Source organism: Pagrus pagrus (assembly GCF_965226575.1).
Source record: "Pagrus pagrus genome assembly, chromosome: 8".
In the NCBI taxonomy this organism is placed as follows: domain Eukaryota; kingdom Metazoa; phylum Chordata; class Actinopteri; order Spariformes; family Sparidae; genus Pagrus; species Pagrus pagrus.
In genome coordinates, this window is record NC_140192.1 from 2,312,887 (window position 1) to 2,383,819 (window position 70,933).

Consider the following 70,933-nt stretch of genomic DNA (forward strand, 5'->3'; position numbering starts at 1 on the left):
ATAGTATAGTATTAAAATAGTATAGTATAGTATAGTATAGAATAGGATAGTATAGTATTAGAATAGTATAGTATTGGAATAGTATAGTGCAGTATACTATAGTATTAGAATAGTGTAGCATAGTATAGTATTAGAATAGTATAGTATAGTATTAGAATAGTATAGTATAGAATAGGATAGTATAGTATTAGAATAGTATAGTATTGGAATAGTATAGTGCAGTATAGTATAGTATTAGAATAGTGTAGTATTGGAATAGTATAGTGCAGTATAGTATAGTATTAGAATAGTGTAGTATAGTATAGTATTAGAATAGTATAGTATAGAATAGGATAGTATAGTATTAGAATAGTATAGTATTGGAATAGTATAGTGCAGTATAGTATAGTATTAGAATAGTGTAGTATAGTATAGTATTAGAATAGTATAGTATAGTATAGTATTAGAATAGTATAGTATAGTATAATATTAGAAGAGTATAGTATACTATAGTATAGTATAATATTAGAATAGTATAGTATAGTATAGTATTAGAATAGTATAGTATAGTATTAGAATAGTATAGTGCAGTATGGTATTAGAATAGTGTAGTATAGTATAGTATTAGAATAGTGTAGTATAGTATTAGAATAGTATAGTATATAATAGGATAGTATAGTATTAGAATAGTATAGTATTAGAATAGTATAGTATAGTATTAGAATAGTATAGTATACTATAGTATAGTATTAGAATAGTATAGTATAGTATAGTATTAGAATAGTATAGTATAGTATAGTATAGTATTGTTTAGTGTATAGCGGAAGTATACTTCCGCTATACAGTACCATAATAAAGGATCATAGCTCAGTATAAGACAGAGTTCTGTTAACCTTCATCAGCTGCTACTTTCCTTCACATTCATTTTACTATTGCATAATCAAAGTGCCCATAAATCACCGTAACACATCTGCATTTCATCATGGAGTATTTATCATTTTGTGACAGAGGCAGCACATGAGACTCTGTCGGGTCAGAGCTCAACAAAAGGCTTCTTCTGGGAAAAGCTTCACAAAAACAAAGAGCACATTGAGCATGCTGACCACCCTCCCTCCACATCATTGTCTAACACTCGTCCATGGATGGCAGACTCACATCCACATGACTGCAGCAGTCTGAGTCCAGGCTCACTTCCCATCAGTAACAAATGAGCTTTCACTGGGTTTTTTTTGTTTCTAAGAGGCTGTTGTTCCACAAACCCATCAGGACTTTTGTCACGGGGATATAAAACCTTAATATTTTAGTCACCGCTTGTTGACAAAACAGCACACTGACTGTGGCGGGACACAGGTTCACTGCTGGCGAGTCAACAGGAGAGGTGAGCCTGTTACGACCTGTTCAGCAGCCTGCCTGGATTTGTTTGTCCCACACTGCAGCTCTTCCACAGTAGTTTGAATGCAGTCTGGCATGTTTGATGTGTTTTTGTTTGTTTTATCTCGAAAGATACTGGAAGAAGTACATTAAAGGGATAGTACACCATAATGGTAATCAGAAGGAACTCCAGCTAGGATATTTTTTAAATAAAAAATGTGAAGAAATATTTGATAAAAACCCAACAACAGATAAATCAATAGATCTCTATAGAAGTCTCATCTATCCTTAACAGATGTGTGCACAGAGAAGGCATTCTGGCAACTAGTCTCACCAGCTGGGCCTGATTTGTAATATACCCCCTTTTTTTCCCGCTGCATTCTTCACAGTACTCAAACTAACGTGACCCACTTTTGTTTTAATGTCCTGCGAGGTTAAGTCCTTTTCAGTGTGGTGAATACCTCCACAAAAATGTTTGCAGTTGCTTAACTGTGTTTGTATTATTAACGCCTGTGATTAAACTAAAACAGAAACCAAACGTGTGAGAAAAATGCACCAGGAACAAACAGAGGAGTCGCGGGGGGAATCCCTGGAGAGCTTCTTCCTCAAATGAGTCTGTGTCTCTGTCTCCATCTTGTGTCAGTTCAACCAACAGCAAAGAAGAAAGGAGCATTAAACCATAAATAACATTAAATACCAGAAAAGGTGAGAGACCTGCTGCAGCTGGAGAGAAGATTACAAGTGTGGAAAAAAACTACTGTGTTGCAGGACCACGTGCAAAATAAATCATCTTAAAATAGATCAGTTGCTGGACATACATCATCACATGCATCTTTAATTTTCTCATTTGAAAAACAAAACAAAACATGAAAACTGCGTTGAATAAATGTGTGTTCGAGGACTTTTTATTATCAAACTCAGGAAACGCAGGATCAGCACAAGAGGAAAAAAACTACCTTCATGCACTCGTGTGTGGAGCAGGAACAACAATACTTGAATTCGATTGGAAAGCTTTTATTCAAAACATGGCTACTGACAGAACAATAAAACCAACCGGGTTTGAAGGTTTTCATTAGGACACAAAATGGAGGAGAAAGATCAAGCAAGCATTTTATAAACTTGCCGACGGGTGTCACCCAATCATGATTGAGTGAATGCAGGTGGTGGCATCAATTAATCTAAATTTCTCGTTATAAACTGTAACTCTGAGGTCCGACAGCAGGAATCACGGCAGGTCTGTAAATGATCTCTCTCAGCTGGTTGGCTGGAAGAGCCCAGTCCTCCAGAAGACTAGAAGTGTGGGAACAGACGTGGACCTGAAAGCTGACCTTCCCCAGCTGACCCTGGTGCTGTGTTTATTGAATCTGAGAACCAGAGCCATATGTTAAAGTGTGAAGGTCTTGTGCCTCCCAAAGTCCTGCTTGTTTTCTGTCGCAGCAGCTTCACAGCAGCGGGAACACCGTCTCTGAGCTGGAGTCAAAAAACTGGACCATCCTGATGTATATTTAAAGAAACTGGACACGGTGCTGTTCAATAATCCTCCAGTGTGCCCTCAGGTCAGACTGACATCTCGAAACTTGTGTTTTTTGTGGATTACTAACATTTATAGACCAAACTGTTGCAAATCAATATGCGTTTTAATAGCTGAGGCACCACAGGGTCCTGTCCTCGCTCCGGTTTTATTTATAATTACTTTAAACTAACATTATCTGGTGTTTGTTGCAATTTTTTTCTGTCCTTTTACCCTCGAACAATATTGTTCCGGTCACATCTTGATCTCAAAGAGACTACTTGATTAAATAAAGGTTGTATACTGCAGAATTATTAAAGGTAGTGTGTTATTATAATTAATACGTAAAGAGTAATTCATTTGAAAGTATTCCCCAGCCTCGTGTGCCAACACATTAGTCCTGGTATAGGTACCATGTACGTATTTTCTTGACAACACGTGTGTGTTTATGGCTTCATGGTGGTGGCAGTGACTGTAGGAGGCACAGGGGCAGTGACGGGGATGACTCCGGTGGCCAGCAGGATGATGATGAGGACGACGATGAGGACGACCACCACGATGCCCACGATCAGCTTGGCGTTCTTCCAGCAGTAGGAGCGAGCCACTCTGTCCGACGTCTTCTTGAACTGTTGTGCCTGAGCGTGACGAGACAAACCAATGAAGCAACACATTGGGAAGCATGCACTAATATTAAAACCTTGCTTGTTGGCTCACTAGAATGACTCACTTGCAAAGCTAAATGAAACACCACCATCGTTAATATTAGTGGCACTTTTCCTGCTATGATGAACCAAACTGTTAGCAGGAAGTTGTTCTGCAGGAAGTACTTCCTGTGATGATAACATGCATTTACTGAAAGAGTCACATTTACTGGAATGAATAAAACTTGAACAACAGGTTGGACAGAAAGCAGGAACTTCACCACCTGATGAACAAAAAGGGGCAGTGCAGAGGGTTAACGAGCTGAATCACCCGACGAGGTGCAGCTGGAACAATGCCTCTAGATCAGGTTCATTAAGTTCTGCCTCTGTAATGTCTTGAACAGCTGATGGTGACGATTACAGAGGTCATAGTTTAACAACCTCTTTATTTAACCTCACACTACTGCATGTGAATAAAAATCCACAGGGAGACTGACCCCTTCTTTCATTTCCTTCGACTTGTCGAGGAGGTCGCCCAGGTTTTCTAGTCGTTGTGAGAGTCGGTTCACGTTCTCCTTCATTGTGTCTGTGACATCATCTATCTGACGGGTCAGGGTCTGGATCCTGCTCTGTGGCGCCAGCTCTGACTCCACTCCTCCTCGCTCCTGGGTCGGGGTATTAGAAAAAGTTAGAAGGATGAAAGAGTGTTTCTGCATGCAAGATTATCACCATGACTGTCAGGTTTAACCAGCACAACCTTTAATTTACAAACACTTTCTCACTGTAACTGCAGAAGGTTCTGGATTAATGTGCTGGAAAGTAACTGAGTACATTTCCAGAAGTACTTTTGTGAGATATGTGCACTCTACTGAAGTATTTTCATTTTCTGTTGCTTCATACTTTTACTTAATTACATCACATTTATCAGACAGCTATAGTTACTAGTTGCTTTTTAAATTTTACTTAAAAAAAAATGTCTTCTTCCTTTTAAATTCTGGTGCGTAGGTTTGCTACAGATTAAACTTCCCAGCAGGATATTAAAACTAGAACAGACTACATTTCCTGACGAATATTCAAATTAAAACAAGTTAAAATGTCTTAAGATGCTAAATATGTACATGTGAGGTGCCTCATCATATCTAGCTTGCTGTATTTAAATCTGAATCATTTTATTGCGTCTGTTCTGATTATTACACATAAAGTTGTTTTACCACATTAACAAATAAAGTGTCTCGTGTCTTCTGGAGGGTTTGCAGTATTTGTTAAATACCACAAGCTGAAGCCTGTAATATCATTCTGTCTAAAGAAAAAACAACCCTTGCCCCTTCATCTGTCTCGCTCTAACCTTTATAGTAAAGTAATAAAAGCCTATAAAACACAAGACTGCTGTTAACTCACCACGTCTGTCTCGTCTCCTGCTGTGTTCATGCCAAGCCTGTCAGGTATCTAATGCACCTGAAGTTGAAGCCATGACATGGATACTTGAACTTCCTGATGGCCAGACATTTTCCTGGAAGGTGTCACAAAACCAATGTAGTCATCGTCAGAAACAACCCTGCCCATCTGCCACCTGAAGATCCCCTCCACACATGTATCAACACACGGCATACATGATAATTCTCTATAATTACCACATTAAAACCCTTAAAATGGCACCTACTCCTTCTCCCTCATTATAAATGACAGGATACATGAATTATAAAATATTTTTGTAGCTGCTGGACACTAGATGTCTCCTTCACTGTAAAGTCCATTCTCAGCGTATGAGGTGTTCACAGTATTTTCTACTCACCATGACAGACTGACTGCTTAGAATAAAGCAGTTTATAGATAATTATCAGACTCAAAGTGTTTTAACTTGTTGCCATTGATAAGTAGCACTTTCCAAAACTGTGAATAAACTGAACAGAGGGAGAACTGAAGCGTCTGGTCTCAGACCAGCTGAGCTCTCTGCCTCCATCTTGTGGCACTTTAACAAAAGAAAGCAATGACAACAGAGCTGAAGGTGAATACTATTTATTTCATATCAGACAGTTAAAACCGTTAAATACCACAAGTCAATCAGGAAAAGGAGCTTCCAGAGTTCTGTTAATCATAAATTAGCAGGAATCTGAGTTAAAGACGTTTAAAACCTCTAACCGGTGGCAGACTTGCTGCAGCTGGTAGCCTGCATGAACTCAGCTGTGATGGTGGTCTCACACTGCGTTACTCAGGTCAGTATGAGAGCGACTGCACACACTAGTTTTTATACGTCCTTCTAGAAAATGATTCACAGCAGAGTAATTGATCTGTACCATGTGTTTTATATTAAATCAGTGTGGATGTTAGATTAGAAAAGAGAAAGAACAGGAACGACGTTAAGCGTTAAATAAATAGCCTCTAAAAGAACTTCGACACGTCGGTTAAAGGCTGCTGCAAATATACATAAAGGTGAGGACATGCTGACTATTTACATTTCATCATGGGAATGATTTTGACCCCTTTAAGCTTCACTGCTGATGTAACAGCACAGAAAGGTAGACAGAGAAACAGTTTCTAGTAATAAGCTGTGAGGGTCCAGTGGGTCGGCATGAACCCTGCAGGAGGAACCACAGAGCGGCTGTAAATGATCTCCGTCTCAGCTGGTCGGCTGAGCAGAGCCTGATCCTCCGACACCAGGCGTGTTGGGAACAGACCTTTAACAGACGAGCCCGGCGGTTTGTTTATTGAATCCAAACACCAAAGCCAGACATTTAAACTGCAGTAGAGTCAAACACAGTGAGGAAGAAGTGAACATGATCGGATTAAAAAAAACAGGCTGGTGGTTCTGCACAGCACAGATGTACAAATCTACAATATTGTGTTTTATCTCAGCATTTCTGTTGTAGAGTAGAAAAAACTGCAAAATGCTGAGTCGTTATCAGCTTTGAACTACTGGCAGAGTAAAAATCAACACAACACAAGCCCTCAACACCGACGACACATTAATATTCCTCTAGATTGTCTTGTACGAAGTAACTGCAGGCACTTTGAAAGGTGACACAAATGGTAACAAACATATCGGATACACAACGCAGCCTTTTCGTTAAATATCTCGTGACCTAAAAATTGTTACAGATTCGTCCAATGTCGGCAACAAACTGCATTTTACTTCTTTTTTTTAAACTAAACAAACCATCCATTGTAAAAAAAAAAAGGTGCATATAAGTGATCACATTCAAAGACACGACGCTGATAGAAACCCACATTCATTGTTTTCCATCCACGCTCGCTGAAGTGACGAAATAAACTGCTGTTGGTGAAACAAAGTGATGAACTGTGAGTGTTTTCATGCTGCTGTCGGGTGAAGACCGAAGACTTTCTGCAGACGTTTGTTTAATTTTTTCACAAAATCAAAATGGCTACAACGATTTGTGCTTTAAAAGGATTTCAAAATTGTCATTAAAGTTTCTTTAAACCAAAGCATGAAGTCCTTGAACTCCAATATGAGCAAGAAAGTTAACAGTATAAACTAAGTCAGAAGTAATAAAGGTTTCACCGGACAGCAGTGATATGCTCGAGTCTATATATTACTTTGTATACTGTGCAAAAGGAATGCGTTTGTTTCTGATTTAATTACGTCTACATGTACATCGTGTGTGTGTTTATGGCTTAGGGGTGGGAGTGACTATAGGAGGCACAGGGGAGCTGACGGGGATGACTCCGGTGGCCAGCAGGATGATGATGAGGATGATGATGAGGACGATCACCACGATCACCACGACCAGCTTGACGTTCTTCCACCAGTAGGAGCGAGCCACTTTCTGAGACGTCTGCTTGAAGTGCTGAGCCTGAACGGGGAAAAGAGACGAGACAATCCAGTGAAGCGACAAGAGCGTGTATTTTTAATAAAGTGGTTCAGTTCTCCATGAAAGCCTAAATGTGTGTGATCTCATTGATTTGCTCTCAGTAGCTGGTGACTTATTTTAGTTGACACATTTTTGGTGGTGCTTGCTATGAACAGTTAACTCTGGATATGTTCAGACTGCAACACAAATCCGCTTTTTTTGACATATCCAGGTGGATTTTAGAAAGTCTGGACGGCAAAAAAACACATGAATGTGATTTTTTGGAAATCTTATAGATTTCTACAGATTCATCTCAGTCCAGACACTCATATCGAGTTCAAAGCGTCTTTTGTGTCACTCAGTGAAACACACGATGACGATGTCAAATCCAGAGAGACAGAAGAGCATCAGAGTGCAAAAAACATGAAACTTCAGGCAGCATCTCCTCCCCTCACGCTGATGCAAAGTCAGTTTTGTAGTCCATAAAACATTTCTGGAGCTTTGCAGCAAAACATCCATTCAGCTTTCTCCTAAACAACTGAAGTAGCTGTAGACTCATTTTAAAACGTAAAAATGCCTCTGGAAGCCCTGAGACCCCAAACTGATTCTGACTTTTGTGCACTATGAAAGTTCATCCAGCCACACAGGAGCAGATTATGACAGAAGTTTCATTTCTGGGTGAACTGTTCCTTTAACTGTCTGCTCTGCGACGTGACTTAACTAACGAGAGTTAGTGGATCTCTGTTTCTCACGCGTCTGTGTTGAGAAGCCACATTACAGCAACCCAAGCAGATACGATGGTGATGCCCGGACACAAGAATCTGATGTGATCAGCGAGCGTCTGAGAGCAGACTCTGATCTGATAAACTAATCTGACGTCGTCTGAACATCGCCTTGGTGTTTTAGGATTAATCACTCTCTTGCAGAGACTTTGATGAGAAGATTGGTACCAGTCTCCTGTCTGTGCTGTGGATATACAGCTGGAGCTAGCAGTCAGTTAGCTTAGCTTAGCATAAAGACAGGGAGTGCAGGAAATGGCTAGCCTGATTTTTTTTAAATTTTTGGATGGAGCTATATTCGGATTATTGGATTATTTTTAATAAGATGTTGCTTTTGTTTTCATAGCGGATCGCGTTGGGACAGGAAATGTGGAGGAAGGCAGAAAGGTCAGCTGTGTAGGATGATATTACTCATATCATGATTATTCTCGATCCTGATTATTAAATGTTGACCGTTTTGCGTCAGTGAGCACAAAAACCAGACGGTGTTGAGCTGCTGGGAACATTTTACGTATCGTTTAAAACACACACAACCGAATAGCGGCTCCGTTTTGTGGGGCTGGTTCAGGTGAGTCTTTGGTACCAGCGCTCCCTCACACAGCACACAGACACCTCCATCACGGTGGATTGATAAGGACTCCTTTGTTCATGCAGGTATCGTGCTTGCTGGTTCAGTGGCACAGTAAAATGGAACGGAGCCATTATGAGTGTCATTTGATACAGCAGGTCAGGAAGTCGCGCTTCAGATAATGAAGTTACTGTGATAATCCCACCTACAGACTAAGAGGGAAGGTTTGAGCCACAGTATCACTGCAGATAAAGCACAGGTGTGCTTAATAGTGACAGCATTCAACTGATTTCTGCTAGTTTCAGTGTGCTGGCTGATTAATGTGTCTTCTCCGGACACATCGGTGGAACAGAGCCATCGTTAATGTCATCAGTTCCACCTGTGGCTTTCCTGCTACGACAAAAATCAAAATGTCTACCATGAAGAGGAACTACAAAGCCTGCGCAGTGATTCATTTGGACCTCAGACAAAAGGTTGTTGGGTTAAAGATCTCAATCAGCGAACGAGGTGCAGCTCACTGAACAGGGCTTAATTCAAGGTCGGGCAAGAAAAATGCAACAGGACCGAGAACGATTACAGTGCTTAATACGTTTTAGGGCCCTGTGTCCACAATAAAGTTTTTTTTCTGAGCGCCAGCATCTTTTTTCAGTTGTTCCCAAAGAGGAGCGAGTGTCTGCTGCAGCCCAGAGAAAAGGCCTTTTGTGTTGCTGCTTCAAGTTTAAATGTGTCAACTGTTCAGAAAGGTGTCGGTATGATAGCTACGATAGTCACAGCATCTTTGTCACATATGTATCATGTCACGCACCCTCATCCTCCTCGCTCTGATGTCCCGATGTCAGATAAAAGACAAACTTATAGTAAATCGATCATACAACGTCTCAACCCACTTTCACACAGTTAAAAGGAGGAACTCCTGTGGTTAAGACTGACCCCTGCTTGCAGGTCCTCTGACTTGTCCATGAGGTCATCCAGTCTCTCTCCTCGGGCCAGGATCCGGTCCACATTCTCCGTCATGATGTTTTTCACTCCGTCTACCTGATCCCTCAAGGTCTGCACCTTGTCCTGCTGCACCGGCTCTGCCCCCTCTCCTCGCTCCTGGGATCAGACAGAAAAAAACATTTATTTAGGAGATTTAGTTGAGAACAAGGTGTAACACATGTCAGCTCAGCTCCAAGTCCTACTTCATCCTTTAGTTTGAATAAAGTAGAAGTTTAAGCTGACAAAATGATGTTTTATTGAGCTCAGTGATTAGTGATTTTATTAAATGCTCCTGTTGCACAGCTCTTAATACAGCCTTTGATTCTGTGTTTCCTCTTGAATACCCTTACGATTTTCATTGCTGCAGATGAAAATCGGTCCCAAACACAGTTTTTTAGTCTCCTTGAGTTCTAATAATCAGTTTCGGTCGACCCCTAAATTTTTCAGACAACAATGAGCGTGACAACTGGCGGTGGCTTTGAGAGTCCTCTCAGTCCCTCGAGGCCGCTGCCTGTGACAGCTGCCGGCTGTCAGACGACTGTTTTAACTCCTTGCGACTGCATTCAACAGGAAGATAAGCTGCGATCTGTAGGTGTGATCTAAGAGCACACGTGTTCTTTGCAGCCTGATGTGTGCTTGAGTCTGCGTACAGTGACTTCCATGTCCCATGAGTCAGGACCAGACGTAAACAGAGCCGTCTCCAGGAAACAGCAGGTTTTGCTGCGTCATGCGTCCTCCCCCTCCTTCTTTCTCTATCCCTGTCTTCCTTCTGTCCATTGTTTCCTCTCTTGTGGTCCATTATCTCGCTTCCTTCATTGTTGTCTTCGCTCATGTTTCTGCATCACCCTTCACTCTTTACATTTCCCGTTGAAGCTGCTGGTTTATGCAGTCATCATCCAGTTCACCTCTTAAAAAACCTCTTCTGGTCTTGTGCAACATGTGTCGTTACTTTTGCATTTCATTTCACACATTTTCTGTTCTATACCTCCCTGTTCAATCACACGTCCACATTTCATCAGCCGTCTTGCTGTGCGTCTTTGTTTACGTGCTGTCAAACCAGGTTTAGTCTCTTCCTGTCTTTCCTGTAACAGTGTTAGTAGGTCAGTTAGGCCCACTCATGGCTGACAGCGATCAAGTGTCGACGCCAGCAGAGGAAGGACAGAAACATGACAAGTACAAGATGTTCCTGCGACTGTTAACTGGATTAAATCTCCTATTTAAATATGTGACCTGTTGTAAGCCTTTTAGAGGAATTCAACCAATGAAGCGTTCAGCTGCCGTGCACGCAGAGTGACTTCAGTCCTCCAGTAAAACTCGTCTGCTCAAACAAAAGCCTGACGGATGAGGCACCGTGTAAACACTGAGCTGATATTCGAGGACTAGAATAAGGACGTGCTCCCTCGAGTGTGAATGAGATGAATCTAATCTTTCCGGCTCTAAATGTTTGACCGCTGCTGTAAATGCAAAAAGACGGATTTCATTTGTCTTCGGTACGCCGCATAAAGAAGTCCTCACCGCTCTCGTCCTTATCTAGTCAAATGTGAAAACCCTGAATCTGTGAGCGCACATGGCAAGATTTTTATTAAGTCCACGAGCAGACGACAGACAGGCAGCGAGCACGCTAATAAACGCTGACGTAACAAAAGTGACAGTAGGAAATGCTGCAGGCTACAGGAACTCCACATCTGTTGGTTTAGCCCCGCGGTGAAGCCGAAGCTGAACGGTTGCAGGAACTTTCAAAGAGAAGGAAAGAAAGGTTTCTAGTTTTTAACTGGTCAGCAGAGGAGGCAAAGTTCATGTCAGTGACCTCCGACAGATCCACATCAGACCCTGTGAACCCTCAGAGGACAAGTCCTGTCGATAACGACTCGAGGCTTGTACCATCGCTTGCACAAATAAAATGACAGTATTAAGAACACACAGTATTTTTAGATTTTCTCCTTGAAGGTCCTGGGACTTCCTGGGAGTCTTTCAAGGATCGTAAGTTAAAAATATTCAGCCACATTACAAAGATAACAAGCATCTTTTAAAATGTCGAACAGGAGTAATAGTAAGTAAAACATGTTTTTAAGTCTCTTTTCAGTTCAGTTTAAACATGAATGACGCTCGACATCATATAATAACACAGATTTGTTAAAACAAAGTGTGACCTCCATTTTGTGCCTTCTGTGTGTTAGAATAAAGCCAACAGTCATTTATAATGTACGTTAGCAAGCAGTGAGCGCAAGTTTAAATATACTCAAGTAAACTCATACTGGAGGCTCAATAAGACGGGCTCATAGTTTTACTTTGTTTATATGTGGCGGACCCTGCCACCTTTCTAGCTTCAGACAGTGTTCTGGCAGGGGTAGACCGACTAACGGCCCTGGCTGATTATTGAGGCCGATATTCTGCATTTTTCTGATCATCAGTCTGTGATGTTTCTGTCAGACTGCAGATAAAATAAACTAAATTAAAAATGTGCTGCTTCAGCTTCCTCTCACACCGTGTCCCGCCCACAACACCATCTGACTGGTAACACGTCACAATTAATAAACACACTACAGACACTGAATGATCTGAATCTGTGACTAGGAACTAAATGTTTTAAATAAATGTAGTGAGAGGAAGTGTAAAGTAGCAGAGGAAGAAAATACTCAAGTGAAGTAATTGTAAATTGTACTTAAGAAGAGTATTTGAGTGAACTGTACTTTGACACATTCATTTTCAGTAAAAATAAAAGTCTTTATCGGCCCCAAACATCAGTTTTCGGGCCCGTGTGGGGCCCTGACAGCTCGTTTACTCACTTATAGAAAACATAAACACGTCTCAGTTTGTGTTATGACCTCATCAATGAAGCGAACATTAAAACTCTGAGTTTGAAAACTACATACTGAATGCGTCAGCAGACATGGACGCTGAAAATGAACTTTTAAAGTGAAATAAAACCCTGAAAACACACAGCAGAGGGTCACGGCTCTCCTCTGAAGGGTGAGATGTTAGTCTGAAGTTCATCGTGCTGTCCTGATGAGAGACACCTGCTCTGCCCTCAGCAGCGGGGGGCCCCGGGCCTCTCTGTGGGGGGGCTGCTGGACTTCCTCTCGCGACAGTGTGAAGTTTGTAACTGGTGTTCAGACGCTTTGAAGTTAACACAACTTGTGTAATGTGCAGTTACACCTGTTACACGTCGTGTCTCAACATGGTGACGGCCCAACACACACACACACACACACACACACACTGAACCGCGATCACCTACCGGATCAATGTCCATTTTGTCGGTAGCAGCTCCTGTTAACAGCTGAAACCCGCCGAACCTTCTTCCTCTGGACCGAGCTGGACTTTAAAACCGGATTAAAAACCTCTGCAGAGTTCGATGCTCCTCCGAACCGAGTCCGCTTCCTCCTCCGCTTCACTTCCTGGTTGTTTGTTTTTTCTTCCTTCAAACTGAATTCCTTCGCTTCAGGTGTCAAGCACCTGAGTACACAGCCGCGACTTCCGGATCACTCTTCCAAAATAAAATGCGTAAGTCAAACGTCAACAGGTGTAAAATAGGTAAAACATTTATTTTTTTTACAGGTCTACTCAATAAAGTTTTCCACTGTGGGTAATATCTGGGTCAGGTTTGTTTTTCTTTTTCTTTTTTTTTTAAACCTCTGTTGGTGAAGTAAGTTTTAAAAAATAGAATAAAATAACTTTTTTTATTTATTCATTCATTCAATCTTCATTTAAATCTTGAAAAATCATTGAGGGCAACAACTCATTTTCAATGATGTTGAAAGCAAGAAAAAAAACACAATAGGTGCAAAAATGTGATAACAAACAAATAACAAATAAAAATTATAATAGATAAGAGGCAAACGTTACCAGTTTCAAGCATCATTTAAAAGTACAACAGGTATAAAATAGGTAAAAAAAAACAAACTGTGGGTAATATATAGGTAATTTTTTTTGACACGACACAACTAAAATGGATGTGCATAAAAGATGAATGGCAAACAACCGTGCAGGACAGCACGTAGTTAAAAACAGTTACATTCAAATGCTGAGTAGTTTGAAATCAAAGTCTTAAACTATCAGGAATGTAAAAGAAGGAAAAAAAAACGAGAATTAAAAACTTTTACTCTTGTATTTAATTTGTTCACATTTTCACCATCGTAAACTGCAAAATCAAAAATATCTTTCAAACTACAATAAGAACAAACAAAACAAATCATACTGGCCTGAATTTGTAATCAAATGACAAATGACACACAATTGCGTGCTTTTATTTTGAAGGCACTCCCTCTTATTTTCCTCCTTGTTGTGTACTGAAACCTGTTGTTGCTGCCCTCCCTGCTTCATCCTCAGGATGGCATCACACCAAGGTGTTTCCATCACATACATGTTGGCTGTGGGTCTAATGACTGAGTCATTAAATAAACCAGTCATTAAATAAACCTATCAAACTGTTTCACACACTTTGTTTTCCTCTCAGCTGAGCTCAGAGCTCAGAGGGCTGTCAGCTGGGTGTTGTCATTTCTTGTGTTTATGATCAAACAAAAGGACGGAGGCGTGAAAGTGCACAAAGAAAACCAGCCCGGTGCAGACTTATCACAAACGGTTCCCCAATAACAGCAGCCCAGCAACGCAGCTGCATCTAAAGGAGCATTATGTAGTTTTAGGAATGAAATGTTGATCAGAAGAGAAACACACAATTTCATCCTATTTTACTTTGTTTATACGTGGCAGACCCTGCCACCTTTTCTAGTTTGGCTAAAAAAATAATCTTTGAGTTTGTATTATTGTCACAAAAACTCCACTTCAGTGCTGTTGTCCTGATTTTGTCGACCCTTTGGCCCAATGCACCTGTCGATCTCTGAGTTTGTGGTTTTACCTCATTAATATTGTAAATATAAAAATTCTGAGTTTTCTTCTCCAAAACTACGTACTGCCCCTTTAAGCAACAAACGTAAAAGTCATTTAATTGGAAACAGGAAGTAGTTTCTTTCTTACAACACTGGCATTTGAACATGTTCACATGTTCATTCAATATTTATTGTATTTGTTATTATGTTTCCAACAAAACAGAAATCAGAAGTGACGATAACAAGAACGTGTAATGTTATTATGGCTTTTTTTACTACAGAAAACTACAGATTGCTCCTTTAAATGGTTAAATATCATAAACTAACTTCACTCCTGTTGTTTTTCCCATGTGATGTCTGTGGTTAAATGTTTTCAGCAGTGACATGTCACATTATTTACATCAAATGATCAGAAATCATCAACAGCCGGTGAGAACAGTGTCCTCCGTGCTGTGACCTTCTCTCAAGCAGCAGTTTGGTTCATGTGCTGCTTCCATCACTGGCCTCAATAACTCTTTAACTTCTTTACTTGGCTTGAGAAGTTCAGCCATTACTGCAGCAGCTGTGCACTAAGGAGTACCAGGACTCATTCCTTAACACAATAACTCAGTATCTCTACATCGACAGCAGCGTTCCAGGTCACAGATCCCATCGATTAGATAATGTGTCGGTGAGGAGAACGATCACATTAGGAACTGATAGTGTTGAGAATCTGGGATTATTACTTGTCTTCCTGTTATTTAACTGTACAACCAGAAACAACAGAGCTGCTGGGCCCTTGCTTTCTTCTCAGCTTTCTGATTGTCTCCTCCCGTCTCTGCAGCTGCTTGACACACTGACGTCACACCGAGTCACGCCCGGGCCAGCAGCACCAGCCCCGACCAACCGGTTTCACCTTTATCTAAGGAAGGCAGCGGTGACGCCCAACTGCTGATCATTACCTGCTGCCATGTCAGAGCGCTGCTGCAGGCTGCTCCGAATCACAAGCAGCTAAAAATAATCCAAGCCATTATGTCCACTCTGGATAACGATCTTCCTGGCAGGCATTAGCTAGAGTGCTAAAAATACTGTGCGTCTCCTTCTGTGAAATGGGAATAATGGAGAAAATTACAGGTAATGTTTTGAAATCCACCTCTACAACACGTTTTTTTTTTTTTTTAGAAAAAAGGCTTTTATTTTTTTGGACAATATACATTTTCGTGTGGTGGTGGAGCAGTTAAATTATCGACACAGAGAAGCATCAATAGTACAGAATAAAAGCAAAGACAAATGTTGTGTTTTGCAAGGAACAAAGACAGATTTGATCTTTTGGACAGATTACATAATGTCTGACTAGAAAACGATTAAAAAACATCCAATCTAAACACAGAAACATCAGATATTATACAAAGCAAAGACATGAAAAAGTCGAGAACAGCATTAAAGAATAACAGAGATTCTCCATAAAACACCTCGTCCTGTATCTCTCCTCAGAGGCCTTGTCGTATGATGATATCTGACATGTCATCGACCTTCACCAGCTCCAGATTCTGTCAAAAACAAAACATATTCATATTTCAACCCACATTAAATACACATGAATACTTTGCGTGGCCACATGTCGAATTCCAGTAACTCCAACCTTTTTTAAGATGTAGTAAAACTCTGGGGGGAGATAAAAGCATCACCACAAAAGTAGTAATTGATGTTACGTCCACGAGGAAAACTGAACATTAAAGGTGAAGAACCTGCAGTTAAAAGTTCAGACTCTTTGATCAGAGGTTCATTTGTCGGCTGGATCTATGTTAATGTATAACTTTAAAGCAAAGCAACCAGCAAATCATAAATTACTTCTTCTGGTGGATGTTGTGTTGTTTTTTTTATATAAATAAAAATATATATCAACTATCAAATGGGACTTTTAATGAAAACAGTGTATGATCTGGGCATATTTCATATCAAGTGTTAAATGTTAAATTAAGTGAAGGAACGAGACAAAAACAAACTTTAAAAAATGTAAGAAATAGTTCGATATTTTGGAGAATTTGCTTATTTACTTTGTAGCAGAGGCAAATAAGATGATTGGTACTAGAGCTGAAATGATGAGTAAATCAACTGATTAGTCGATAGAAAGAAAACGAATTGATTTTGATGTCAATTAAAGGGCCGTTATGAAACCGTTTGTAGCCATTTACATGTTTAAATCACTTCATGAGCGGATAACAAGATGACGTGAAAACTTGGACCTTCCTCTTCTCTCTCGGCTGCCTTTACAAACCTGTGGATGATGTGTTAAAGTTGTTTAATGCTGCTGAACTGTAGATTTAGTGCATGTTGAGATTGCTAATGTAAACTGAGTTCAGTGGAGCCTCTTTGATCGTTACGGTCATTGATTTACTCTCGGACACAGGCAGGCTGGCTGTGTCCAATCTTCATGCTATGCTAGGCTTAACTAAACCAAACAGGTGTTGTAGCTTCGTAGTTAACGATCTTCTCATCCGACTCTCGGCAAGAAAGTGGATAAGCATAATTCCCAAAATGTTGAATGACTTTTTTTAGTTTTACATTTTCAAACCCTGTTATACACCTTTATATATATTTTTTCTTAAAATGCGTTTTCCTTCCAGTCATAATGTTAATGTGAAATGGCTGATTTAAAAAACAAAACTCACCTTTTCATTGGCAAGATGAAGCAGAGCGACGAACGCCAGAGGCACCGACAGGTTCTGAGCCATTGTGTTCGGCAATCTGGACCGCCACAGAAAGAGACAAAGAGGAGAACAGGACAAGAACAATTACTTTTCCATTCAGTCGATCGAGCCGTTACATCCTGGAGCCTTTAAAGAAGCAGCAGTAGTTTTTAGTTCTGCTGCTTGCTGATTCACAGCAGCCTCCAAACCATATCTGACAAAATGTATCATGAAATATATAGAAAGAGACGCATTAGTTAAGATGGTTTCCATATCTGTGAGACAGGTCAAACCCAACACAAGGACTAATATTTGCATGTGCTGCCCTTTCAGCCAGTGCTTTTCAGTCATTATTATTCCTCATTAGTGCCGTGTCATGGCAGGAGGTCCGCTCTGCTGGTACCTTTGAAGCAGCGTCTTTGTGGTCTGACTGAAGACTTTCTCCCCACACACCTCTGGTTTCTCCACAGTCGGCAGCTCCTGCAGGGAACATTAAGGCATGAACTCATCAAACGCTCATGTACCAACAGATAAACACAGCTAAAATCTCTGACTGGCCCAAGACTAGAACGAATTTACCTCTTTATATACCTGCAGACATAAAAAAGCTGATACATGGCTATTCTCTCAGCGTCATTTACCTCTGTGGGTTTTTCTGGGCTTTCAGTAAGAAGAGTCCACATGCTGTTCTTCAGTCTCTTCATGTCCATTTTCTTTGCCGTCTTAGCGTAGTTGATCTCAATCTTGTTGACCTACAGAAACAGAGTAAAGCAAGTACAAGTAAGTAAAACTCTAGAGTCTAGAAACAGAAGCTTTGAGCGGAGAGATGCCGTCTCTAAAAAGACCCATGCACAGTTCGACTTGACCCAAAGTCCTGGGTCACTCACCCTGTGTGGTTCAGGTACCAGATCATCCTCCCCATATGTTGAGATGCCCTCTAGATCTTGTGAGGGCAGAGGTATACTATCACCTGAGGGCTGGGTGTCATCTGAACCGGCAAAACCTTCAGCATCATCATCGCTGTCGCCACCCTGAAAACGAAGACGGACAAAGAAAAAGGCAAAATGATGAAAATGTTCCTCGGGACATCAGCGGCTTCTACAGGACAGTGTTGGGTTCAGAGGTAGCCCCGATATAAAAGTGATTTCATTTAGAGCTGCAACAATCAATGGATCAGTGGTCAACAATTCAAGGAATGGCTATTTTAAGAATAATAATAATATTTTCTGGTTTCTTTACTCTCTTATGACAGTAAAATGAACATCTAAGTGTTGTGGACAAAGACTTTTGAGGACTTCACCTTTGAGACACACTGATCTGACGTTAACATTTTATGGACTAAACAATAAATCGACAATAGTTGCAGCTCTAGTTTAGTTACATTATTTGCCTTTAGAGAAAAAGAGCAGAGGTGCTTCATCACGTACGCCAACATCTGATAGCTGACTGACAATTAGAGCAGCAGGCTAGATGATCTGATTCCACTGAGATGGAGATGACAGATTGATTACTACGTTGATTGCGAATATTAGTAAAGCAGATCTGTTTGCATCAGCATCAGAGCAACACTGACTAAATCACACTGCAATATCATTTTATTTTTAGCCTCCATCACCCATCTCTACTCTTTGGATAAAGAAAGTCTATTAAAAATACAAACAAATAAAAAGAAGTTAATCAAACAGTAGACGAAAGGAGCAGACCTGAAGACCTGGACAGAAGTTGGCTGTGTCGTTGGCGTTGTTGTAGTCGTAGTCTCCGATGCCTTCTCCGAGCTCTCCGGACAGCCTCTTCTGGCCTTCTTGACTCAGCTACAACAAACAAAACATGTTCTGATGTTTGTGTGGACTGAACTGATGTCACACTTCAACCAACATCTGACTAATATGGGGTTTCATACTTCAGTCTGAACCCAAAGATCTACATCTAACCTGTAAATAATCAGTTATCCAAACTATTTTCTATGTGTGACCTCTACAGGACTCAAAGTAACAGTGTCATTTACATCCAAAGACCCCAAACTAACCCCAACTCTGACTGATTCCACAAACAAGAACTATGTCTGTGTTTGTGTGTCTCTACTTTTAACCTTTTCCCACCCTCCCCGTCAGCTGACCGCAGCGTGAAGACTCACCGAGCTGGAGGGTTTGAGGCTGAGCTGGGAGAGCGTCTCTGGGGGAAACTGGAAGTCTGCTGGCAGAGTTGTTTTCTTATTGCTGGCACTGAGGGCAGACTTGCTGTTGGTCGTGGCAGCCTGTGAAGCGAGAAGGACATCAGATCAGCTTTTCCCAGAGTGCTGAACGCTGTGTTGCTATGGTTACTACACCAAAAAGTGCCATGTTATAGCCTTAATGCCTCCACATATCGAACGCTGCGACAGCAGACGAGCACCTCTGACTCTCTTGTCAGGTGTCAAAGCCCTGGGCGGCGCTGGTTCTGGGCTGCATTGTGCTGAGTAAAATGGGCTTTTGCCGGTGGACAGGATTTAGGCTGGTCTTTAGATAAATGTAAAAATTACAGCCTTTCAAAACACTTTCGTAAACTGAATTCATTGACATAATTGTTATTCATTCTGAGGAGATGATTTACGGTCATTACCAAACACCCGCTGCTTCGCCAGTCAACATACACGAGCTGCAGTTTTTCTTTTTGAAAGCTGTATTTTCAGTGTAACAGAAACCTTTATGCTTGCAGTAAAACATCCTTCAGGTGTTTTCACATTAGGTATGATTGCCTATGTAGAGTCTGATACAGTAGGTGGTTTGTGATCTGCCAATATACAAGAAGACAAAGACGAAGAAGAAGAAACACTTGTGTTTACTGTAATCAAACCGACTGGACTTTAATGCCGGGTCTCTAATGTGAAAGCACCCTTATTTGTTTTGGGCTATTTCCTCTCTCCCTCTTCTTGTACATGAGGAAGAAGTATCCTGGACCATGTGTATGAAAATATTCCTGGCAGCTACAAAACACTACCAAGTCCTCATTTTTGCCTATCAGAGCACATTTATCTGCTCTCTCTGCCTACTTAAAGTTGATAAAGTCAAATCATCAGTAAAAACAGTGCAAGTTTCTCCATATGTTGACCTATTCCTTAAATAGATGTAACAGTTACACTATGGCGGCAGCTAAAGATTATTTTCTTTGTCGATTTATCCTTCAATTATTTTCTTCATTAATCGATTTGTTGTTTTATCTTTAAAATTGTCAGAAAAAAGTGAAAAATGTCGATCAGTGTTTCTCAAAGCTGAGACAATGCCCCCCAAATTCTTGTTTTGTCCACAACCAACAAGTTTACCATCATAGAGGAGTGAAACACCCAGAAAATATTCACATTTAAAAACAAATTACTCAAACCAACACTTATTAAAACACTTGGTGATTAAATCAATAGTTCAAAGCTAATCGCCTGCAGCTCTAATTAACCCCAGATGACAACTTATTCATCCAAAAGTGAATAAGCTACGTAGAGAACAACAAAAGCCATAAAGGTTCTTACTCTTGTGTTGCGGAAGTAGGTGTCAAAATTGACATCATCGCCGAAGTCTATCTCGAAGGTCTTCTTGGCCTTTCTTTTACGTGGCTCCTTGTCGGGCAAATGGTCCACTACAGAAGAGGAAGTACATGAAAACAGACAGACAGACAGACAGACAGACAGACAACTGTTAGTCTGCACACGTTCAGCAGGGGAGGACAACCATTACTTAATGTGAAAGCCGAAATTATCCTCAAAACACAAACATAAGCCTAATGTGTGTACGCACACATTGCATTATATTAACCCCCATCATAATAAACAAAGAGCAAAAACATGCTTTCTGTTACAGTGTTGCTGCATTAGTCTGCCTACATTTATCCAAGTGCAGGGACACATAATAGAAAGTGATGTGCAAGTGCTCCAGCCTCTACTCTGACACCACAGCCGGCTCTCACTCACATTTGTGCTTTGGCTTGAATTGCCAGTAGCCGGGTCCGGCCCATGTGGCCATGGTCCTTGGACTGAAGTACGAGTACTCCCTGGGCTCAGAGGACAGCTGCAGACACATGGTGGCAATGTCTCCCTCTCCAATAGGAATCACATCCCTGTAAACCAAACACACAGACACAAATCAGCCTTCTGTTCATATAGGCAGAGAGAGAGCTATTCAATATATTCTAACGAGTTCAATACCTCTCCTGGTGATAATAGGCGAGGCAATTACTTAGCAGATGATTACATAAGTAATGCATTACGAACTTGAAAGCTTACACAGGCATTAAGAAGAGCTCTTTTCAGGTACAGAACTTAATGGAGACCATTTACATGATAATAGCCCAAAGTGTACTTAAAGAGTTCAAGGAGAAAAAAGTGAAGAAAAGAAACTCTCTCTCTAGAAACTTTCGCCCACTTCCCCTGAGACTTCATTCAAATCATTCAACAAAAATGTAAACATTAATTCATCAGATGGTCTGCGGTAAAAGATTGAATTCTCTACCTCTAAGCAGAAGACAAACATCACCGTTCAACTGCCTTCAAACCAACGATCTTACCTTCCTTTGCCAGAGCCAGAGGCCTCACAACCATCCTTATGCTCCTTGGATCTTTCCTCACAGTCGCCCATTCCCTCCTCATAGTCGGCGTCGAAGTCAGGGCAGTCATCTTCCTCAGGTTCGGGCTCGGGCTCAGCGTTTAAGTCGAACACGTGTTCGCCCTGCTTCATCTTCTCCAAGAGCTGATTCATGGTCTGAAAGAAGATGAAGAGTCAGACAGAGGGAATATAAATGATTTACCACCACTGATGTATAAAGGTAGTGGATCCTAAACTGCAGTACAAAGAAAGATCTGTAAATAACAACGTAAAAATGCCTCAATGTGACAGTTTTTCCCTCTTTGCTGCTGCTAAAATGATCACATAATCTTAAAGAACCACTCAGATATATTAAAACTCGTAACAGTAAGAGAGGACGGACTTTACAACAGTGATTACTGTGTGAATGTAGAGCTCATCTTATTAAGAAAATACACCTTACAGCAACATTAATCTTTATACTTTAATAAAAATGAAAGAATTTCATCAGATTGATTAATGATATCAGGTTTTGTGGTTTCTCTGACCTGCTCAGGGTTCCAGCTAGTGAAGGAGAAGTCCTGCAGCGAGGGGCAGATGGAGCTTTTCTCCTGGGAACGCTGCAGTCCAGCTGGCAGAAACACAACACAGAGAGTTGGGGTTTAGCATCTGTATTGAGACACAGCTAAGTGGTACAGCGGTTCAGTCAACCACATAATGGATCAGTGTTTCATGATACATGCTACATAACAATTTATGTAAATGACAGAAAACATGTCTTTTGGGCTTTGTTTGGGTTTCTTACCCTTAAATGGAGAAGCAGGGACTCCCTGCGGAGGTGGAGGAGAGTAAGAGGGTCTGGACTGAAGGAGGGTCATGTTGGAGGGAAACAGCAGCTCGCAGCGACTGTCCTCGCTGAAGAGAACTGACAGGAAGACGCCTGCCGTGCTGCTCTCATCGAAGGATGAGGCCATCCTCTGAAACATGGGGTCCACCTGGGTGGAAGAGAACAGCTGATCATCCTCGCTGCCTTATAATAACACAGAGGTAAACAAGAAAACAACTTCAGAGCATAATGTCTTCATAAAGTTCATGTCGTTTAGCTATTTGAGCATCAGTTGGACATGAGAGGTGATGCAGTCATTATGGAGAGTGAGTAAAAGTAACCAGAGAAACTGTTTCTAGTGGAGCACCACAGATTTAATGACACAGAAGATAGCAATTGATTATAATCTTTCTAAAAATGGATTGGGTGTCATTTGAACCGGTATTAGTTACCTCACACTTCCTCTCAGACTCGGCACTGTTGATGTTACTCAGGTTCTGCTCTACCGTCCTCTTAGGAGGCCTCTTTTTCCTCGGCTGCTTGGCAGTCACCTCACCATCTGCAGCACCTCCGTCCCCTTCCTGCTGCTCTGCTCCGTGGCCTGGTCCACGTAGAAAACAGAGAGAAAAGAAAAGCAGAAAACTCAAAATAATGTTCAAATAGCAGGTAGACCAATATGAAATATGAAATAAATAAATCACGCTGCTGAGGTTCTCACCCTCTCCAGGTTTGGTCTCGGCCCCGAGGCCACCCAGCACCCTGTAAGCATCAGCATGAACAGCATCCACCCTCACAGCATATATCTTTGTACTCGCATCCAAAGTCCCAGCTGCCACCTTTAGGACACACACAAAGATCACACACACACACACCTTGTAAAATAAATCTGACTTTGTCATACTGCATTTACCTGGAACAATCCTGTTTATATATGTTAGAATAATAACAAACTAGGAAATAACAACATCAGATAGTAGTAGAATACATGTTATTCAATTTCATAAAATTAATAAAAAGTAGAAGATTGATAAAAAACCTTGAAGTTTGTGAGCTCAGAGTCCTTCTGTTTGAGAATATCAGCCATATAGTCAATCAGATGCAGACCGAAGGCGTTTTTGGTGGTGATTTTCTGCAAAAAAAGAGAAATGCATTTATTAAATTTCCTTTTAGCTCTTCACACTGTCTATTTTAAAAAGTACAATAATAGTAGTAGTAGTATTATAGATAAACATCTTAAATACATGGAAAATGTAAAAGACAAAGAGAAAAGTCCTTCTGTTTCCAGTGTAATTATTGTGACACTCACATTCTCAGTGGAGAGTTTGATGCAGGTGGAGTAATGCTCCGAGATCTGTGCATTTGACAGCTTGGGCACGGCGGCAGGAGTCCCTGCAGCACTGCATACGAAAATGAGATTATCTTTACGCTCTCAAGATACAGACAAGCAGGACAGACAGAAAATGGGCTGTTAGTGCCACAATTTAAAATGTTGTTAGTCGGTTCAAATTTACACTATGAGTTTTACAGGACAGCCTGTCAACAAGTCAGTCTCAAAACAGTCAGAAACAGAAAACCACAGTTTACCTATGAGACGCAGAGTCGTTGAAGGAGGAGTCAGTGGCAGTTTGGAGGTCGATGACTCTTGACCTTCGGCGCTGACGTCGCTCCTGCTCATCATCGTTGCCGGGGAAGGCTGCCAGCAGCGGGGTGCTGCAGGCTGCAGGGGACAGACCCTTGTTCTTCATGGAGGACGGAGCCCATCCTTGACGTACCCGGGAGACCGGTGTGGAGGCTGCACTCATCTTAGCTGGAGACAAATACACAAACACAGAGGCTACATGTTGACACAAGTCCAAGTTTCACTCCCAGGAAAAATATCTGGGATCACGTTTCAGTGTTTAGAAAGATAAAACACAGTAGGTAGCAGAATTTGACACAGCTACAGAATATCAAACTATCTTTGCTCATTACATCTTAGCATTTCTTATACTCAGGTGTACAAAAATGTTGGTTTCTGTCATCAGTTATTTCATCGTTATCGGCCATGAGAGTCAGGTAATTATCTGTTATCGTATCGGCTGAAAAAAATCCATATGTGCATCCCTAACAGGAAGGAAAGTACTTGTAATGCGTGTATAAAATGGTTTGTTGTGCGAGAGACTGTGCACATTTTTAGCTCCTGTTGTCCATCTGAATTTTAAAGGTTGACCGCCTTCACTCCTCAGTGAGCTGACATACAGTAGTTGGCCTCATGTAAACATAAGGAATCAATTAGGAAATGCAAGACACTCTCACAGGAGATTAATCATGACTTGTGATATACACAAATACGCATTTTTAACAAACAATGACGTTATAATGAACGTTACATTAATCAAAACGTTTAGACACCCCATAAACCGCTTGCTGGAAGGATGCACGAGACTTAAACGAAAACTGATACTCACTGGTGACCTTTAAAATACTAAATATTACACAGTTTATATATAAATATACACACAGTAACATATTACCTCCTTTGCCCCAAGCCACCAACCAGACCTTGTAATTTCTGATTTAAGTTAACGTTAGCTGCAACTTAGCTAGAACCACACTGTTATAAACAAAAGGGATCTCGCACCTGAAAGTAGATAAATTAGCTAAAAAGTGCCTGAAGTTATCGCTAATACACTAATACTTTTTGAGAGAGCAAAGTCTTAGTTTAACACAGCGTGTTTTTCAAGCTAACCAAACAAAACCAACAGACAAACGTTCCTGAAGCTCAGTGGGCTGTCTGCGTTAGCTAAATATACATACAGCCTAGCATAACAACGGTTAGCATTAGCTAACATCAACGTGTCTTCACTATCATTGTTAGCTGACTGGCTCGCTGACACACACGAGCTGTACAACAAATCTTTCTCAGTTCACTCATCGTACCTCACAAGGTCTGAAATCCGGAGTTTGTGTCTTGCGGCTGGTTATAAGTTGTAATGAGGCAGAAGAGAAGCAGCAGGCTGCAGCTTTTCTTCCTGCTCAGCGTTTGAATTTTTGCGCCGAACGGTTTACGTAAGACCACCATACGTCATGACGTCAAGACACGCCCACTCCGAGAGCCACTGGAATGACTCACCAGCAAGAAGGAACAAAAATATTATTATAAGTTTTTATCTTATCTTATCTTATCTTATCTTATCTTATCTTATCTCATTTATTTTATTTTATTTTATTTTATCTTATATATATTTATTTTCTTCTTTTGTAAAGCGTCCTTGGGTCTCTTGAAAGGCACTTTATAGAATGAAGATATTATGATTATTATTGTGATCATATTTGTTATTGTTAATATTAGTATTATGTCTGGATTTCAAATGTTACTCATAAAAAAATAAGACCTAGTCGACTTCAAATCAGTTTTAATTAAATTAATTAATGTCTTTATTATTATTATTATTATTATTGTTGTTGTTGTCGTTGTTGTTGTTATTATTACTGTGCATGTCTGAATTTCTTTCTAAAATATGACTCATAAAAAATAAGACCTAGTCGACTACAAAGCAGTTTAAATTTTTTATTATTTAATTGCTTTATTATTATTATTTTATTATAATCATCATCATCACATCATATTATTGTTATTATTATTATTATTATTATTGTAGTTGTTTTAGTGGTAATGTATTCATATTTGGATTCTAATATGATTCATTCATTTTATAATTGTTTTTTTTGGTAAAAGTGCTATAGAAATGCAGACCATTTACCATTTACCATTTTAAAGGTGCCATTTGTAAGAAAAGTTGATTTTTGAGTTGGGAATGAGACTCAAAAATCACATTTTCTTGTTGTTTGTGTTTTGTTGCTGCAGCTGCTCTCTTGCACAATTGGTAACAAAGTTGTTGATAGCACTTGTAAACACTTGATACAGACATTATCTCGCTATTACACAAGAGCCTAATCTGCATGCACATTTCCCCGTCCTCTCACCTCTTGATTCTTTTGATTGAAAGCATGAAATGGTTCATGATCAGTGAGAGATTGTTTGAGTGGTCTTCTCCCTCACTGGCACAGTGATCAGATGCAATGACAGGCGGCACTCAGCTGTGGCTTTCTTTAAACTTAAAAAGCCAAAGTCTTCAGTTTATATCACACAACGCCAAAAAAACACATCCCTCCCATATGCATCATTCTCCAGTGCTTCATCAAAGCTGCCCCCAAGACAAGTCAGAGCAGACAAATAACCAAACATCTGGCCGCCCCTTCAGGCCTTCAGTGTAACTTTGAATATATCAAAATGGAAATCCATCGACAGTTCACTTGCATTTGTTTTTGATGTCAAGCAGAATGGCTTTTCTTTCATTAAGACTGTTTTTATAAATCAATACACACCTTGCCACAGGCTGACGTAGTGTCTCTGATGGAGTTGATTGTTCCTATTAACAAGATACAGTCACCTTTAATCAATTAAAATAGAGTATGGCAGACCTAAGTCTCATTCAATAGTAGTATGAAGTCGTCTCTGAATACTCGTGTAACAATAAAAAACAACTACAGGCTGAACTGACAGTATGAAGCCCTCATTTTTCTTGGTTTAAAGGATACAATCTGATAAAACTGTGCCGTCAAATTTATTCCCAGCTTCCTGAAATCTGTGTTGAAAATGGAGTTAAGAGTTAAGTTGACGACAATGAAACAGCAACAGCTGCTCACTAGATGGCAGTAAACAGTAAGACTCCAGTTCTAGCAGGTGACAGTCCCTGCTGCAGGCTACAGCACCGGTGTGGCACTGGATTAAAACAATGTCTGTAGCTTTTCACCCCCATTTGCTGCAAAATAAAAACTAATTCCCCGTTACGGACTCTTTGGTTTTCAGCCTCGGGGTTGTCTGGCTCGGTCACGTCAGCCTTGTTTCAGCCAAGAAGACAGAGACCAGCAGAAAGCCCAGTGGATGACTTCTACACTGCTGATCAATTGCAAACACAGAAATCAGAATGTTTTCTGGGTGAGTTGCCTTGGACCTGTGCTCATGTACTGATCCAAAGGGACCGTTTGTAGGCACAACATCACTCACAATGTTCCTAGTTTAGATACAATCTTTGGTTTATCAGCCTGCAATAACAGGGAACGTTTAAACACAGACGGATGACGAACGAACTCAAGGATTTTGGCACGATAGTGTTTTTACACTCAAACAAAACATGATATTCATCCCCGAGGCAATTATCATCACATAAAGTACAACATCTTTCATACATCTGACAAAGTCTCAAGGCAGCCGACATCATGTGAACCAAACCATCTTCTCCACTTCACAGCCGAGTACAAACTGTAGCCATCAGTTGGTTTCATTTCTTTTAATCTGACTTCTAACACCACGGAGCAGGAGACTGATGTAAACCCTTTGACTGGACGTCTGTGTTTTAAAAGCTCCTGGGACTGAAGTGATGACGTTGAACAAACATCATTCATCCTCTGACACCACTGTGAGCTGCTCTTTATGTACATCCTGAGCAGCGAGAGCAGGAAGAAATAGCCCTCTTGTACATTTAATATAGTGATTGACACTTTTAACTCCAGCACAGAACGTGTGTCTGATTCAAATCTCCAATGCATTTTTAAGAAAAGCTCTTCAGTATGATCTATGGTTATGGCATTCAAACTGAACAGACAGTGTGTGGGTGATATGTGCATGCACTTTATTGAAACATACACACACACACACATATTCATTTTTTAAGTGCATCAGAGCCGAACAAATGAAAAGCATTTATCTCCTCAGCAGAAGAAACCTCAGCTCGTCTCAACCAGTCGTGACCGTCTGATTGATTTCTCCTGTCTGGTCATTGACAGGAGATGATGAGGATTATTAAATGACTCAGTCTCTCTCCGTCCTATCTGCTTTTCTGAAATACAAATGCGTTTGATTTCTTAGTTATCAGCACTGAACATTTCTTGTCTGGAGTTTGACAATGAGGCTTGATTAGGTCGTGTTCATCTTGGTGTATCTCCTCGTAAACAAGCACACAGACGCTCAGGAGGTCTTCGCTCTGGTTCTCAGGGTTAATGAGGCACTTAACTCTTAGCACACTACAACAGTATGCAGAGTATGCAGAGACTTGTGGAACAGGCGAAGACGGGCTGAGGTCCAAGCAAGTGAAGGAGATATATGGACTGCATCGGTCCAATGCTTTTACTGAAATTACACAGCAGAGGAGTGCTTTAAATGGGTGCACAGGGCTGTTAAAACAAGGACAGGCTGAAGCAGCAGACCAGGGTCAGAGAGTGGAGTGTTGACCGTTTGTTTAAACATGCTGGAGACGTCAGAACGGGCCGGGTCAGGAACAGGCACTGTCACAGAGAGCAACATAAATCTTCCATATCGGTATACCCGATGAATTACTGGCCCAATAGTGGTAAATTTATATTATCGGTTATCTCTGATTAAATGAAAGCTGATATATAACCAATAATGACATTACGACATTAGCAAGTGCCACATCTACACACTTCAAAGAAGATGAAGAAGAAGGAGGAGGAGGAGGAGGAAGAGAAGAAGAACAAGTGAGAAAAAGAAGAAGAAGAAGAAGTAGTGAGAAGAAGAAGAAGAAAAAGGAGAAAGAGAAGAAGAAGAAGAAAAAGAAGGAGAAGAAGAAAAAGACAGAAGAAGAAGAAGAAGAAGAAGAAGAAGAAGAAGAAGAGAACAAGAAGAAGAACAAGTGAGAAGAAGAATAACTTCTTTTTAAAATACACTTTTGTGAAATGTCATCTCATCCGCATCAGCTATGAGAAGCAGGTAATTATTAGTTTTTGTATCGGCTGAAAAAAATCCCTGAACATCATGGAGTCAAATGTAAAGTCCAGCGGAGACAGAGCAGAGGGACACAGTCTGTGGAAATATTACACATTTTCTACACAGCTCTGTACAAATGCAAGTCAACTGGATGTCTATGGCGGGCTTAACAATGCTCCAAGTCTTATAAAGAAAGAGAAAATTAGCTGCATCCATCTGTAAAGAAGGGCACCTCGTTGTATTGAACACTAGGGTTGTATGTTCATAACTACAGAAACCAAACAAAACTGAGAGGATACGTGATCGGCAGTCACAGCGTAGTTTTATGCACGCAGAAACATTGGTATGACGTCATGTTCAAAGTGTGTTTCTGCTGCCCCCCAGTGGCCAACACTTCTTGTGTTTGTCCCCAGAAGAAAGACTCGGTAACTGTTTTAGTGAGAAAACCCCACAGGTTGTCTTTAACACACTGAACTTAAAGAGGATTTCAGATGATATTTTTAGGGTACACCCTTCTCGTGGCCATTTCTCATTTTGAAGTGTGTGTTGTCGTAGAGTCTTGTCCCAGATGTTAACTCCCTGACCTCCCGCATGTCAGCACTTACATTCAGTCAGCTGGGACTGTCAGATGACCTGCTGAGGAAGGTTGTTTCACCTGAATGGATGGAAACATGTGACAGAGAAAATGATTCAACAGGACTCCGGCACATTTGTGCCCACAGCATGTGCGATTTATTTTGCCAATAGTATTCATGCAGATTTTACTTGGAGGCAGCCTTAATCCATAAAAATGTAAATGACTTCTACCTGATTCAAACCATCCTTTCAAATATTTTTGCTGTACACCAAAGGGAAGTTGCAGATAAACCGAGCCCACTCTGTAACGGCCCCTTACACTTCAATCACCTACATCTGAATAACCCCAAAGTGTTTCCATGAATACTGATGGCTCATATGAGGAAAAGCAGCTGGTGGGAGTCCAAATATCGATTTGATTTCTTGATTTACTGATTAGAGGTAAAAAAAATAAAAAAAAATAAATGTGATTAGCAAAACTGACATGAACTCATTTGCTGTCAGCTCAGGGTTTTCCTGTATCGACTCTGCTGCGGAGAAACCGACTGTCACACGGTCGATTTTCACGACAGCCATCGTGTTGAAATCAATGACGCTTCTGTGGGCGCCATGAAACTCTATGCATTGGACCAATGCTGCATGGGAATTATTGATGATGTCATTTGTCTTTCCTTCAGGGGTGTGTGACAGAAAACACACGCTCCACATGTAAGTACCTCCATCCCGGCTTGTGCTTAGGAAATGTGCCCATGCTTTGTTGTCATTTTGTGAATTAGGCTTGTTCTATTATAGAAGGTACTTATGGTCACTGTGAAAAGGAGGTATGGAAAAAACGCCTCAAGCGTAAAAAATAAAATGAAGGTAAATTACAGCTGCTATAGAGGTCTTCCCTCAAAGCGGCGCGTAACGGAGGCAAGATTTAGTTCCCAGGCAACAGAGCAAGATGAATAAAGGCCATCCAATTTCCATGAGTGTGCAGGATAGGCCAGCGATGAAGCATCCACAATTTCACATCAGAAGAGGCAGGAGGGAGATAAAGAGGAGCCCTATAGCCACTGTCTTAGAGGTAATGATGCAGAGAGAGAGCAGGGTTTGTGTGCAGCCTCTCACCACAGGAAGCTGTTAGAAACCTCTTCAGGACATTTATCCTATTCATCTTCCACGGCACGATTTGTCCCCGAGGAATAAGGCAACCACCCACGATGAGACTTCACACATCACCCCTAGAAAATGCATCGTCTGCTGATTAAGACATGCATGCATTTAATTGTACTTGTGGCTCCGTGTCGCTGTATGTTCTCTCCAATCGTGGCTGTGGAGTGCTAATCTTCTGGCCTCTGTGGGGGGCAGACGGCGGCATTATTTCGGGCAGATAGGATCGTGTGGCAGGGAAAGCAAACAGATGAAGGAGGAGGGGGAACATGAGCCACAGTACGAGTCCAGCCGGGAGAGAAAAGTGGAAATAAATAAAATGACAATAATCGGTGAAGAGATGAGCAGTGCACACTTGCAGTGCAGTGACAGGCAAATATGTTCAAGTAAGGGGGTGTTTGTTGTTGGACCCCTGTGGCCACGGTCATCATATGATGACATGTGAGTTTCAGTCAGAGTCGCAGCCTGTTTTTCATGCTCGGGTGGAAAGAAAACATGAAACGTAGCAATGAAAGGCAATTTTCATTTATCTGTTGTTTGTCCTCCAACAACAGAACAGCTTCAAAGACGACGATAAGGGAAAAATAAATCCAACTTTATGGGCAACATTCAGACCAATTCCTGGAATGTGACTTATCATAAAACAAGAAAAACAGCACTACTATACTGTATATATATATATAAATGTGAAATCCTCTTGCTAAAATGCCAGCAGAATGCTAATCGTATTATGTGTGTGTCGGGGCCCCCCTTCAGTCTCCACTACACTGGATCAGTCCATCTGACAGCAGCAAAACGAAAACAAACGGCGCGAAGTTTTCAGAATGAGGGAGAGAGACAACGTGAAAAAGGGACAGGAAGAGAGGGACAAAAGGTAAAACACATAATACATGTGTATTCTGTTAAAATGTATGTATCTGTATCATTGACCTGTTGTTTTGTGTGTTGTCTTCTCATTTCAGAGGGCCCCATGCCTGCCTTTGCCTTGGGCCCCAAATTTCTTAAATCCGCCACTGCTTACTTTCTAGGCAGATGGTGCCGTATAATAGTCAAGTCTCTGCAGGAAAGCTAAAATCCACAGTTTTGAAATTTAGTCTTGAGGAAAGTCGCCAGACTCCCTTAAAAAAATGCTCAATTTTATGAGTTGTGGAGTTCAGAGAAACTTTATAAACGTTGTGAAACATCGTCTACAACAAATTATTAACTATTTGGACCTTCTCGTTAATTCGGCAAACATGAAAATATTTCTTTATTTGTGTGAAAAAACATCCTGCCTGTTTGTGTTGCACATGAGATGTGTGTTCAGACACATGTTCATGCCAGGTGTGATCGGATCGTCCAGACAAGAAGAAGTCAGCAGCTCTTCTGGATGTTGTTGATATCTGACTCTTTTTACATGGTGGAGTCTTAACTCATGTTTGCAGATGCAGCGACGGACTGTGTTTACGGACAGTGGTGTTGAGCCCATGTAGTAATATCCTTTAAACAATCACGGCTGCAGTGTCGCCTGAAAGATCGGAGGTCACAGTCAATCACTATTGGTTTTCAGCCTTTTCAGAGATTTCGCTCTTTGTAGATGGTGAAGTCAATTGTGTTGTTGGTGAAGGATTATATTTCCTTTGTGTTTCTATTCTTTATGCTAAGCTAGGCTAGGTTGTTTTTCCTCAAATGTTGTGTACTGTTCGCGGCTTAACTGCAGTCTCATCAGCGGAAATCAGTCGGACATACCCTGTTTGATCACAATATTATCAGCCCTGTTAATCATCTGGGGAAGAAACTCAGCGGTTAACCTCGTCTCCGAAGTGTGTTCTTTCATTTTCTGGAGGCTTTTTTCTTCATCAGAAGTCGGACGACGTAGGAGTCCCCTGACCCCATCTTCATATTCAATGCACAGATATGAGAAAGATATGAGTCCTTTTATGTGACTCCCAGCAAGAAGAAGTATTTTTCTTAAAGTGTCAACGACCAGGAAGGTCAAAACTTTACATTTCTGGGTTTTTTGTCACTATTTGAACAGAACTGCAGCGGACACATTTCCTGCAGTAAACTTTGTTTGATGTAAAGAGAAAGTACATGGTCTTAAGCATCAGAGACATTCGTGTCCAGAAATAATGTTTTATGTTATTTGTTTATGCATGTTCATATATTTTTTAAATTGATTTCAAATAAAGACCACCTGACAGAGTATGTCTGCAGATTCAGGCTCAGATATAATTTGCATTTCTACACATGTTTTTAACGACTCGGGGAATTAAATAAACCATGATGTTGATTCAGAGGGATTTGTTCTATACATATTTTTAGATCATTATGCTGCTCTGTGTTGTCTGCAGTTGACTCTGAACAATCAGGTACAGTCATTATCCGACTATTTCACGGTGTGAAACACGCAGAGTCAGAGGTCAGAGGTCAGAGATGTGTATGTGTCAGTAGTCAGCCCACTTGGTTTAATTATTCCCAGTGCTCCTACAGCTGATGAAGAATGAATGGCTCTCTTATCTCCCTTCATAAAAAACACAGACCATGTGTCGTACTTGAATGTGCGATGCGTTTAAATTGGTGAGATGTTGATAATTACGTGACGCTACACGCAGCAATAATTGAGGCACTTAGGGGTGTTTGATGATGGGACGGAGAAATATTATGCATATCTCACCCTCGCTGCTATTTGTGTCAATCATTCATCCTCTCCAGCTCCTCGATACAAAAACTGGTTTAGATTCAATACCAAGTAAGACAAGGCCAATATCATTTAGATAATGAGTGTCAGTCGTCTGAATATACGGTATTATTTGGATGTGTGAATATAGTAATGCCAGATTTAATCAGTTTGACTAAAATATTCATTTCACTGTACATGCCTCTCAACACACTCTGGATGCTGGTGAGACTTTTCCCTCCTCATCCTCTTGTCTTTGCAGCAGCTCTGAGTTTCTCTTTCTTGTGTTCAAACACGTTTGTGGTGTTGCCACAGTAGCGAACAGCCTCATACACACATCACAGCTGCAATGTTTTCATTTACAGCTGTAAAATAGCTCCAATAGAGAGGTGTAGTCTGTTGTCGAAAAACCTGGAAATCAGTTAGCATTTTTGCACATCCAGTTCCCTCGTCCCAAAGTCTGAGAGCTGTTTCCGTTGGTTATCTGTTAAATGCCTGAAATAAGGTCTGTGGTTACCAGTTCTGTTCTGCGGCCTTTGCTAACAAGTGTCTAAATGAGACAACAGAGGTTGTCGGGGACATTAAACGTCCTCACAGCGAACACGGAGACTCATCTACTTACTAGTCCGTCTTTACAGGCCCACTTTAGTTACACACTATTCTCACTCTGACTTTAGAACTTGTACATTGATCAGTTTATAGAAAACCTGTATAGTAATTATGTAGTGAGACGAGTGACCGGGGCGAGCTGTGCATGCACGACAGGACAACAGCACAGCAGTGGAGAAGGCTTACAGGTGCTCAAAACAATACAGCTCTACTTGTTAATGAAATACAAATATGTTGGTACAACGTGGAGGAGAGAAACTGAAACTCATCCCTTCATATCATATTGGAAGTATTGATATGTTGGGATCGATCCGCTCACCCCAATCACTGTTTCCGATTAGGGCCGGAGGGAAACTTTCCAATGCTCTTGGATTCTAGAGAGGATGAGGAGCTGACTGGTGTTTCCCTCAGGACATAATCAAATATGTGCAAGTCAGACTAATACACTGGGATACATTGGTGCATTTGGGGGCAGGGATAGTTGAATCAGGTGAGAACAATCATCCCTGGCTGTCAAACTTTCCAGCTGCTCTAACAGGCTCTCAGAGGACAGTGAGAGCGCCATGAAAAAATCGAGCAGCGCTGGTGTAGAGACAAGTGGAGTGATTACAGGCAGAAGTGATTGAATATGCAAGTGCCTGACCTTCTTTATATTTGATAGCTGGCCGTCACTCTTTGTTTCACATTGTTCTGTGAGTAGCCAGGAGACGAAGAGAGGGGGATTTTAACAGGCCTCCAGATTAACTGTCTGCCAGTCAGCGAGATACACTTGAATATTTTAGAGCAACTGTACAAGAGCGAGGTCAAAGAACTGACCTGAACACCTGCATGTCCAGACGCCAAGTCAGGATTCATGGTAGAGCAGCGAGGGACTTAAAACCGGCATTTGGTAATATTGTAGAAGCCAGCAAGAGCAAGATACATTATTAAAGTATCCAACCGAGAAATCCCACCGTGTCCCTTCAAGGCCTCCTTCTGAGCCACTCCTCTGAGCCTGAGTCTGACTACACCGACACTGACTCCTCGACACTCTCGCTGGCCAGCTGGGTCATGTGTGTTAGCAGCTAGTTTGCTGTGTTCAATGAGCTCTCTTAGCTTTTTAGTCTACGAAATACATAAATAAGCAACTCTGTGCAATGCCACAATACTACAATTATACGCAAAAAAGCAAAATAGCCGTCACAAACACGCCTCAGGGCCTGTGTCCCTGTGTCAGAAAGTGTTTTTTTCTGAGCTGCCGTCTCGGCTCTGTTCTATGGCTCAGAGACGGTAGCTGCTGAAGGAGGCTATTGCTGCCGTCTCAGCTCTGTTCTATGGCTCAGAGACGGTAGCTGCTGAAGGAGGCTATTGCTGCCGTCTCAGCTCTGTTCTATGGCTCAGAGACGGTGTGCTTTGTGCTAATGCTAGCTGCTGAAGTAGGCTATTGCTGCCGTCTCGGCTCTGTTCTATGGCTCAGGGACGGTGTGCTTTGTGCTAACACTAGCTGCTGAAGGAGGCTGTTGCTGCCATCTCGGCTCTGTTCTATGGCTCAGGGGCTGTGTGCTTTGTGCTAATACTAGCTGCTGAAGGAGGCTGTTGCTGCCGTCTCAGCTCTGTTCTATGGCTCAGGGATGGTGTGCTTTGTGCTAACGCTAGCTCCAGAAGGAGGCTGTTGCTGCTGTCTCGGCTCTGTTCTATGGCTCAGGGGCTGTGTGCTTTGTGCTACTTGGTTAGCACCTGAACGATTGTTCCACAATGCTCATATTTAAGCATCGTCTTCATCGCTTACCATATTCAACTACCTCATGTCTCACTCACATGTAAGAAAACATCTAATAATGAGAGTGAGCAACGAACATGACAAACCAGGCGGCTGGATGAGGTTATTGAAAGCCTGTAATCGTTTGAGACACTGGATTTATTTCTCTCTGTCATTCGTCAGAGCCTTTGATATTCATTGACTGTTATATTTGAAGGAAAATCTCTTAACATCCCGGCAGCAAACATGCTTCTGGACTAACTTATTAACCCCCAGCTTTAACAGGAGAGTTGGCAGGCTGGAAGGGAGCCACAGGAGCTCCCCACTTTCTCATCAACTGCTGCTAAAAATTGCCACAAGGAGCCCTGACCACCTCGTTGCTCCAGTGGAGCTGCTCTGGAGACCTCTCAGCTGTGAGATATATGCTCATAATCCTCTCCATCCGCCTGCAACAGCGCTTAAGTAAAGTTATCATAAAAAACGTCTCTTAGTCAGTCTCACTGGCTTTATTACTGTGAAATTGTAAACGTTGTTCATATGTTCTTCGCCACGTAATCCTCCTGGTGTTCAACTGCTTCTTACTGTCTGTTCCCTCCATTTATCAGTGTTTTGCAGATACACATTTTGCTCCAGTTATTAATTGGAGAATATTGCGCCCCTCCCTTCTGACATTTAAACAGGCCTGGAGAAAACAAAATCGTTATCCATCACGGTTCCTTTTTTCCTCCCTCCTTGTCACCGAGCCTTTCCTCAACACTTATGGGAGGCTGTTATTGTCTACATCTGTCTGGGACTTCTTCTTATTATCAGTGGAAAACTCTTTAAGGCTCGGCTTACAGTCGCATCACGTCCTCTGAGTTACAGGCGAGATACCGGCCTCCCACCATGAAATGAAGGAGCCCACTCGTGTCTCGTATGATGGAGCATCATATAATTGCGTCCCCTACTCTCGTTCATTGATCTCCTCTAAAGGCTTTAAGCTTGGACCGACCAACAGCTGTGTGCTATAGGCCAGACCAATACATCGCCTATCAGGCTGGAAGTGACATTTTATTTGAAAACAATCCTGCAATGAAACAAAAAACCTGCTAATTTCATCGGTGGCAGTGAAGATACGGGATTAGAAACCTGAATTATTTTCTGTCTTTGCATTAAACAGGATTGACAAGCTGCTGAAACATTTGATGTAGTCCCAGCTAGTATCATTGTTAGCATCTTTGTGCTCACAAAATACTGTTCTTGTCGATACTATCACACTGATAATCTCAAAACTCTCATTCACATCATGACAATTTCCAGGAAGCTGAATCAGTCAGGGGGACCAATATCTGCTCTATACTGGAGTGTGCAGGTGACGCTATCAATGATATAAAGTATGTTAAGACTGGTTGTCACTTTACTCTGACAAAACTCATCTCCAGGCGTCCATTGCTAGATTCTATTCACAGCCCGGCCAGCGAGATTGTGGCTCAGAACCAGAGCTCGAGATAATGTCCCATGAGAGATCGACGCTGCAGCGTACTGTAGCTTCGTCTTTGTCGTCACATGACTCTCAAAATCTGACTGGTTTAGTTTTTTTAATAACATTTTCCTGATCTATGACATGGATCTAATTTGGTTTCCTTAAACAAATAAACTTGGACTGCAAACTTTTCCGTTTAAATACATTTAAATAGCTCCAGGAATCAGTTTGGTTGTTGTTGTTTTGGGGGAAGAAATTTAAATCACAAGAGAAAAACCTTCACGGACTGATTTTCATTACTGATTAAAGTGAATAAACAAACTTCAGACAGGATTATGGGACCTTATTTCCCTCTGAGGATGGTGTTTTTATTATTTATTTATTTATTTATTTATTATTTATTATATTTATTTTATTTCATTATAGCCCTCAGAAAAATATGTATGGTGGTTAACGGTGAGAGAAAAATAGTTTTGATGCCGTTTCAATTGTGCCATGAATTACACATATATGTGACAATTTAAAAGATAATTTTGCAAGTTAGAGAAAGTCAGAGTTTGACGCATCGTATCGAACTACAAAAATACTCAGAGCCTGCTCATATCTGATACATCTGAATGAAACTGAGCAGCATTCGTGGCACTTAGGTTGCTAAAAGTCCTCCATGACTAATATCTGTAAAATCTATGGATGATCATACTGTAATTTTACTTCAGTGGTTTATTATATTGCAGGTCTGTCTGTCCTTGGAAATTAAGCCCTCCTCAGTTGCTCTTTCTGAAGTTTTTTCCCTCCTTCAAGGGGTTTCTGTTTTTCTTTTTTTATCTGAATCCAGGGCCTGAGGATAGAGGCTGTTGTACTCTGTGCAGATTTTAAAGCCCCTTGAGGAAAGTTTGTGATAAGAATAAAATCAGCTTGACGAGTGTTATTGGTTCCACCTGAGCTTTTGCTGTGAAACTCCAGTGAACTGTGTTGAATCTGTCCTTGACTGCAGCTCAGCTTTGTGCTGCTTCTCCCAAAAGCAGCGAGATCTGAGAAAGGAGACATTCGATCGAGCGGTCCTCGAGTCCATCAGTCCAGTTTACTGACAGCCGTCCTCCTCCTCTCACCTTCGAGGAAGCGAATCCTTCAGCCACACCACGAACGTACACAGAGTACAGTACTGTTTTAGCGTTGTGTGATGTCTGTTTGTGTGAGATAATTCCAGTCGCCGACGTCCGTGATGGTCTCAAAGTCCGCTGCTCTTATTCCCAAAACACCCACTTTCCTCTCCAGTGATGATGACGACGGTATTTAACGTGTTTCAGCATAATACCAAAAAAAATACAGTTAAAAACACAAAAATGAAGCATAACTTGGAGGAGGGAGCAGCTGCTGCATCTTCCTCTGCTGCTGTTGCCATAAGTTAGTTAGTAAGTAAGTAGAAAACAAGCTAGTTTCCCTTGTTAACACATACATTTTTTGAGAATTATAATACCATAAAGTAAATACGATGCTAAATAAACGAAGAAGGCTTCTTATTCTGTGTTTTGGTCGTTCCTCGACACTACACCCTGCCTGCTAAGCTTGCATAGCTAAATGTTTCCTTTAGCCACGCAAGCTTAGTTTTTAACTTTTGCTCAAAGATGAACGAACCAGGGAAAACAACACCACACTTAGGAAGACTCCAAACACATACACAAAACTAAATGACTTGCGGGGACGAACAGTGCAGCACATCCGCCCACTGACTCAACAACCAGATCCGTCCTCAGCCACACAAAGACCCGAGTGTTGTTAATCTTTGTGCTGCTGCGTTTCTGTGCGGTGTAGATTGTGGCCCTGCCGCTCCATCACTCATCTCATGTTAGCCCCTCGACCTCAAGTCAATTGCATCGACATTTCCTGGGCTCCGTGTGCTTCAGTCTCGCCTCGGGTGACTGAAGATGTAATTAACAGGCACTTCATTTCATGGCCGGCGTGACCTCCTCTTGAGGAGTGCACTGCAAAAGTGAGCACATCTTGACAAGTTTTAGAGAGACGACTAACAGGAAACAGATGATATTTTTAACTATTTTTTATGAAAACAAAAATTATATTGAAGAGAGAATAAATCCTAAAATAGAGTTAAGAGAAAATATGAGCCAAATGCCAAAGACTACGACTCACACAGGGATGCTTATACTGTACGGAGTAACCAGGTAGTTGGCCAGAGGGCTGTCAGATAAAACAGTATCAACCAATCCAGGCAAAAAGTAAAAAAAATAATATTAATGTTTGATTTTTTTTATCTTTCCAAAGCCTACGCATCCCTTAACCATGTAATATTATTTATGTGCAAGCAAGCAACCACGAAGTGATGATGTCGTTATGATAACATGTTCACGTGCCAGAGCGACCACACGGCCAACCACTAATCTTCATGTTTCAGCTTTGCCATATCTAATCTTACCAAAGCCAGCCGCTGCTAGCTAACCAGCAATGAGCTACAACATCAAAATACACTTTCAAAACAATGTCTGAATGCTAACAAAGCTAGCCTGACAGCTATCAGTGCTGCAGCAGTACACTCTCCTCCTCAGCGCCCGTGAGGACTCGGACTCCGTCTGCAGACCCCAGCTTAAAGTGAAAGTCTTAAAGTATCTGATATTAAATGTATTTAAGTATCAGAAATACAAGTAAAATAAATTATACATCTATTTACATCAAATACATTTCAAAATGCACGACTTTGGCTCTGGTTGAGCATGTAATCTGCAAAGTAACTAGTAACTAAAGTTGGTAAAGGCTCCATATGTGACTCCAGGATGTAGTGGAGAGGAAGTATAACAGAGCAGAACATGGAAATACTGCAGTAAAATACAAGTACTGCACCCAAACTCCCAGACACAGAATTTAACCCTCTGACCCTGAAATGACTTCTGTCTATTTGAGTTGACAAAACTCAGCAGAGTCTCCATAAACATTAAGTCCAGCATAGAGAGGCTGAGTGAATGTGGTCTGGACTCTGTGGAGGAGAGTGATGGTTTCAGAGACGCTGTAGAAGGACAGAATACCTGCACTGTGATCCAGGTACACTCCAACTCTGGAGGACTCAGGACCTGAGACGGGAGTTTGGACACTGTTGTACCAAAAGTTATAACTGTTTGTGTCACAATCTAACATCCAAGATTTATCGTTGAATCCAAATGCAGATTCATATAAGCTCCCTGCTCTGCTGATATTCTTGTATGCGACTGCTACATAAACTCCTCCTCTCCACTCCACCTCCCAGTAACAACGTCCAGTCAGACTCTCTCTACTCAGGACCTGCCGCCAGTTGGTGAATCTGTCTTTGTGTCTAGAATAAGACTGTTGTTGACTGTATGTTGCTTTTCTGTTCCCCTCAGATAATAACAGCATTGTGTGTGCTGTGTTTGGATCCAGTGTGATGTCACATGAATATCTTAAGAAGTCAGCTCTGGTCATGTTCTCTGGTTGTGGGTTTGACAGTAAAACATCCACTTGAGTCACTGTCAGTGAGATGTTTGTCCATGTCTCTCTCAGGACGTCCTGTAGTTTGTCTCTGACCTCTGACACAGCTGCTGTCACATCCTCAAAGTACTTGAGAGGACGGATATTGATGCTGGATGAGTGTGTAGACTCACTGAGTGCTGACAGTGAGGGGTAGTTGTGTAGAAACTGGTTGTGATCCTCTGTGTGTGAGAGCTTCTTCAGCTCAGCGTCTTTCCTCTTCAGCTCAGTGATCTCCTGCTCCAGCTTCTCCTGAAGCTCTTTGACTCGACTCACTTCAGTTTCCTGCTGGGATCTGACCTGCTGCTTCACATCAGAGCGTCTTTTCTCCATGAGACGGATCAGCTGGGTGAAGATCTTCTCACTGTGCTCCGCTGCTTTATCAGCAGAGCCATTGATGGCCTCCACCTCCTGTTGAAGCACCTTCACATCTTCCTCTCTGTCCTGGATTCTCTGCTGGATGTTTTGTCGACTCCCCTCCAGCTCTCTCTGCCTCTCAGTCCTCTCTGCTGCAGCTGACACTGTGTCGTGGCCTTTATGTTCCTCCATGGAGCAGAGATAACAGATACACTGCTGATCAGTACGGCAGAACATCTTCATCACCTCATCGTGACGAGAGCAGATGTTCTCCTGGAGCTTCTTGGACGGCTCCACCAGCTTGTGTTTTCCATAAACAGGGATTTCAAAGTGAGGCTGCAGGTGTTTCTCACAGAAAGAAGCCAGACAGGATAAACAGGACTTAACTGCTCTCAGTTTCCTCCCAGTGCAGACATCACAGGCCACATCTTCAGCTCCAGCATAGCAGAGATCAGCAGGAGCAGCTTGGAGTCCAGTCTTCTTCAGCTCCTCCACTAAAACTGCTAACATGGTGCTTTTCAGCATCTCAGGCCTCGGTGTGAAGCTCTTCCTGCACTGAGGGCAGCTGTGGATCCCCTTCTCATCCTCTGTGTCCCAGTGGTCTGTAATACAGCTCTTGCAGTAGCTGTGTCCACAGGGAGTAGTCACCGGATCCTTCAGTAGATCCAAACAGATGGAACAAGAGAAAGTCTCTCGGTCCAGCTGAACTGCTCTCTGCGCCATTTCACCTCTCAGTGTCGACGACCGTCTGAGCTTCACTTCCTGATAACTGAAACTAGTCTGAGCTCTGATCTGAACAGGGTGTGTTTGTGCAGTGAATGAGGCCGTCAGCTCAGTTACACCCAACCACAAACTGTAGATCTGAAGGGGAGGGAACAAGGAAACATCCTGACAGAGTGGAGCTGCTGTGAGAGAGGAGGAAGAAGAGGGAGGGCTGATGGAGCTGCGACTCGCTCCAGGACGAGGAGCCGCTCTGTGGATCTGAACTGTGTTTCCTCTTTTACAACGAAGCCTCAGTTAAAACCTGCTCCACATTTGAAAACATCAGAGTTTTTAGTTGTAAAATGTTTCTTGGCTCCTCAGGCTTTGCTGATATTTCTCTAACTCTTCCTCTGATGCTGTTCACTTTTTCTTTTCCTGGTTAAAAACAGCTGACTGACAGCAGCGAGTTATCAAACTGAACTCTCATAAAGATTCAAGCTGCTGTATAATAGTTGTCTCACACAGTTAATGATCTACTTTGAAGCACTTGTGACAAAACAGTTGAGCTTCATTCATTTTACATTATGAGTAAAACATATTCTCCTCATTATGTCAGACAGGGTTGGGAGGGTTACTTTAATAATATAGATGCTAATAGTTGCTAGTTACCTAATCCAAGTATCTTTATAATAAATCTTCTCACCGTTCCTGGAGATGTTTGTAAAATGATCCTAAACGTTGATCCAGTCCAGCACAAAGTCAATTCAAAGGTTTTGGGCTCTTCTGAACGGTTATAAGCTGCTTCTATTCACAAATAGACAGAAGCTCTGTCAGTGTTTCTGTCTATTTGAATGGAGTATTTATTTTCTCTTGCCTACATGTTTTAATAAAGAATAATCCTGCAGATGAGCTGTACGTGCCCCTATTAGCTGGAGAACACAATGGGTGCACTTCATATAGTCTAACATGGTCCAAGTTTAAATGTGATGATAATATCACTGAAAATAAACACTCAGCACGTGTTTCTCTGAGGAAATATTTATATTGTGACCTCTAAATACCCCAGGAGCAAAAACTCAATAGAGTTCTTTATTTTCTTATTCACACTAACTTTGTGCACATAAAGTTGTTTAATTTGTCATTTACGTTAACTCTCCATGTTGGATGTGGCAGATCTGCCCCGTGAACTAATACATGTCAGTGGAGTGAACTTTATAAAGCGCCCTTCTACAAAGTGCTGTAAGTTAACGCCTCTCATTTACCCATTCACCAACGTACGAAGATATCTGGGAAACAGACAGGAACCAAAAACAACGTATGTAACGTTCTCTGACGGTTATAAACGTGTTACTGTGATGATAAATGACAGTTAAATAATGAATCTGTGTCTATAATAACCAGATCCTGACATGTCAATGTGACGCCTGTGGGAATAAAAAGCACTGACGTTTACATTTAACTGATTCTGATGAGTCGCTTTTATATCCAGTGATTTTAACGACTAATAATGACAATCATTGGGACAAAAACATAACAAAGTCTGCAAGTCAAAAATAAGACACTGCAACTGGCAGCGAGTCTGCTTTCTTTTTACTCCATGACAGGAAATTATACACTCATTATATTGTATACAATAACATTTTATAGTAAAAGAAACCCCAGTAAAGTTGCAGTAGGCCACTATTATAAATAAGCACCATATATTATGCAGGTCAGTTGTCCATATTTAAAGTTAAATGAAATGAAACAAGCTGACAGTAGACAGCGACATGTAGAAACGCTGGTATGGTCCTTTAAACATCCTGACACTTGTGTCTGTTACTGCACCAAGTGTGTGTATTTGTTATGTGGCAGCCTTTATGTTCACTATATTTCCCTCCGAGGGACAAATAAGTAAGTCATCTTAAATTTCAGCACTTAGTCCTCGTATGATATTGATAAAAACAATGTAGACCGCTGACTTGCATAATATATTCTGCATATTTATAACAGTAGAATACTGCTAATGTACTTTTTTTGTTTTACCATGAAATCTTATTGTATACATACAATAATAAAAATACAGTAATTATCTGGTGTGAGACCCATGCCCTGATGAATCAATCTATTACTTTCTCATATTTTACTCCCATTTGGGGCAATGCTGATTTCAAACCAGGGAGGCAGGATATGTGTTTCAAACACTGGATGGATCTCGGGCTCAGCAACGTCAGAGATGTGTTCAGTGAAGGCGCTCTGATGTCAATCCAACAACTAATGCACAAATATAATCTCCCCAGAAAACACTTGTTTAAATACCTACAAATTAGGAGCTTCATACGTTCGCAAATTAAAACTACTGTGCAACTGTGTGACATTGAACAGTACGCAGTAAATCACTGACATGGCAGGAGACAACTGTCCATATTTTACAACATGCTCTCAACAGGTTTAAAAGAAAACTCAGGCTCTTCTTTATCTGCCTGGAAGAATGAGCTTCAGACAGACATCGCGGCTGAAGAGTGGGAGAAGGCGTGCCTCTCGGCTCAAACTCAAACCATAAACACTAGATGCAGATTGTTACAATATAAATGGTTGTTTAGGACGTTACACCTGTCAAACTGCACCACGTCAACCCCAATACTCCTGACAGTTGTTTTAAATGTAGAAACCAAACTGGCACCTTATTTCACTGTATGTGTGAGTGTCAGAAGCTCCAAATACACTGGAGAGAAGTTATCGACCTGACAGACGTTGCTGTTCCTCTAAAGGCTGAACTGTGTCTGCTACATATTCACCCTGAAGACTGACACATAAATGCAGAGAAACGGAAACTAACATTCATAGTAAAAGACAAAGCAGAAGATCTCTGTGAGATGTGGACACCTTTTCTACAGTTTATCAGCACCTTGACTGCAAATTCACGAGTTGAGACGATGACAGCTGCCATTAATACATCCTCTTCAAACTAGGTTATGTCTTCTTCTTCTGTATCCAGTTGTGTTATTGTGTAATAGTGTTATTTATTTACATGTGTTCCAAAAACTGGAACAAACAAGAGTCTCACCTAATTCAGTTGTTATTATTAGTGCATCACGTAAAGTGTAAGAACTGTAATGGGTTGGTTGTTCATGCTGGAAGTGTAAAGAAAAGGCTTTTATCATCTTCAAGACTTTATTCAAACAAGTGAAAGTCTTAAAGTATCTGATATTAAATGTATTTAAGTATCAGAAATATAAGTAAAATAAATCATACATCTATTTACACGAGTGTAAATAATGTCAACTCATGTTAGTTTGACATGTTCTCCGTCAGCTCCGTATGAAACCCTGAATGAAGACGAGAAGAAAAGACTTTGTTCATGTTTGTTTATTGATGATTTAAAGCTTCAGTTTGTTCACACGTCCATCAGTAAAGTCTGTTAAACCGCTCTTGTTTCAATGATTTCATGAACAGATTGACTTCATCCACACAATCAGTGTGTTGGAGCAGAATCTCAGCTGTGTACAAGCAAATAATGAAGCATCTCCTTATTGATTACGATCACGTGAACTGAAGTCATCACGAGCAGCGAGAGCCTCCGTGGCTGAACAGACACAGGAAGGAGCGCCGCCTGAACAAAGTCCAACATTTACAGAACAACAAGAAGAGGTCAAAGTACCGCCCATCATGTTTGATTGACAGCTGATCTGTGTGCAGTGAAGAAACGCCACAACAATCAGCTCTCAGCAACAATGATGGAAACACAACAAGTGAAGAAATGAAACACAGAATTTAACCCACTGACCCTGAAATGACTTCTGTCTATTTGAGTTGACAAAACTCAGCAGAGCCTCCATTAACATTAAGTCCAGCATAGAGAGGCTGAGTGAATGTGGTCTGGACTCTGTGGAGGAGAGTGATGGTTTCAGAGACGCTGTAGAAGGACAGAATACCTGCACTGTGATCCAGGTACACTCCAACTCTGGAGGACTCAGGACCTGAGACGGGAGTTTGGACATTGTTGTAATAAAACTCATAACTGTCTGTGTCACAATATAACATCCAAGATTTGTCATTGAATCCAAATCCACATTCCTCTGAGCCTCCTGCTCTGCTGATATTCTTGTATGCGACTGCTACATAAACTCCTCCTCTCCTCTCCACCTCCCAGTAACAACGTCCAGTCAGACTCTCTCTACTCAGGACCTGAAGATAGCCAGTGAATCTGTCTGGGTGACTAGAATAAGACTGTTGTTGACTCTTTAATGTTGCTTTTCTGTTCCCCTCAGATAATAACAGATGTGTGTGTGCTGTGTTTGGATCCAGTGTGATTTCACGTGAATATCTTAAGAAGTCAGCTCTGGTCATGTTCTCTGGTTGTGGGTTTGACAGTAAAACATCCACTTGAGTCACTGTCAGTGAGATGTTTGTCCATGTCTCTCTCAGGACGTCCTGTAGTTTGTCTCTGACCTCTGACACAGCTGCTGTCACATCCTCAAAGTACTTGAGAGGACGGATATTGATGCTGGATGAGTGTGTAGACTCACTGAGTGCTGACAGTGAGGGGTAGTTGTGTAGAAACTGGTTGTGATCCTCTGTGTGTGAGAGCTTCTTCAGCTCAGCGTCTTTCCTCTTCAGCTCAGTGATTTCCTGCTCCAGCTTCTCCTGAAGCTCTTTGACTCGACTCACTTCAGTTTCCTGCTGGGATCTGACCTGCTGCTTCACATCAGAGCGTCTTTTCTCCATGAGACGGATCAGCTGGGTGAAGATCTTCTCACTGTGCTCCGCTGCTTTATCAGCAGAGCCATTGATGGCCTCCACCTCCTGTTGAAGCACCTTCACATCTTCCTCTCTGTCCTGGATTCTCTGCTGGATGTTTTGTCGACTCCCCTCCAGCTCTCTCTGCCTCTCAGTCCTCTCTGCTGCAGCTGACACTGTGTCGTGGCCTTTATGTTCGTCCATGGAGCACAAAATACAGATGGTCTGTTGATCAGTACGGCAGAAAATCTTCATCACCTCATCGTGACGAGAGCAGATGTTCTCCTGGAGCTTCTTGGACGGCTCCACCAGCTTGTGTTTCTTTAAAGGAGCTGCTTCATAATGAGGCTGCAGGTGTTTCTCACAGTAAGAGGCCAGACAGGATAAACAGGACTTAACTGCTCTCAGTTTCCTCCCAGTGCAGACATCACAGGCCACATCTTCAGCTCCAGCATAGCAGAGATCAGCAGGAGCAGCTTGGAGTCCAGTCTTCTTCAGCTCCTCCACTAAAACTGCTAACATGGTGCTTTTCAGCATCTCAGGCCTCGGTGTGAAGCTCTTCCTGCACTGAGGGCAGCTGTGGATCCCCTTCTCATCCTCTGTGTCCCAGTGGTCTGTAATACACTTCTTGCAGTAGCTGTGTCCACAGGGAGTAGTCACCGGATCCTTCAGTAGATCCAAACAGATGGAACAAGAGAAAGTCTCTCGGTCCAGCTGAACTGCTCTCTGCGCCATTTCACCTCTCAGTGTCGACGACCGTCTGAGCTTCACTTCCTGATAACTGAAACTAGTCTGAGCTCTGATCTGAACAGGGTGTGTTTGTGCAGTGAATGAGGCCGTCAGCTCAGTTACACCCAACCACAAACTGTAGATCTGAAGGGGAGGGAACAAGGAAACATCCTGACAGAGTGGAGCTGCTGTGTGAGAGGAGGAAGAAGAGGGAGGGCTGATGGAGCTGCGACTCGCTCCAGGACGAGGAGCCGCTCTGTGGATCTGAACTGTGTTTCCTCTTTTACAACGAAGCCTCAGTTAAAACCTGCTCCACATTTGAAAACATCAGAGTTTTTAGTTGTAAAATGTTTCTTGGCTCCTCAGGCTTTGCTGATATTTCTCTAACTCTTCCTCTGATGCTGTTCACTTTTTCTTTTCCTGGTTAAAAACAGCTGACTGACAGCAGCGAGTTATCAAACTGAACTCTCATAAAGATTCAAGCTGCTGTATAATAGTTGTCTCACACAGTTAATGATCGACTTTGAAGCACTTGTGACAAAACAGTTGAGCTTCATTCATTTTACATTATGAGTAAAACATATTCTCCTCATTATGTCAGACAGGGTTGGGAGGGTTACTTTAATAATATAGATGCTAATAGTTGCTAGTTACCTAATCCAAGTATCTTTATAATAAATCTTCTCACCGTTCCTGGAGATGTTTGTAAAATGATCCTAAACGTTGATCTCAGTCCAGCACAAAGTCAATTCAAAGGTTTTGGGCTCTTCTGAACGGTTATAAGCTGCTTCTATTCACAAATAGACAGAAGCTCTGTCAGTGTTTCTGTCTATTTGAATGGAGTATTTATTTTCTCTTGCCTACATGTTTTAATAAAGAATAATCCTGCAGATGAGCTGTACGTGCCCCTATTAGCTGGAGAACACAATGGGTGCACTTCATATAGTCTAACATGGTCCAAGTTTAAATGTGATGATAATATCACTGAAAATAAACACTCAGCACGTGTTTCTCTGAGGAAATATTTATATTGTGACCTCTAAATACCCCAGGAGCAAAAACTCAATAGAGTTCTTTATTTTCTTATTCACACTAACTTTGTGCACATAAAGTTGTTTAATTTGTCATTTACGTTAACTCTCCATGTTGGATGTGGCAGATCTGCCCCGTGAACTAATACATGTCAGTGGAGTGAACTTTATAAAGCGCCCTTCTACAACGTGCTGTAAGTTAACGCCTCTCATTTACCCATTCACCAACGTACGAAGATATCTGGGAAACAGACAGGAACCAAAAACAACGTATGTAACGTTCTCTGACGGTTATAAACGTGTTACTGTGATGATAAATGACAGTTAAATATTGAATCTGTGTCTATAATAACCAGATCCTGACATGTCAATGTGACGCCTGTGGGAATAAAAAGCACTGACGTTTACATTTAACTGATTCTGATGAGTCGCTTTTATATCCAGTGATTTTAACGACTAATAATGACAATCATTGGGACAAAAACATAACAAAGTCTGCAAATCAAAAATAAGACACTGCAACTGGCAGTGAGTCTGCTTTCTTTTTACTCCATGACAGGAAATTATACACTCATTATATTGTATACAATAACATTTTATAGTAAAAGAAACCCCAGTAAAGTTGCAGTAGGCCACTATTATAAATAAGCACCATATATTATGCAGGTCAGTTGTCCATATTTAAAGTTAAATGAAATGAAACAAGCTGACAGTAGACAGCGACATGTAGAAACACTGGTATGGTCCTTTAAACATCCTGACACTTGTGTCTGTTACTGCACCAAGTGTATGTATTTGTTATGTTGCAGCCTTTATGTTCACTATATTTCCCTCCGAGGGACAAATAAGTAAGTCATCTTAAATTTCAGCACTTAGTCCTCGTATGATATTGATAAAAAACAATGTAGACCGCTGACTTGCATAATATATTCTGCATATTTACAACAGTAGAATACTGCTAATGTACTTTTTTTGTTTTACCATGAAATCTTATTGTATACATACAATAATAAAAATACAGTAATTATCTGGTGTGAGACCCATGCCCTGATGAATCAATCTATTACTTTCTCATATTTTACTCCCATTTGGGGCAATGCTGATTTCAAACCAGAGGCAGGATATGTGTTTCAAACACTGGATGGATCTCGGGCTCAGCAAAGTCAGAGATGTGTTCAGTGACGGCGCTCTGATGTCAATCCAACAACTAATGCACAAATATAATCTCCCCAGAAAACACTTGTTTAAATACCTACAAATTAGGAGCTTCATACGTTCGCATATTAAAACTACTGTGCAACTGTGTGACATTGAACGGTACGCAGTAAATCACTGACATGGCAGGAGACAACTGTCCATATTTTACAACATGCTCTCAACAGGTTTAAAAGAAAACTCAGGCTCTTCTTTATCTGCCTGGAAGAATGAGCTTCAGACAGACATCGCGGCTGAAGAGTGGGAGAAGGCGTGCCTCTCGGCTCAAACTCAAACCATAAACACTAGATGCAGATTGTTACAATATAAATGGTTGTTTAGGACGTTACACCTGTCAAACTGCACCACGTCAACCCCAATACTCCTGACAGTTGTTTTAAATGTAGAAACCAAACTGGCACCTTATTTCACTGTATGTGTGAGTGTCAGAAGCTCCAAATACACTGGAGAGAAGTTATCGACCTGACAGACGTTGCTGTTCCTCTAAAGGCTGAACTGTGTCTGCTACATATTCACCCTGAAGACTGACACATAAATGCAGAGAAACGGAGACTAATCAATGTTTGTCTCTTACAAGACAAACGAGTAATCGCTTTAAGGTGGAAGGATTGTGACAGACCAGACTCTGAACAATGGATCAAAGAAATGTCCTGAGAAACTAACATTCATAGTAAAAGACAAAGCTGAAGATCTCTGTGAGATGTGGACACCTTTTCTACAGTTTATCAGCACCTTGACTGCAAATTCACGACTTAAGACGATGACAGCTGCCATTAATACATCCTCTTCAAACTGGGTTATGTCTTCTTCTTCTGTATCCGGTTGTGTTATTGTGTAATAGTGTTATTTATTTACATGTGTTCCAAAAAATGGAAGAAACAAGAGTCTCACCTAATTCAGTTGTTATTATTAGTGCATCACGTACAGTGTAAGAACTGTAATGGGTTGGTTGTTCATGCTGGAAGTGTAAAGAAAAGGCTTTTATCATCTTCAAGACTTTATTCAAACAAGTGAAAGTCTTAAAGTATCTGATATTAAATGTATTTAACTATCAGAAATATAAGTAAAATAAATTATACATCTATTTACATGAGTGTAAATAATGTCAACTCATGTTAGTTTGACATGTTCTCCGTCAGCTCTGTATGAAACCCTGAATGAAGACGAGAAGAAAAGACTTTGTTCATGTTTGTTTATTGATGATTTAAAGCTTCAGTTTGTTCACACGTCCATCAGTAAAGTCTGTTAAACCGCTCTTGTTTCAATGATTTCATGAACAGATTGACTTCATCCACACAATCAGTGTGTTGGAGCAGAATCTCAGCTGTGTACAAGCAAATAATGAAGCATCTCCTTATTGATTACGATCACGTGAACTGAAGTCATCACGAGCAGCGAGAGCCTCCGTGGCTGAACAGACACAGGAAGGAGCGCCGCCTGAAGAAAGTCCAACATTTACAGAACAACAAGAAGAGGTCAAAGTACCGCCCATCATGTTTGATTGACAGCTGATCTGTGTGCAGTGAAGAAACGCCACAACAATCAGCTCTCAGCAACAATGATGGAAACACAACAAGTGAAGAAATGAAACACAGAATTTAACCCACTGACCCTGAAATGACTTCTGTCTATTTGAGTTGACAAAACTCAGCAGAGCCTCCATCAACATAAAGTCCAGCATAGAGAGGCTGAGTGAATGTGGTCTGGACTCTGTGGAGGAGAGTGATGGTTTCAGAGACGCTGTAGAAGGACAGAATACCTGCACTGTGATCCAGGTACACTCCAACTCTGGAGGACACAGGACCTGAGACGGGAGTTTGGACACTGTTGTGATAAAAGTTATAACTGTTTGTGTCACAAAGTAGCATCCAAGATTTGTCACTGAATCCAAAACAACATTCCTCTGAGCCTCCTGCTCTGCTGATATTCTTGTATGCGACTGCTACATAAACTGCTCCTCTCCACTCCACCTCCCAGTAACAACGTCCAGTCAGACTCTCTCTACTCAGGACCTGAAGATAGTCAGTGAATCTGTCTGGGTGACTAGAATAAGACTGTTGTTGTCTCGTGTATGTTGCTTTTCTGTTCCCCTCAGATAATAACAGATGTGTGTTTGCTTTGTTTGGATCCAGTGTGATGTCACGTGAATATCTTAAGAAGTCAGCTCTGGTCTTGTTCTCTGGTTGTGGGTTTGACAGTAAAACATCCACTTGAGTCACTGTCAGTGAGATGTTTGTCCATGTCTCTCTCAGGACGTCCTGTAGTTTGTCTCTGACCTCTGACACAGCTGCTGTCACATCCTCAAAGTACTTGAGAGGACGGATATTGATGCTGGATGAGTGTGTAGACTCACTGAGTGCTGACAGTGAGGGGTAGTTGTGTAGAAACTGGTTGTGATCCTCTGTGTGTGAGAGCTTCTTCAGCTCAGCGTCTTTCCTCTTCAGCTCAGTGATCTCCTGCTCCAGCTTCTCCTGAAGCTCTTTGACTCGACTCACTTCAGTTTCCTGCTGGGATCTGACCTGCTGCTTCACATCAGAGCGTCTTTTCTCCATGAGACGGATCAGCTGAGTGAAGATCTTCTCACTGTGCTCCACTGCTTCATCAGCAGAGCCATTGATGGCCTCCACCTCCTGTTGAAGCACCTTCACATCTTCCTCTCTGTCCTGGATTCTCTGCTGGATGTTTTGTCGACTCCCCTCCAGCTCTCTCTGCCTCTCAGTCCTCTCTGCTGCAGCTGACACTGTGTCGTGGCCTTTATGTTCGTCCACAGAGCAGAGATAACAGATACACTGCTGATCAGTACGGCAGAACATCTTCATCACCTCATCGTGACGAGAGCAGATGTTCTCCTGGAGCTTCTTGGACGGCTCCACCAGCTTGTGTTTTCCATAAACAGGGATTTCAAAGTGAGGCTGCAGGTGTTTCTCACAGAAAGAAGCCAGACAGGATAAACAGGACTTAACTGCTCTCAGTTTCCTCCCAGTGCAGACATCACAGGCCACATCTTCAGGTCCAGCATAGCAGAGATCAGCAGGAGCAGCTTGGAGTCCAGTCTTCTTCAGCTCCTCCACTAAAACTGCTAACATGGTGTTTTTCAGCATCTCAGGCCTCGGTGTGAAGCTCTTCCTGCACTGAGGGCAGCTGTGGATCCCCTTCTCATCCTCTGTGTCCCAGTGGTCTGTAATACAGTTCTTGCAGTAGCTGTGTCCACAGGGAGTAGTCACCGGATCCTTCAGTAGATCCAAACAGATGGAACAAGAGAAAGTCTCTCGGTCCAGCTGAACTGCTCTCTGCGCCATTTCACCTCTCAGTGTCGACGACCGTCTGAGCTTCACTTCCTGATAACTGAAACTAGTCTGAGCTCTGATCTGAACAGGGTGTGTTTGTGCAGTGAATGAGGCCGTCAGCTCAGTTACACCCAACCACAAACTGTAGATCTGAAGGGGAGGGAACAAGGAAACATCCTGACAGAGTGGAGCTGCTGTGTGAGAGGAGGAAGAAGAGGGAGGGCTGATGGAGCTGCGACTCGCTCCAGGACGAGGAGCCGCTCTGTGGATCTGAACTGTGTTTCCTCTTTTACAACGAAGCCTCAGTTAAAACCTGCTCCACATTTGAAAACATCAAAGTTTTTAGTTGTAAAATGTTTCTTGGCTCCTCAGGCTTTGCTGATATTTCTCTAACTCTTCCTCTGATGCTGTTCACTTTTTCTTTTCCTGGTTAAAAACAGCTGACTGACAGCAGCGAGTTATCAAACTGACCTCTCATAAAGATTCAAGCTGCTGTATAATAGTTGTCTCACGCAGTTAATGATCTACTTTGAAGCACTTGTGACAAAACAGTTGAGCTTCATTCATTTTACATTATGAGTAAAACAGATTCTCCTCATTACGTCAGACAGGGTTGGGAGGGTTACTTTAATAATATAGATGCTAATAGTTGCTAGTTACCTAATCCAAGTATCTTTATAATAAATCTTCTCACCGTTCCTGGAGATGTTTGTAAAATGATCCTAAACGTTGATCCAGTCCAGCACAAAGTCAATTCAAAGGTTTTGGGCTCTTCTGAACGGTTATAAGCTGCTTCTTTTTACAAATAGACAGAAGCTCTGTCAGTGTTTCTGTGAGGAAATATTCATATTGTGACCTCTAAATACCCCAGGAGCAAAAACTCAATATAGTTCTTTATTTTCTTATTCACACAAACTTTGTGCACATAAAGTTGTTTAATTTGTCATTTACGTTAACTCTCCATGTTGGATGTGGCAGATCTGCCCCGTGAACTAATACATGTCAGTGGAGTGAACTTTATAAAGCGCCCTTCTACAAAGTGCTGTAAGTTAACGCCTCTCATTTACCCATTCACCAACGTACGAAGATATCTGGGAAACAGACAGGAACCAAAAACAACGTATGTTACGTTCTCTGACGGTTATAAACGTGTTACTGTGATGATAAATGACAGTTAAATATTGAATCTGTGTCTATAATAACCAGATCCTGACATGTCAATGTGACGCCTGTGGGAATAAAAAGCACTGACGTTTACATTTAACTGATTCTGATGAGTCGCTTTTATATCCAGTGATTTTAACGACTAATAATGACAATCATTGGGACAAAAACATAACAAAGTCTGCAAGTCAAAAATAAGACACTGCAACTGGCAGTGAGTCTGCTTTCTTTTTACTCCATGACAGAAAATTATACACTCATTATATTGTATACAATAACATTTTATAGTAAAAGAAACCCCAGTAAAGTTGCAGTAGGCTACTATTATAAATAAGCACCATATATTATGCAGGTCAGTTGTCCATATTTAAAGTTAAATGAAATGAAACAAGCTGACAGTAGACAGCGACATGTAGAAACGCTGGTATGGTCCTTTAAACATCCTGACACTTGTGTCTGTTACTGCACCAAGTGTATGTATTTGTTATGTTGCAGCCTTTATGTTCACTATATTTCCCTCCGAGGGACAAATAAGTAAGTCATCTTAAATTTCAGCACTTAGTCCTCGTATGATATTGATAAAAACAATGTAGACCGCTGACTTGCATAATATATTCTGCATATTTACAACAGTAGAATACTGCTAATGTACTTTTTTTGTTTTACCATGAAATCTTATTGTATACATACAATAATAAAAATACAGTAATTATCTGGTGTGAGGCCCATGCCCCGATGAATCAATCTATTACTTTCTCATATTTTACTCCCATTTGGGGCAATGCTGATTTCAAACCAGGGAGGCAGGATATGTGTTTCAAACACTGGATGGATCTCGGGCTCAGCAAAGTCAGAGATGTGTTCAGTGAAGGCGCTCTGATGTCAATCCAACAACTAATGCACAAATATAATCTCCCCAGAAAACACTTGTTTAAATACCTACAAATTAGGAGCTTCATACGTTCGCAAATTAAAACTACTGTGCAACTTTGTGACATTGAACGGTATGCAGTAAATCACTGACATGGCAGGAGACGACTGTCCATATTTTACAACATGCTCTCAACAGGTTTAAAAGAAAACTCAGGCTCTTCTTTATCTGCCTGGAAGAATGAGCTTCAGACAGACATCGCGGCTGAAGAGTGGGAGAAGGCGTGCCTCTCGGCTCAAACTCAAACCATAAACACTAGATGCAGATTGTTACAATATAAATGGTTGTTTAGGACGCTACACCTGTCAAACTGCACCACGTCAACCCCAATACTCCTGACAGTTGTTTTAAATGTAGAAACCAAACTGGCACCTTATTTCACTGTATGTGTGAGTGTCAGAAGCTCCAAATACACTGGAGAGAAGTTATCGACCTGACAGACGTTGCTGTTCCTCTAAAGGCTGAACTGTGTCTGCTACATATTCACCCTGAAGACTGACACATAAATGCAGAGAAACAGAAACTAATCAATGTTTGTCTCTTACGAGCCAAACGAGTAATCGCTTTAAGGTGGAAGGATTGTGACAGACCAGACTCTGAACAATGGATCAAAGAAATGTCCTGAGAAACTAACATTCATAGTAAAAGACAAAGCTGAAGATCTCTGTGAGATGTGGACGCCTTTTCTACAGTTTATCAGCACCTTGACTGCAAATGCATGAATTAAGACGATGACAGCTGCCATTAATACATCCTCTTCAAACTAGGTTATGTTTTCTTCTTCTGTATCCGGTTGTGTTATTGTGTAATAGTGCTATTTATTTACATGTGTTCCAAAAACTGGAATAAACAAGAGTCTCACCTAATTCAGTTGTTATTATTAGTGCATCACGTAAAGTGTAAGAACTGTAATGGGTTGGTTGTTCATGCTGGAAGTGTAAAGAAAAGGCTTTTATCATCTTCAAGACTTTATTCAAACAAGTGAAAGTCTTAAAGTATCTGATATTAAATGTATTTAACTATCAGAAATATAAGTAAAATAAATTATACATCTATTTACATGAGTGTAAATAATGTCAACTCATGTTAGTTTGACATGTTCTCCGTCAGCTCCGTATGAAACCCTGAATGAAGACGAGAAGAAAAGACTTTGTTCATGTTTGTTTATTGATGATTTAAAGCTTCAGTTTGTTCACACGTCCATCAGTAAAGTCTGTTAAACCGCTCTTGTTTCAATGATTTCATGAACAGATTCACTTCATCCACACAATCAGTGTGTTGGAGCAGAATCTCAGCTGTGTACAAGCAAATAATGAAGCATCTCCTTATTGATTACGATCACGTGAACTGAAGTCATCACGAGCAGCGAGAGCCTCCGTGGCTGAACAGACACAGGAAGGAGCGCCGCCTGAACAAAGTCCAACATTTACAGAACAACAAGAAGAGGTCAAAGTACCGCCCATCATGTTTGATTGACAGCTGATCTGTGTGCAGTGAAGAAACGCCACAACAATCAGCTCTCAGCAACAATGATGGAAACACAACAAGTGTGAATAAATGAAACAGAATTTAACCCACTGACCCTGAAATGACTTCTGTCTATTTGAGTTGACAAAACTCAGCAGAGGCTCCATTAACATAAAGTCCAGCATAGAGAGGCTGAGTGAATGTGGTCTGGACTCTGTGGAGGAGAGTGATGGTTTCAGAGACGCTGTAGAAGGACAGAATACCTGCACTGTGATCCAGGTACACTCCAACTCTGGAGGACCGAGGACCTGAGACGGGAGTTTGGACTTTGTTGTGATAAAAGTTATAACTGTTTGTGTCACAATCTAACCTCCAAGATTTGTCATTGAATCCAAATCGACATTCATCTGAGCCTCCTGCTCTGCTGATATTCTTGTATGCGACTGCTACATTAACTCCTTCTCTCCTCTCCACCTCCCAGTAACAACGTCCAGTCAGACTCTCTCTACTCAGGACCTGCTTCCACCCAGTGAATCTGTCTGGGTGACTAGAATAAGACTGTTGTTGACTCGTTCTTGTTGCTTTTCTGTTCCCATCAGATAATAACAGCCATGTGTGTGCTGTGTTTGGATCCAGGGTGATTTCACGTGAATATCTTAAGAAGTCAGCTCTGGTCATGTTCTCTGGTTGTGGGTTTGACAGTAAAACATCCACTTGAGTCACTGTCAGTGAGATGTTTGTCCATGTCTCTCTCAGGACGTCCTGTAGTTTGTCTCTGACCTCTGACACAGCTGCTGTCAGATCCTCAAAGTACTTGAGAGGACGGATATTGATGCTGGATGAGTGTGTAGACTCACTGAGTGCTGACAGTGAGGGGTAGTTGTGTAGAAACTGGTTGTGATCCTCTGTGTGTGAGAGCTTCTTCAGCTCAGCGTCTTTCCTCTTCAGCTCAGTGATCTCCTGCTCCAGCTTCTCCTGAAGCTCTTTGACTCGACTCACTTCAGTTTCCTGCTGGGATCTGACCTGCTGCTTCACATCAGAGCGTCTTTTCTCCATGAGACGGATCAGCTGGGTGAAGATCTTCTCACTGTGCTCCGCTGCTTTATCAGCAGAGCCATTGATGGCCTCCACCTCCTGTTGAAGCACCTTCACATCTTCCTCTCTGTCCTGGATTCTCTGCTGGATGTTTTGTCGACTCCCCTCCAGCTCTCTCTGCCTCTCAGTCCTCTCTGCTGCAGCTGACACTGTGTCGTGGCCTTTATGTTCGTCCACAGAGCAGAGATAACAGATACACTGCTGATCAGTACGGCAGAACATCTTCATCACCTCATCGTGACGAGAGCAGATGTTCTCCTGGAGCTTCTTGGACGGCTCCACCAGCTTGTGTTTTCCATAAACAGGGATTTCAAAGTGAGGCTGCAGGTGTTTCTCACAGTAAGAGGCCGGACAGGATAAACAGGACTTAACTGCTCTCAGTTTCCTCCCAGTGCAGACATCACAGGCCACATCTTCAGCTCCAGCATAGCAGAGATCAGCAGGAGCAGCTTGGAGTCCAGTCTTCTTCAGCTCCTCCACTAAAACTGCTAACATGGTGTTTTTCAGCATCTCAGGCCTCGGTGTGAAGCTCTTCCTGCACTGAGGGCAGCTGTGGATCCCCTTCTCATCCTCTGTGTCCCAGTGGTCTGTAATACAGCTCTTGCAGTAGCTGTGTCCACAGGGAGTAGTCACCGGATCCTTCAGTAGATCCAAACAGATGGAACAAGAGAAAGTCTCTCGGTCCAGCTGAACTGCTCTCTGCGCCATTTCACCTCTCAGTGTCGACGACCGTCTGAGCTTCACTTCCTGATAACTGAAACTAGTCTGAGCTCTGATCTGAACAGGGTGTGTTTGTGCAGTGAATGAGGCCGTCAGCTCAGTTACACCCAACCACAACCTGTAGATCTGAAGGGGAGGGAACAAGGAAACATCCTGACAGAGTGGAGCTGCTGTGTTAGAGGAGGAAGAAGAGGGAGGGCTGATGGAGCTGCGACTCGCTCCAGGACGAGGAGCCGCTCTGTGGATCTGAACTGTGTTTCCTCTTTTACAACGAAGCCTCAGTTAAAACCTGCTCCACATTTGAAAACATCAGAGTTTTTAGTTGTAAAATGTTTCTTGGCTCCTCAGGCTTTGCTGATATTTCTCTAACTCGTCCTCTGATGCTGTTCACTTTTTCTTTTCCTGGTTAAAAACAGCTGACTGACAGCAGCGAGTTATCAAACTGACCTCTCATAAAGATTCAAGCTGCTGTATAATAGTTGTCTCACACAGTTAATGATCTACTTTGAAGCACTTGTGACAAAACAGTCGAGCTTCATTCATTTTACATTAAGAGTAAAACAGATTCTCCTCATTATGTCAGACAGGGTTGGGAGGGTTACTTTAATAATATAGATGCTAATAGTTGCTAGTTACCTAATCCAAGTATCTTTATAATAAATCTTCTCACCGTTCCTGGAGATGTTTGTAAAATGATCCTAAACGTTGATCTCAGTCCAGCACAAAGTCAATCCAAAGGTTTTGGGCTCTTCTGAACGGTTATAAGCTGCTTCTTTTTACAAATAGACAGAAGCTCTGTCAGTGTTTCTGTCTATTTGAATGGAGTATTTATTTTCTCTTGCCTACATGTTTTAATAAAGAATAATCCTGCAGATGAGCTGTACGTGCCCCTATTAGCTGGAGAACACAATGGGTGCACTTCATATAGTCTAACATGGTCCAAGTTTAAATGTGATGATAATATCACTGAAAATAAACACTCAGCACGTGTTTCTCTGAGGAAATATTCATATTGTGACCTCTAAATACCCCAGGAGCAGAAACTCAGTATAGTTCTTTATTTTCTTATTCACACAAACTTTGTGCACATAAAGTTGTTTAATTTGTCATAAACGTTAACTCTCCATGTTGGATGTGGCAGATCTGCCCGTGAACTAATACATGTCAGTGGAGTGAACTTTATAAAGTGCCCTTCTACAAAGTGCTGTAAGTTAACGCCTCTCATTTACCCATTCACCAACGTACGAAGATATCTGGGAAACAGACAGGAACCAAAAACAACGTATGTAACGTTCTCTGACGGTTATAAACGTGTTACTGTGATGATAAATGACAGTTAAATATTGAATCTGTGTCTATAATAACCAGATCCTGACATGTCAATGTGACGCCTGTGGGAATAAAAAGCACTGACGTTTACATTTAACTGATTCTGATGAGTCGCTTTTATATCCAGTGATTTTAACGACTAATAATGACAATCATTGGGACAAAAACATAACAAAGTCTGCAAGTCAAAAATAAGACACTGCAACTGGCAGCGAGTCTGCTTTCTTTTTACTCCATGACAGGAAATTATACACTCATTATATTGTATTCAATAACATTTTATAGTAAAAGAAACCCCAGTAAAGTTGCAGTAGGCTACTATTATAAATAAGCACCATATATTATGCAGGTCAGTTGTCCATATTTAAAGTTAAATGAAATGAAACAAGCTGACAGTAGACAGCGACATGTAGAAACACTGGTATGGTCCTTTAAACATCATGACACTTGTGTCTGTTACTGCACCAAGTGTATATATTTGTTATGTGGCAGCCTTTATGTTCACTATATTTCCCTCCGAGGGACAAATAAGTAAGTCATCTTAAATTTCAGCACTTAGTCCTCGTATGATATTGATAAAAAACAATGTAGACCGCTGACTTGCATAATATATTCTGCATATTTATAACAGTAGAATACTGCTAATGTACTTATTTTGTTTTACCATAAAATCTTATTGTATACATACAATAATAAAAATACAGTAATTATCTGGTATGAGGCCCATGCTCTGATGAATCAATCTATTACTTTCTCATATTTTACTCCCATTTGGGGCAATGCTGATTTCAAACCAGGGAGGCAGGATATGGGTTTCAAACACTGGATGGATCTCGGGCTCAGCAAAGTCAGAGATGTGTTCAGTGACGGCGCTCTGATGTCAATCCAACAACTAATGCACAAATATAATCTCCCCAGAAAACACTTGTTTAAATACCTACAAATTAGGAGCTTCATGTTCGCATATTAAAAGTACGATGCAACTTTGTGACATTGAACAGTACGCAGTAAATCACTGACATGGCAGGAGACGACTGTCCATATTTTACAACATGCTCTCAACAGGTTTAAAAGAAAACTCAGGCTCTTCTTTATCTGCCTGGAAGAATGAGCTTCAGACAGACATCGCGGCTGAAGAGTGGGAGAAGGCGTGCCTCTCGGCTCAAACTCAAACCATAAACACTAGATGCAGATTGTTACAATATAAATGGTTGTTTAGGACGCTACACCTGTCAAACTGCACCACGTCAACCCCAATACTCCTGACAGTTGTTTTAAATGTAGAAACCAAACTGGCACCTTATTTCACTGTATGTGTGAGTGTCAGAAGCTCCAAATACACTGGAGAGAAGTTATCGACCTGACAGACGTTGCTGTTCCTCTAAAGGCTGAACTGTGTCTGCTACATATTCACCTTGAAGACTGACACATGAATGCAGAGAAACAGAAACTAATCAATGTTTGTCTCTTACGAGCCAAACGAGTAATCGCTTTAAGGTGGAAGGGTTGTGACAGACCAGACTCTGAACAATGGATCAAAGAAATGTCCTGAGAAACTAACATTCATAGTAAAAGACAAAGCTGAAGATCTCTGTGAGATGTGGACACCTTTTCTACAGTTCATGAGCACCTTGACTGCAAATTCACGAGTTGAGACGATGACAGCTGCCATTAATACATCCTCTTCAAACTGGGTGATGTTTTCTTCTTCTGTATCCGGTTGTGTTATTGTATAATAGTGTTATTTATTTACATGTGTTCCAAAAAATGGAATAAACAAGAGTCTCACCTAATTCAGTTGTTATTATTAGTGCATCACGTAAAGTGTAAGAACTGTAATGGGTTGGTTGTTCATGCTGGAAGTGTAAAGAAAAGGCTTTTATCATCTTCAAGACTTTATTCAAACAAGTGAAAGTCTTAACGTATCTGATATTAAATGTATTTAAGTATCAGAAATATAAGTAAAATAAATGATACATCTATTAACATGAGTGTAAATAATGTCAACTCATGTTAGTTTGACATGTTCTCCGTCAGCTCTGTATGAAACCCTGAATGAAGACGAGAAGAAAAGACTTTGTTCATGTTTCTTTATTGATGATTTAAAGCTTCAGTTTGTTCACACGTCCATCAGTAAAGTCTGTTAAACCGCTCTTGTTTCAATGATTTCATGAACAGATTGACTTCATCCACACAATCAGTGTGTTGGAGCAGAATCTCAGCTGTGTACAAGCAAATAATGAAGCATCTCCTTATTGATTACGATCACGTGAACTGAAGTCATCACGAGCAGCGAGAGCCTCCGTGGCCGAACAGACACAGGAAGGAGCGCCGCCTGAACAAAGTCCAACATTTACAGAACAACAAGAGGAAGTCAAAGTACCGCCCATCATGTTTGATTGACAGCTGATCTGTGTGCAGTGAAGAAACGCCACAACAATCAGCTCTCAGCAACAATGATGGAAACACAACAAGTGGAGAAATGAAACACAGAATTTAACCCACTGACCCTGAAATGACTTCTGTCTATTTGAGTTGACAAAACTCAGCAGAGCCAGAAACACTAAGTCCAGCATAGAGAGGCTGAGTGAATGTGGTCTGGACTCTGTGGAGGAGAGTGATGGTTTCAGAGACGCTGTAGAAGGACAGAATACCTGCACTGTGATCCAGGTACACTCCAACTCTGGAGGACTCAGGACCTGAGACGGGAGTTTTGACTTTGTTGTACCAAAAGTAATAACTGTTTGTGAAACAATCTAACATCCAAGATTTGTCATTGAATCCAAATAAACATTCATCTGAGCCTCCTGCTCTGCTGATATTCTTGTATGCGACTGCTACACAAACTATTCCTCTCCTCTCCACCTCCCAGTAACAACGTCCAGTCAGACTCTCTCTACTCAGGACCTGAAGCTTGTTAGTGAATCTGTCTGGGTGACTAGAATAAGACTGACGTTGACTCGTGTATGTTGCTTTTCTGTTCCCCTCAGATAATAACAGATGTGTGTTTGCTGTGTTTGGATCCAGTGTGATGTCACATGAATATCTTAAGAAGTCAGCTCTGGTCTTGTTCTCTGGTTGTGGGTTTGACAGTAAAACATCCACTTGAGTCACTGTCAGTGAGATGTTTGTCCATGTCTCTCTCAGGACGTCCTGTAGTTTGTCTCTGACCTCTGACACAGCTGCTGTCACATCCTCAAAGTACTTGAGAGGACGGATATTGATGCTGGATGAGTGTGTAGACTCACTGAGTGCTGACAGTGAGGGGTAGTTGTGTAGAAACTGGTTGTGATCCTCTGTGTGTGAGAGCTTCTTCAACTCAGCGTCTTTCCTCTTCAGCTCAGTGATCTCCTGCTCCAGCTTCTCCTGAAGCTCTTTGACTCGACTCACTTCAGTTTCCTGCTGGGATCTGACCTGCTGCTTCACATCAGAGCGTCTTTTCTCCATGAGACGGATCAGCTGGGTGAAGATCTTCTCACTGTGCTCCGCTGCTTTATCAGCAGAGCCATTGATGGCCTCCACCTCCTGTTGAAGCACCTTCACATCTTCCTCTCTGTCCTGGATTCTCTGCTGGATGTTTTGTCGACTCCCCTCCAGCTCTCTCTGCCTCTCAGTCCTCTCTGCTGCAGCTGACACTGTGTCGTGGCCTTTATGTTCGTCCACAGAGCAGAGATAACAGATACACTGCTGATCAGTACGGCAGAACATCTTCATCACCTCATCGTGACGAGAGCAGATGTTCTCCTGGAGCTTCTTGGACGGCTCCACCAGCTTGTGTTTCTTTAAAGGAGCTGCTTCATAATGAGGCTGCAGGTGTTTCTCACAGAAAGAAGCCAAACAGACCAAACAGGACTTAACTGCTCTCAGTTTCCTCCCAGTGCAGACATCACAGGCCACATCTTCAGCTCCAGCATAGCAGAGATCAGCAGGAGCAGCTTGGAGTCCAGTCTTCTTCAGCTCCTCCACTAAAACTGCTAACATGGTGCTTTTCAGCAGCTCAGGCCTCGGTGTGAAGCTCTTCCTGCACTGAGGGCAGCTGTGGATCCCCTTCTCATCCTCTGTGTCCCAGTGGTCTGTAATACAGCTCTTGCAGTAGCTGTGTCCACAGGGAGTAGTCACCGGATCCTTCAGTAGATCCAAACAGATGGAACAAGAGAAAGTCTCTCGGTCCAGCTGAACTGCTCTCTGCGCCATTTCACCTCTCAGTGTCGACGACCGTCTGAGCTTCACTTCCTGATAACTGAAACTAGTCTGAGCTCTGATCTGAACAGGGTGTGTTTGTGCAGTGAATGAGGCCGTCAGCTCAGTTACACCCAACCACAAACTGTAGATCTGAAGGGGAGGGAACCAGGAAACATCCTGACAGAGTGGAGCTGCTGTGTGAGAGGAGGAAGAAGAGGGAGGGCTGATGGAGCTGCGACTCGCTCCAGGACGAGGAGCCGCTCTGTGGATCTGAACTGTGTTTCCTCTTTTACAACGAAGCCTCAGTTAAAACCTGCTCCACATTTGAAAACATCAGAGTTTTTAGTTGTAAAATGTTTCTTGGCTCCTCAGGCTTTGCTGATATTTCTCTAACTCTTCCTCTGATGCTGTTCACTTTTTCTTTTCCTGGTTAAAAACAGCTGACTGACAGCAGCGAGTTATCAAACTGACCTCTCATAAAGATTCAAGCTGCTGTATAATAGTTGTCTCACACAGTTAATGATCTACTTTGAAGCTCTTGTGACAAAACAGTCGAGCTTCAGAGTCTCATCCTGAGCCAAAGCAGCATTTCAAGCTTCAGACGTGTTGAAACAAAACTCATCACAGCAGTTATTAGTTAACTGTGAATCCAGAAGGACGAGAATGAACCAGATCAGCTGCTTCTGTTGATCATCTGGTCGGGATAAAATGATAACTGGATAAAATGGAATTGTAGCATTAGAAAAGTCACAGTTGTGCTCACTTCGCACGGGGCACCATTATGTAGTGCTTCATGCAACATTAGGGAGTTTTGGGTTAAATTTGGCTATCAATAATAATTAATGATTATTGGGGATAATTATAAATTCTGATTAATAACAAGATCCAGGGAAGGGAAAAGAGCCAATTCACCAAATCAGTCTCATAAAAGGTACTAAACTGTTTGTAACCATGATTAATAATTAACTTGATAACTACAACCAAAATTACCATAACAGCTGTGATGGTTGAAGGAGTTCAGAGTCCTTGATAGAGTCGAGGTTGGCAACATTCACTCTTGTACAATATTAAATTGACAGCATGAAGGTTCAAAAGTCTTTTATTTATACACAAAGATGAAAACACATTAACTAACATGTAATATATACAGGTGTGTGTGTGTGTGTGTGTGTGTGTGTGTGACGTGATACCACGTTATTGAAGATGATTAGTTGCATGCAAAGATCCTGAGTCTGTGTGAAGCATCGTTCAACTAACGTCAAATTAACCGTGTAGCAAAGCAAACTACCAGTATCCTGACCGCAGATCACAGTAACACCAACACAGTGAACAAACACATAGATTGAACACATGTGCGTTACATCGACCACTCGGTGCAGTGAGGAGAAGTTCTTTGGGCCTGCTGGGAATGAAGCTTGCAGCTCTCAGCAGCTGTGAGGCCCAGAAGAGTCCAGGAGAAGAGAACTTGGTGGCAGGCAGCCCCGTGGGGAGAGAGGTGGAGAAGCACTTGGAGAAGAGAGAAGAAAGAAGAGAGAAGAGAGGGAACAAAGGAAGGAGCTGGAGGTTTGACTATCTGCTCAGAGGGGGGTCTGTCACCCTACCAATAGTAGCTCAAAGCTGAATTTGCACCTAGGTGTGAAGACTGGGGAATTCTGGGAAACTGAGTTCAGTCCAGAGCCCATTTTGAAATCCACAGTGAACGACTTCATCTGTGGACCCAACATCACAGTTATGGTTGAGGCCTCCTGCAACAATGTCCTTTGGGAGGTGTACACAGGTGTGTCGGGGCAGGGTGGTGCTCCCATTGGGCCATCCCCCCTGTTAAAAATTAACAAATCACCTACTGTCTGTCAGTGTTTCTGTCTATTTGAATGGAGTATTTATTTTCTCTTGCCTACATGTTTAACACAAGAATAATCCTGCAGATGAGCTGTTCGTGCCCCTATTAGCTGGAGAACACAATGGGTGCACTTCATATAGTCTAACATGGTCCAAGTTTAAATGTGATGATAATATCACTGAAAATAAACACTCAGCACGTGTTTCTCTGAGGAAATATTCATGTTGTGACCTCTAAATACCCCAAGAGCAAAAACTCAATATAGTTCTTTATTTTCTTATTCACACTAACTTTGTGCACATAAAGTTGTTTAATTTGTCATAAACGTTAACTCTCCATGTTGGATGTGGCAGATCTGCCCCGTGAACTAATACATGTCAGTGGAGTGAACTTTATAAAGCGCCCTTCTACAAAGTGCTGTAAGTTAACGCCTCTCATTTACCCATTCACCAACGTACGAAGATATCTGGGAAACAGACAGGAACCAAAAACAACGTATGTAACGTTCTCTGAGGATTATAAACGTGTTACTGTGATGATAAATGACAGTTAAATATTGAATCTGTGTCTATAATAACCAGATCCTGACATGTCAATGTGACACCTGTGGGAATAAAAAGCACTGACGTTTACATTTAACTGATTCTGATGAGTCGTTTCTATATCCAGTGATTTTAACGACTAATAATGACAATCATTGGGACAAAAACATAACTCTGCATTATGTAGCCAACGCAGCTAACGTTAGCTGCTTATGTTGCTGTCGTATGTATTCACCAAACACTAACGTTAGCAGGTTGTAGCTGACGTTAGCTAGCTAGCTATGATAGGCTACTGCTGTATGAAACGTATTTACATGTAACGTCAACGTTTACAGGCCAACGTTTACACGTACTGTGGTTCTGATCCATACAGCAGTGTTCACACATGCACTGCTACTCTGAGCTGTTTGGACATCAGCCAGACGAGCTGTATGTGAGAGGCGGACTAACTCTTGTGTGCTACACGTGTGAAGGTCCAAGTCCACTGTTCAGAGGTCCTGGGGAGATTACATTTATCTGTGAATATAGTTTGCATTGTATTTGTGAGCAGATGTTGTGAGATGGTATTTATGTGATGTATGTTCATTCATACAGACGTTGAACTGGACGTTTTACAAATGTGCTGATGTTTCCACTATTTCTGCAGAGTCTCTCTCTGACAGGTGAGTGTAACTTGATGCTGGTAGCAACATGAATCAGATCACTGTTATTCATGTAACGTGTCTTTGATGGATACATTTCATATATGCATGTGTCCTTCTTTCATATCAAGTCGGTTCGCTTTATGTGCATGAATGTGCTCTTTAGCAGAGATACAATACGAAAGGAAATGGCAGCGGAAAATGCTTCAAATACTGGTCCTAACAGTCACATGTTGGCCTACTGCTTGAGACTATTGCATATTAGTAAGACATTTTTTAAAAGAAAATAGACTTTGCATTTCAGTTCATGATCTGACTGTCAGCTGATCGCAGCAGAATGGGGGAAACACAATCCCTACAAGTAACCGCTTGACACCCATCACACACGACAGTCCTGTGTTGTCTCTGAGAGAATCAGTAACATTTTCATGCCCCATAAACACATTGAGATGAAAGTTTATGTCCTGTAAACACATTTAGTTCTCCATCTTTATCCAGTTTTCTGTAATTGTCATATTATTTGCAGAGATGATGGAAGTCCTTTCTCTTTGGCCAGGTGCTGCAAGGTGTTCAACAAAACGTCCAGCGAGCAGGGCTTGTACACACTACTGTCAAAATGCACAGCAAAAATAATGAGAACATGAAACTATGTGAATTACTCTGAAAGTGACACTTCACTAACAATGCTGACAATCACAAACAGTGGAGGATTGCAACATCGGCAGCCTGACCTGTTGGCCAACACTGATCTGTGTTTATAATATATGCTATTTTTTTTAGTGTTATTTATTAACATGTGTTCCAAAAACTGGAACAAACAAGAGTCTCACCTAATTCAGTTGTTATTATTAGTGCATCACGTAAAGTGTAAGAACTGTAATGGGTTGGTTGTTCATGCTGGAAGTGTAAAGAAAAGGCTTTTATCATCTTCAAGACTTTATTCAAACAAGTGAAAGTCTTAAAGTATCTGATATTAAATGTATTTAAGTATCAGAAATATAAGTAAATGAATGTAAATAATGTCAACTCAAAATTATCAACTCAGACATGCAACATTTTTCTGATAATCTCCATCAAATACATTTAAAAATGCTCGACTTTGGCTCTGGTTGAGCATGTAATCTGCAAAGTAACTAGTAACTAAAGTTGGTAAAGGCTCCATATGTGACTCCAGGATGTAGTGGAGTGGAAGTATAACAGAGCAGAACATGGAAATACTGCAGTAAAATACAAGTACTGCACCCAAACTTCAGCTGATGAACTCTCATGTTAGTTTGACATGTTCTCCGTCAGCTCTGTATGAAACCCTGAATGAAGACGAGAAGAAAAGACTTTGTTCATGTTTGTTTATTGATGATTTAAAGCTTCAGTTTGTTCACACGTCCATCAGTAAAGTCTGTTAAACCGCTCTTGTTTCAATGATTTCATGAACAGATTGACTTCCTCCACACAATCAGTGTGTTGGAGCAGAATCTCAGCTGTGTACAAGCAAATAATGAAGCATCTCCTTATTGATTACGATCACGTGAACTGAAGTCATCACGAGCAGCGAGAGCCTCCGTGGCTGAACAGACACAGGAAGGAGCGCCGCCTGAACAAAGTCCAACATTTACAGAACAACAAGAAGACGTCAGAGTACCGCCCATCATGTTTGATTGACAGCTGATCTGTGTGCAGTGAAGAAACGCCACAACAATCAGCTCTCAGCAACAATGATGGAAACACAACAAGTGAAGAAATGAAACACAGAATTTAACCCACTGACCCTGAAATGACTTCTGTCTATTTGAGTTGACAAAACTCAGCAGAGCCTAAAACATAAAGTCCAGCATAGAGAGGCTGAGTGAATGTGGTCTGGACTCTGTGGAGGAGAGTGATGGTTTCAGAGACGCTGTAGAAGGACAGAATACCTGCACTGTGATCCAGGTACACTCCAACTCTGGAGGACACAGGACCTGAGACGGGAGTTTGGACTTTGTTGTGATAAAAGTTAAAACTGTTTGTGTCACAAAGTAACATCCAAGATTTGTCATTGAATCCAAATAAACATTCATATGAGACCCCTGCTCTGCTGATATTCTTGTATGCGACTGCTACAAAAACTCCTCCTCTCCTCTCCACCTCCCAGTAACAACGTCCAGTCAGACTCTCTCTACTCAGGACCTGACGACAGTCAGTGAATCTGTCTGGGTGACTAGAATAAGACTGTTGTTGACTTGTGTATGTTGCTTTTCTGTTCCCCTCAGATAATAACAGACATGTTTTTGCTGTGTTTGGATCCAGTGTGATTTCACATGAATATCTTAAGAAGTCAGCTCTGGTCTTGTTCTCTGGCTGTGACAGTAAAACATCCACTTGAGTCACTGTCAGTGAGATGTTTGTCCATGTCTCTCTCAGGACGTCCTGTAGTTTGTCTCTGACCTCTGACACAGCTGCTGTCACATCCTCAAAGTACTTGAGAGGACGGATATTGATGCTGGATGAGTGTGTAGACTCACTGAGTGCTGACAGTGAGGGGTAGTTGTGTAGAAACTGGTTGTGATCCTCTGTGTGTGAGAGCTTCTTCAGCTCAGCGTCTTTCCTCTTCAGCTCAGTGATCTCCTGCTCCAGCTTCTCCTGAAGCTCTTTGACTCGACTCACTTCAGTTTCCTGCTGGGATCTGACCTGCTGCTTCACATCAGAGCGTCTTTTCTCCATGAGACGGATCAGCTGGGTGAAGATCTTCTCACTGTGCTCCGCTGCTTGATCAGCAGAGCCATTGATGGCCTCCACCTCCTGTTGAAGCACCTTCACATCTTCCTCTCTGTCCTGGATTCTCTGCTGGATGTTTTGTCGACTCCCCTCCAGCTCTCTCTGCCTCTCAGTCCTCTCTGCTGCAGCTGACACTGTGTCGTGGCCTTTATGTTCGTCCACAGAGCAGAGATAACAGATACACTGCTGATCAGTACGGCAGAACATCTTCATCACCTCATCGTGACGAGAGCAGATGTTCTCCTGGAGCTTCTTGGACGGCTCCACCAGCTTGTGTTTCTTTAAAGGAGCTGCTTCATAATGAGGCTGCAGGTGTTTCTCACAGTAAGAGGCCGGACAGGATAAACAGGACTTAACTGCCCTCAGTTTCCTCCCAGTGCAGACATCACAGGCCACATCTTCAGCTCCAGCATAGCAGAGATCAGCAGGAGCAGCTTGGAGTCCAGTCTTCTTCAGCTCCTCCACTAAAACTGCTAACATGGTGTTTTTCAGCATCTCAGGCCTCGGTGTGAAGCTCTTCCTGCACTGAGGGCAGCTGTGGATCCCCTTCTCATCCTCTGTGTCCCAGTGGTCTGTAATACAGCTCTTGCAGTAGCTGTGTCCACAGGGAGTAGTCACCGGATCCTTCAGTAGATCCAAACAGATGGAACAAGAGAAAGTCTCTCGGTCCAGCTGAACTGCTCTCTGCGCCATTTCACCTCTCAGTGTCGACGACCGTCTGAGCTTCACTTCCTGATAACTGAAACTAGTCTGAGCTCTGATCTGAACAGGGTGTGTTTGTGCAGTGAATGAGGCCGTCAGCTCAGTTACACCCAACCACAAACTGTAGATCTGAAGGGGAGGGAACAAGGAAACATCCTGACAGAGTGGAGCTGCTGTGTGAGAGGAGGAAGAAGAGGGAGGGCTGATGGAGCTGCGACTCGCTCCAGGACGAGGAGCCGCTCTGTGGATCTGAACTGTGTTTCCTCTTTTACAACGAAGCCTCAGTTAAAACCTGCTCCACATTTGAAAACATCAGAGTTTTTAGTTGTAAAATGTTTCTTGGCTCCTCAGGCTTTGCTGATATTTCTCTAACTCTTCCTCTGATGCTGTTCACTTTTTCTTTTCCTGGTTAAAAACAGCTGACTGACAGCAGCGAGTTATCAAACTGACCTCTCATAAAGATTCAAGCTGCTGTATAATAGTTGTCTCACACAGTTAATGATCTACTTTGAAGCTCTTGTGACAAAACAGTCGAGCTTCAGAGTCTCATCCTGAGCCAAAGCAACATTTCA

At 41.7% G+C, this 70,933-nt stretch overlaps 7 protein-coding genes across 9 annotated transcripts; all 7 read right to left on the reverse strand.

The window, feature by feature from the left end:
* Positions 1–2,903: 2,903 nt before the first annotated feature.
* LOC311260732 (vesicle-associated membrane protein 8-like) lies at positions 2,904–5,206 on the reverse strand (the record flags this gene model as incomplete). 3 transcript variants are annotated; one of them, XM_084358903.1, is made up of 3 exons in its annotated part: positions 2,904–3,495; positions 3,999–4,166; positions 4,900–5,206. In XM_084358903.1, the coding sequence occupies 3 exons, from the start codon at positions 4,927–4,929 to the stop codon at positions 3,307–3,309; spliced, it is 387 nt and encodes a 128-aa protein (XP_084215029.1). In that variant the 3' UTR covers positions 2,904–3,306. The 3 variants fall into 3 exon arrangements, 2 of the variants coding, with proteins under 2 accessions (XP_084215029.1, XP_084215028.1); XR_014623050.1 differs by having other exon boundaries at positions 3,406–3,495; positions 3,588–4,166; XM_084358902.1 differs by lacking the exon at positions 4,900–5,206 and having other exon boundaries at positions 3,999–4,217.
* Positions 5,207–5,501: 295 nt separating this feature from the next.
* LOC311262015 (vesicle-associated membrane protein 8-like) lies at positions 5,502–13,056 on the reverse strand. The gene is made up of 3 exons (XM_084361113.1): positions 12,871–13,056; positions 9,585–9,749; positions 5,502–7,310 (listed from the first exon to the last, which is right to left on the reverse strand). The coding sequence occupies exons 1-3, from the start codon at positions 12,883–12,885 to the stop codon at positions 7,125–7,127; spliced, it is 366 nt and encodes a 121-aa protein (XP_084217239.1). The 5' UTR covers positions 12,886–13,056; the 3' UTR covers positions 5,502–7,124.
* A 2,555-nt stretch (positions 13,057–15,611) lies between these two features.
* Positions 15,612–25,527, reverse strand: ncaph (non-SMC condensin I complex, subunit H). The gene is made up of 18 exons (XM_084358886.1): positions 25,420–25,527; positions 24,085–24,307; positions 23,807–23,897; positions 23,537–23,629; positions 23,219–23,336; positions 22,953–23,101; positions 22,480–22,669; positions 22,223–22,305; positions 21,658–21,851; positions 21,065–21,210; positions 20,627–20,733; positions 19,262–19,381; positions 18,831–18,938; positions 18,015–18,158; positions 17,769–17,879; positions 17,531–17,607; positions 17,110–17,185; positions 15,612–15,987 (listed from the first exon to the last, which is right to left on the reverse strand). The coding sequence occupies exons 2-18, from the start codon at positions 24,300–24,302 to the stop codon at positions 15,928–15,930; spliced, it is 2,085 nt and encodes a 694-aa protein (XP_084215012.1). The 5' UTR covers positions 24,303–24,307; positions 25,420–25,527; the 3' UTR covers positions 15,612–15,927.
* A 12,417-nt stretch (positions 25,528–37,944) lies between these two features.
* LOC311260738 (tripartite motif-containing protein 16-like) lies at positions 37,945–42,037 on the reverse strand (the record flags this gene model as incomplete). Its single annotated transcript, XM_084358909.1, has 2 exons — positions 37,945–39,465; positions 39,614–42,037. One exon carries the CDS (start codon positions 42,035–42,037, stop codon positions 40,370–40,372), a length of 1,668 nt encoding a protein of 555 aa, XP_084215035.1. The 3' UTR covers positions 37,945–39,465; positions 39,614–40,369.
* Positions 42,038–45,367: 3,330 nt separating this feature from the next.
* LOC311261862 (uncharacterized protein) lies at positions 45,368–53,039 on the reverse strand. Its single transcript, XM_084360875.1, has 2 exons — positions 51,342–53,039; positions 45,368–47,608 (listed from the first exon to the last, which is right to left on the reverse strand). The coding sequence occupies exons 1-2, from the start codon at positions 53,007–53,009 to the stop codon at positions 45,800–45,802; spliced, it is 3,477 nt and encodes a 1,158-aa protein (XP_084217001.1). The 5' UTR covers positions 53,010–53,039; the 3' UTR covers positions 45,368–45,799.
* A 3,201-nt stretch (positions 53,040–56,240) lies between these two features.
* LOC311260739 (tripartite motif-containing protein 16-like) lies at positions 56,241–58,386 on the reverse strand. Its single transcript, XM_084358910.1, has one exon. The coding sequence runs from the start codon at positions 58,360–58,362 to the stop codon at positions 56,692–56,694; it is 1,671 nt and encodes a 556-aa protein (XP_084215036.1). The 5' UTR covers positions 58,363–58,386; the 3' UTR covers positions 56,241–56,691.
* Positions 58,387–62,229: 3,843 nt separating this feature from the next.
* LOC311261863 (uncharacterized protein) lies at positions 62,230–70,352 on the reverse strand (the record flags this gene model as incomplete). The annotated part of the gene is made up of 2 exons (XM_084360876.1): positions 62,230–64,035; positions 68,694–70,352. 2 exons carry the CDS (start codon positions 70,350–70,352, stop codon positions 62,230–62,232), a joined length of 3,465 nt encoding a protein of 1,154 aa, XP_084217002.1.
* Positions 70,353–70,933: the final 581 nt, after the last annotated feature.

Bases quoted from the DNA above. Each gene is read 5' to 3' on its own strand.
- LOC311260739 (XM_084358910.1), bottom strand. From the start codon at position 58,362: ATGGCGCAGAGAGCAGTTCAGCTGGACCGAGAGACTTTCTCTTGTTCC.
- LOC311261862 (XM_084360875.1), bottom strand. From the start codon at position 53,009: ATGGCGCAGAGAGCAGTTCAGCTGGACCGAGAGACTTTCTCTTGTTCC. The intron at 47,609-51,341 runs TAGACAGAAGTC...CCTCCCCTTCAG, and splicing joins CTGAGTTTTGTCAACTCAAA to ATCTACAGTTTGTGGTTGGG.
- LOC311262015 (XM_084361113.1), bottom strand. The intron at 7,311-9,584 runs GTCAGTCTTAAC...TTCCCCGTTCAG, and splicing joins CAGAGGACCTGCAAGCAGGG to GCTCAGCACTTCAAGCAGAC.
- ncaph (XM_084358886.1), bottom strand. From the start codon at position 24,302: ATGAGTGCAGCCTCCACACCGGTCTCCCGGGTACGTCAAGGATGGGCT. The intron at 23,337-23,536 runs GTTTTTTATCAA...TGTGTCCTAAAG, and splicing joins CTGAGCTCACAAACTTCAAG to GTGGCAGCTGGGACTTTGGA. The intron at 19,382-20,626 runs GTAAGAACCTTT...CTCGCTTCACAG, and splicing joins CCTACTTCCGCAACACAAGA to GCTGCCACGACCAACAGCAA.